The 72,089-nt window shown below is 37.2% G+C and overlaps 3 protein-coding genes across 8 annotated transcripts in view; 1 reads left to right on the forward strand and 2 right to left on the reverse strand.

Moving 5' to 3' along the window:
- Window positions 1-625: 625 nt before the first annotated feature.
- LOC113141935 (transmembrane protein 60-like) lies at window positions 626-2,807 on the reverse strand. Its single transcript, XM_026326595.2, has 3 exons — window positions 2,650-2,807; window positions 2,276-2,380; window positions 626-1,931 (listed from the first exon to the last, which is right to left on the reverse strand). The coding sequence occupies exons 2-3, from the start codon at window positions 2,357-2,359 to the stop codon at window positions 1,614-1,616; spliced, it is 402 nt and encodes a 133-aa protein (XP_026182380.1). The 5' UTR covers window positions 2,360-2,380; window positions 2,650-2,807; the 3' UTR covers window positions 626-1,613.
- A 139-nt stretch (window positions 2,808-2,946) lies between these two features.
- On the forward strand, window positions 2,947-38,098 carry LOC113142001 (putative homeodomain transcription factor 2). 5 transcript variants are annotated; one of them, XM_026326722.2, is made up of 23 exons: window positions 3,102-3,383; window positions 7,154-7,213; window positions 13,278-13,354; window positions 14,762-14,842; window positions 22,156-22,212; window positions 22,490-22,501; window positions 25,805-25,874; window positions 26,383-26,541; window positions 27,412-27,577; window positions 29,077-29,238; window positions 30,350-30,578; window positions 30,749-30,895; window positions 30,997-31,153; window positions 31,295-31,365; window positions 31,578-31,706; window positions 32,295-32,380; window positions 32,642-32,834; window positions 32,955-33,086; window positions 33,269-33,355; window positions 34,332-34,487; window positions 34,568-34,663; window positions 34,752-34,877; window positions 35,748-38,098. In XM_026326722.2, the coding sequence occupies exons 4-23, from the start codon at window positions 14,792-14,794 to the stop codon at window positions 35,766-35,768; spliced, it is 2,307 nt and encodes a 768-aa protein (XP_026182507.1). In that variant the 5' UTR covers window positions 3,102-3,383; window positions 7,154-7,213; window positions 13,278-13,354; window positions 14,762-14,791; the 3' UTR covers window positions 35,769-38,098. The 5 variants fall into 5 exon arrangements, with proteins under 5 accessions (XP_026182506.1, XP_026182507.1, XP_026182505.1 ...); XM_026326721.1 differs by lacking the exons at window positions 3,102-3,383; window positions 13,278-13,354 and adding an exon at window positions 2,947-2,966; XM_026326720.2 differs by lacking the exon at window positions 13,278-13,354 and having other exon boundaries at window positions 3,104-3,383.
- An 18,873-nt stretch (window positions 38,099-56,971) lies between these two features.
- adipor2 (adiponectin receptor 2) overlaps window positions 56,972-72,089 on the reverse strand; it is a 23,575-nt gene continuing 8,457 nt past the window's right edge. Inside the window, exons 1-9 of one of the 2 annotated variants that reach the window (XM_026326795.2) lie at window positions 71,811-71,866; window positions 70,294-70,343; window positions 69,917-70,199; window positions 62,274-62,441; window positions 61,251-61,422; window positions 60,499-60,685; window positions 60,195-60,382; window positions 59,098-59,291; window positions 56,972-58,931 (exon numbers count right to left, since the gene is read on the reverse strand). In XM_026326795.2, coding sequence (XP_026182580.1) covers window positions 58,803-58,931; window positions 59,098-59,291; window positions 60,195-60,382; window positions 60,499-60,685; window positions 61,251-61,422; window positions 62,274-62,441; window positions 69,917-70,003 — 1,125 coding nt within the window. In that variant the 5' untranslated portion in view covers window positions 70,004-70,199; window positions 70,294-70,343; window positions 71,811-71,866 and the 3' untranslated portion in view covers window positions 56,972-58,802. Of the gene's footprint in view, window positions 58,932-59,097; window positions 59,292-60,194; window positions 60,383-60,498; window positions 60,686-61,250; window positions 61,423-62,273; window positions 62,442-69,916; window positions 70,200-70,293; window positions 70,344-71,810; window positions 71,867-72,089 lie in introns of those variants that run through there. The other variant, XM_026326794.1, reaches the window with a different exon arrangement.

A 72,089-nucleotide genomic window follows, 5' to 3' on the forward strand; every position in this document is an offset into this window, starting at 1 on the left:
TTAAATAAGTGTATTGAGCTACACCTCCACTTAATACTAGGTTTTGTAGTAATATGCATTGTTTCCACCTTGGCTTGAGCCATCGTGCCCTTGAAGCTTTCAGTAAGAGGATCCTGTACTGTTTTTAGAAATAATTTCTCGTTACTTTCAGTTCCTCCAGGGCTCTAAACACAGAAGTTACAAAATGGAAAAACTAGTTTCATAGAGTTACAAGTACATACGTTAGTCCTCAATACTAAAATATTTACAGTGGTATACCATTTTTGACACTGCTCGGCAGACCAAAAGACAGAATACAACACACATACACACACTGTTGTTGACTGTAGCTGCTTCACAGTTCATTTGAGGTCACATCCCTGCGGGTTTTTCCCAAGCCACAATACTTCTGTTCTGCACAGTCTGCAAGTAATGTGATCCTTCGGCGTCATTGCTACAGCTAAAATGACCAGTTCAGTACAATTATAAACACTTGAGTAAAATGCCCCACAACTGAATGCAAATCAATAATTTATTACATCTATTCGATCGTAAAACATATTTTCTTGTCCACATGGTGCAAAATAATGCAAATAATGTACTAATGAACAACCACATGGCACTAAAATGTTTTTGTGTATGTACATTTGAAACTGCTGGTGAGATAATTTAGAGGAGTTCTGTGTGGCATGTTGACATAGTTTATACCCAGATAATTAAAACTTAATATACAGTAAGATCTTTAGCTCTTAACCTATGATGTGCCATCTGCGAACAATTCTTTATATTTATCTGAATGTTAATCACTTTATACACAAAGTACATTACAGTTTAAGGGTTTTGTGAAATTGACCCTTGTTTTTAATAGCATGGTACAAAAAGAGACATTGTACAGAGTAGAGGTCCTGAAATATTTCTTATAAGTTATTTATTCTTTGTTGTGCTTGCAGCCAAACCAAGGTGAACAGATTTAAAGTTAATTTATAACTTGCGAAATAATGTGTTGTCGACTACGCTCCACAACCCAGGAATGAAAAGAAAACATATCTGCCCTGTTCTACCCAGTTTCACTTCAGCACTGACTGTGAGCACCGGATATTTATTATGTGGAAGTAATTTGGTACCAAGAGCAACAGCTGTGCTCTGCAGCTTAAATTCAGTGAGTGGAATCAAAATTCACAAAATCCTATTGGTTTTTTTTTGTGAGATGTTCTTTATAATGATATATAACATATTGGACTGCATATGTACAGTGAAAATAAACACCAGAAAACAATACTGGACATGTTGAGGTTAAAACAAAAGCAAACGGGATATTCTTGTTCTTTCTTTCTTCCTGTTGGGCTCACACTAGTTTTATACAGATGTACTTGATCCCATCGTGGAGCCATTTTTGAGATATTTGGAAACTTTAAAGATTCACTTGTAGCTCTTCTGTGAGTTTACAGCAGAGTCCCAGCTCTGCTAAACACAACACAGTAGACACATGATTTCTATTTTTACACAGACTCTCATTCTTAAGATGCTGCTTATGATTTGATTCCTTCTTTAGTCTCAGTTTAATGTCTGAGTTCACAAAGTCATGGTCATATATTCTCTTGTTTAATGATTCATACTGAGCAGCTTGATTCCCCTCAGGCTTCTCTCCTCTCAGGAAAGATGTTCAGCCCCAGCTCCACCAGTGCTCCCAGTAACATGGTCCATAGTGGTATGCACACAAACGTCACCTTTACATTAGCCAGCTCCTCCAGCTTGGCGCACAGCATCAGGCAGAAGCCCAGCTTAAGCAGCATTGCCGTCAGGTACCAGGCGCGCAATCGCAGGTCTGGGGAGCCGTTACGGGGGTCGTACCCAGGTTTGCAGCGGCCTGCCATCTTGATGGCGAGCATGAGGATGAGGATGCTGTCAAAGACCCAGACTGGGAGGAAAATGAGGAACCAGTTCCACTGCACCTATAGAAGGGAAATGGAGAGGATGATGGTAGTCAAAGTCTTTATCCACAACCTGAGTATGATGAATTTATTTTTCTTGCTTAATTAGAAAACCCTAAATTGAGAACATGCAGTGAATTACAAGAATCCAGTGAAGAAAAATGTTCCATTGTAGAAGCAAAGCACTGGATGCAAACAGTAATGGCCATCCATCCATCCATCATCTGTACTCACTCATTCCTTATCCAGGCTCACAGGGATCAGCTGGAGCCTATCCCAGCTCTCTTTGGGTGGAAGGCAGGGGTACACCCTGGACAGGTCACCAGTCCTTGGTGAATAATTATACTATTTAAAAAAAAACTTACCTTCCCATCCAGTTTGAGTACCAGCATGATGAGGAAGACCAGGGTGAAGACCCAGGTCAACAAAACCCTCTGAGCCAGAGACATCTCATTAGGAGATAACAGAAGCTGTAAATTCACGGGATAATGAATATTTACTTTATGGACTAATTTAGCAAAGGAACAGACATACAGGAACAGACATACAAGAACAGACAGCACCGCTGGTACACCTGCTAATAGCTATTCAAAGCGTGGTATCATTAAAAACATCGAACAAAATGTCACTAGCTGCTGGAAGCAGTTTGAGTTGTTTCATTCATCGTTAGTTAGTAAGCTAACTTTAGCTTCAATAGCCCAGCAGCATTATGGCAACCGGTAGAAAATGTCTGACTTACTTCAGTGTATTTCGGGATTAGTGACAGGCATTCCGTCTCCCTGCACGCTACACATAAATACTCACAATATAATAATGATTACAAGAAGAAGTCACATAATTAGCATCGGATCTGTCTATTAACGTCAACAGACGGTGAATTTTCGGGTCCGTTATCTGTGCTGGTCCCGCCTTTCTTGAAAGCCAATTGGTCCTCCTCTCGTTACGTCAGGTCAACGCGTCAACGTCAATCATTCCGAATGTCTAACCGTAACGTTTTTGCAAACGCGCTACATCCTTGCAGCTGTTTCCTGCAGTGAACTTTAACGTCCACTAGAGGTAAGTAACGTTCTTTTATTTGTTCTTTTATTGTTGTGTTTGTGTTCGTTTCACCAAGCTGCCATATAAAACTTTCAGAGTGTGCTGTTATTTTCGGTTTTGCCTGTTCATTGGAGTGACATGTAACGCCCCTGTAATGCCACCCCCACCGCTCTTTACTGACGGTTGGCTATGTACCATCTTAAATTGTAACGGCGTGTTTATGCGGTGCTTTACGGTCAGGAACCGAAGTTGTATTTTTACAGTGAGAGACAGAAAGGGAAAAGGCTAATCCCTCAAACATCGCTGAACACACTCCTAGCATCTCTTTCAGACAGCGACCAACGCTCGGTGGTTTCATGCACCAAAGTCACATTTAGATAAACGTAGTTTGGGTCCGTGTGGGGACTCGGAGCAGCCGTCGCAGAGGCAGAGGAGGTAAGACTGAGCGGTTGCACGGTTTAATTGGGCACAGCTGTGGGTTCTTTGTGCCTACCGGTAGGTTAGCTAACTATGTAGCATGACATGAGCTAGCAGGAGGAGGTGGTCTGTGTGTGTGTGTGAACTGAAGCATGAGGACCATTTACATGGAAGCTAGCTTAAAAATGAGCAAAATTTGCAGTGGTCTTCTAGCGCTGCACGGCTCATGTAACTAATGTGCTTTTTTTTTTAGTGAAAACATGCGGGTAACGTCGTTACTAACGTCCACCACGGTAACGCTGCTGTCAGTTACTTCACAACTTTAACGGTACTGACTTATCTGTTCCTCAAAACAGCCCTAATTTTTATTATTGTAATGTTTGCACTTAAATACCACTAACCCTCATTTCCCTCTCAGGGTTACCAGACTGTTTTATGATAAAATTTTGATGGGCAAACTCGCCTAACATGATAAACATAATTTATCATATGACTCTGGGAACAAACGTGTTGTTTCACACAGCAAATGTCCTTTATTTAATTGGTTGTGACTCTTGTTTATCTAGAAAACTTACTGTTGACAGCAAAATGTATCTGGATCGGAAGGCTTAACGTTACCATTTAAGATAAAACAGTTTCTGGGTTTTTCCTAGGTTATCATCTGTGATGTGTAATCTATAGAAAATATTACTGGCTGAAAGGAGCCAGATTCCTTTTTACAGATCAGATTTTTTTTTCCACTTCCCACAGATCTCTATCAGCATCTGGGTGGCTTAACCTACCACCTTAGCTAAACAGTTTCTTGGGAGAGACAGCCTGAATTATCCATTAATCAGTCAGAAAGTTAGTTTTCGGATTAAATGTCTAATCTGTAAAATAGTCATCAAATAGTGAGCATTGTCCGTCACAATTTTCCTGGGCCAGAGTTTACATCACCACATTGTTTTTCTGTCAGACATGCCAAAATGCAAAGTTTACTCTAATGCGACATGTCATGACATATGAAAAGGGGGAAGCAACATATATTTGGCTTTTTTATTTAAATAGAAACCCCTAAAAAATTAATCAACTATCCAAAAATTTACAGATGAATTTTACCTAATTCTACTCCACTAATCTTAATCACGAACAATCAGCCTTCCTATTCTCTGTTCTGTACTGTTTAATGTGTTCTGTAACCAGTGTCTGCTTACTTTATGTATCTCATGTTGCTGTGGGGAGACTTTTACAGGCTTAAGGTGGTCAGGTTTAGGGTTAGGCAGGCCGTTAGATTTTCCAACATGGCTAATCTGTGTTTCACTTGCTTTCATTCATCCACATTGTCCACTGCAATCTTGATTTGGCCCATAAATCAAGGGTCCTGTATAAATCCAATAAAGTGTAACTTACAGTAGGGCAGTCACAGTATGTAACATATTGGACTGTATTTGAGTATTAAGTCACATTGCCTTTGAGCAAGGCACTCTAATGTAGTTCATGTGTCAAACAGCAGGAAGTTAAGGTTGCAAGAGAAACCACCCTAGCTCTGTAGCAGCAAAACTGCAGGTCAGTGCAGTGTGGTGTATGCTTGTGTTTGCACATATGTGCATTTATACGAAGTGAATTGTTGTGGTTTACTGATTGCCTGATTGTTTGTGTGTAATTGTAGCATACACAGAGCCAAACTGTCTATTGTCTGACTAGTGTTTTCCTGTGTCTCTCTCTTGCTTACTTGATTTCTTCTCTCCCTCTCCCTGTCTCTGTCTGTCTGTCTAGCTCTTTGAGGAGCACTCTCTGTATTGTGTAGCTTGAGTCTGCCTGCAGAGCTGGTTACATCATCTGCTGCAATATAATTACATCACGCAGTAGACTGCAATATCATTTTATGTCACAGCTGCAGAATAACCTGCAGTGTGGTTATATAATTCATAGATATATAGCCATTGTACTACTATGAGGGAGCAGAAAGGTCACAGAGAAAGGTCAAGTGGTTTTTTAAGCCGGTAGAGAAGTGCCGCCATACAAGCTCAGATGTGCTGCAGTAGATTGGTAGGTTATTTTGATGATAACGTGGAAAATGTTATGTCAGAACATGATGTTGCTGCCCAGGTTAGTTCTGTGAAGTCACACAGGAAGGGTATTCTACATCAGATGCTTTTTGACACCTGAACCAGTCAGGTTTTCTGTTAAACATAGATATGCATCAGTCTGATTTGTTGAAGCTACAGTAATACCGGTAACCTGCATTGTCCTACTGATGTCAGCTGTCCTAGACTTTTTACTGCATCAGGGAAAGTACAGGTGCTTCAATTTCATGGTCAGGGTTTTGTGTGCAACACTGTCATAAGTTACTGTAAAACTTGGGTAAAACAGATCAATATGTAGTCCCTTTAGTAACACCTGTACTTTTACTGCCATGATAAGTCATCGTGACTGCTGTGAAAAATGATTTACATTTGTACTGCAGGTACCTTTGTTAAACACAGTTCAACCTGTTAAACATGTTTTTAGTAATTCTGATACTGAAGTTGGGTGGTTCTCATCTGCAGTTTGAATTACACGAGGTACTGCACAGTATGTTCTAAAAACCAGTAATAATGTTGTAATTTGCCTCACCTTAGCAGGTTTAATAAAGCCAATGGGAGAGTGACATTGGTGCCAATTCACTGCAATCTGTACATGCCCACACAGCCCTGAATATGTGAAATGAGCTGTGCAAATGTATTGTTTGTAGGCTCTATAATCTTTGGGTGGTTACACAATTTTGATTCTAACCAAGGCCTTATTATTTCAGTGCTCCAGATGATGATAATATTCCATTATCTCCTTTTTGAACTTTAGGTAGTGAAATCCTCTGCTTGATGTCTTATTTCTTATCTTCTTGTGTTACTGGGGGAAGCATTTCTGTTACTGCAGTTTTTGTCACTAAAATCAGCAACACTCTTCTACCAAACCGCATCTGGAATTGCAAGTTGTTGCACTACTGCATGAGTCCTTGTGGTTGTGATGCTACTCAGGCTTTAACTCTGCTTATGAGTTCAGTTCAATGGGTTTATCCATTAATAGCAGTCATTTAGCTGCAGAAGTGTCTTGTTATTATATCTCTCCTTTAATGCTGATTTAATAGCCTGAGGCACATGCTTTTGTACAGAAGTGTCATTGTCTTCTGTGAAACCCTGTGACTGCAGAGCTGAGAGAGGGTCATGCTGAGTTGTCTTGCCCTGAGGCATAACTTCAGGAGACCTGCAGCGTGGCTTGGAGTTGTAGGTTACCTGTCTGTTTACACTGTTGTTGTCATGACTGCGGGATAATTGATAAAGATAGCCTGTTGGGGATAATTATGATGATGAAAAGGGATGTGATGATGATGATCTGTTGCCTGACTTTCCACAAAGAGCTGCACTGTTAGTAAAGGTTGACTATAGGGATTCTTTCATGCCTGATGATATTCATTATTGTTTGTGAGACTTCGTACTGTGTCTACAGGCAAACTATGCATCTGCATGTGCGCATTTGAAGCTCATGAAGAAACACATGCTGCTTCTATGCCTCACTATTCAGCCTCATCATGTGGTGCTCAATTACACTGTGCCCAAGCTGCATTGACACACTAAAAAGCTCTTTTCATGCACAACCTACATACAATTATTGGCCTGGATGACCAAAAGGAAGCTTCTCTTTCCTAACTGACTCGCTTCACTAGTATGCCAGAGCCCAAGAGACACACACATGCACACACAGACATGTGATCATCCCAGACCAGGCAGTCTTGACCCTTTCCTTCTCTCTTTTGTTTCCTAAATGTCCAGGTCCTGTCCTAATTTGGCTGTGAGGAAGAAACACCAGTCAGCTACACGGTCCAACCAGAGGTAAGTTGAGTGTGTGTACTTGTGTGATTTCATTGAATGGTTGAAACCCCCCACCCTATAATCCACAAGGTCTATTTTTGTTTGAGTGCTGCATGCTTCAACACCCCTTATTCCGTTGCTGTGAGGTTGCCAGCTGCATGCACAGACAAACACACATGCTGACCCTGCTCAGACAGCAAAAGCTGTTCAGTTCATGAGTACTGTTCATTATGTCTGATAGAGACAGATGGAAAAAATAGAATGCGTAAAGGCCATACTTCCTCTCTCTATGAGAACGCATGTCTGAAACAAGTTTTATTTTGGTGTGTGCAGACTGGACAGTGAAGTGAAAGCCATTTTACAGTCAGCAGCAACACTGCTGTGTTTGTAAGACTCAGTTTATTTTATGGGTGTATGTTTAGTATAAGGCACAAATCAAAATAGAATAAATTACAATAATGTACATTTTTTGTACAAGATGATAAAATGGTAAAATGGACAAACTGTTTTGGGGTAGATGTTGGACAGGAAACCAGTAACCAGTAATTTTCCTGTGGATTAGATTTGTGAGTAAACAGCTCTGTAGAAAGATTTTGGCTTAGCAATTTTGCTTTGACTTCCGTGGGTTGTGGCTGTTTTGTGATGAATTTTTTGTTTCAGAACAGGTTTTAGCGTGATCCTTATGGTGCTTAGAGTGCATCATTCCAGATGCTGTCAAAACATCTGTTATAAACTTTAATGAAGTTGTTTTTAGTGTTACTGGAGCAGTGTTTTACATGTATACTATAATCCTGACTGAGACTGCTATTTTATAAAGGTGAACTTTGTTTGCAGAACAGATGCTGCGTTTTCCAGCCATCTGTGGCTTCATATTTTTATTTATTTATTTTTCTAACTTTCTACTGGAAGTAGAATTGCTCACAGTAATGCTGCTGTTTTTTTTCTTCCAATATTTCATCTTTCCCTGCCTTTTTTCTTTTTCTTTGGTTTTTGACTTATAAATCCCATGTGGGCTGGAAACTAAATATGTGCATGCCACAGTAACTAATAACTAATTAACTTGTAACTGTAGCGTGCGTGTGTGTTGCTCTATATATATAAGTGAGTGTAGGGTTGTTGGTGCCACATAAGATTGTCAGGAAATCCCCCCTACATAATAGAAAACCTAGTGCTCATGTCCCATCACTGCACTGTCACACACACACACACACACTTACTTTCAGAATCCCCTGGCTCCTTTGACCCTGCGTTGCTGATTGAGCATCATATTTCCTGGAAGTACACAAACTCCCCCCACCACCCCCCATACATGCACACTTACACACTCCCCAAATCAGATGTAACCCTAAACCATCATGAAATATAGAGCACCTAGGGAGAGAGAGAGATTAGCTAGTGTTACACACCACAAGTTATAGACTCATGAAGATGGTCTCCTCTGGTGGTCACGCTGATTTATTAGACATCCCAGAGAAACTTTACTGACTTTGTATTTGAAGAAAAACAGATCTCATTGTTTTGACACTTTCTCTTGTATAGTTTTTACATTCCAAACAGAGCTGTCTGCAGTAGTGCTTCATGCTCCTTTTCCAACATAACTTGTATGCCTACGACTTTCTTCTTTTCAGGATAAAATTAGCAGTTTGATTTTCACAGATCGTGGCTAAACAGGGGAGTTTGTTTTAAAGTTGTGAACGTGATGTCGTATTTTTAGAGCCCGTAATGAACCTTTCTTTTCACTGGTTTGGGCTTCTGAGCAGCACCAAAGAGCACACAGCAGCTTTAGAATAGAGCCTTGCAGCAAATAATCATACAGTCACAACTTTCCTGTTGTACATATGGAAAGCAAAAAAAGCCTGAAGCATAAACTGTCTTCCCTGTGATGTTACAACCCCATGTGGCTCATTTCAGAATTTATCTTGCATGTAAAGCCTCTGATGTTGCTGCAGTGGATGAAGGGATGAGAGAACAGGTATACAGTTACACATCACAAGGTTTAGGAAACATACACTGCTGCGACTGCCCTTAATACGTTTCTGCTCTGCTCAGCTGAACTTAAGTAATGTGTATGAAAACTGCATCATACCTCTAAGGTATAATTGGGAAAAGCAGGCCTATGTTTCTAAAATACTTCTAAAGTCCCATCTGGCTTTAAGGTTATGAACAATAGTGAGACACAAAATAATCTGTAGGGCTGAAGTTTTACATTACTTTATCTAATCAGCACAAAGCAGTGAATCCTCTTACTCACCTAAATCCTTCCCAATCCTTTTAGCAAATCTCTTACATTAATATTGGTTCATAATTTTATGTGATAACATCGTACAAAGGTTTCCCCCAGGAAACTGGCTAGTTGAGGTTGCAAGTATCGATGTAGCTTTATCACTGACTACCACTTTTGTTTTCCATTACATCTGTTACTCTCAACGCTGTTGTTTATTCTCAACATTGAAATTCAATTTTCTCATGTACTACTACGAGGTGACTGTAAAATCATATTAATGGATAGTTTAAACAGTCACCTCACCCACTTAACCACTACTGTCTTACATAGTGCTGGTATCTGAAGCTTCATAAACTTAATAATAGATTTCAAAAAATGTGGAAAAAAAATCTACCATCACTTGAAGAGCTATAATTTTTTAATTACATGGTCAGTGCCTCAACTGTACAACACTGTGTGAAATCCTGTATTGGAACACCTGAGAAATAAACTAAACTAGATTTCAGTAGTGACATTCAAAGAACTTAAGTTTAGTGATTGCCAATTTGATTACATATTAGCCATCTATCTGTGTTTAGTAAATTGTGCTTTTCTAATAAAGGAGGAGAAGAGATAAGAGATTGAAGAATTGATTCATTGGACTCAGAACGTTACTAATGAGGTGCTTGAACAACTTGGGAATGAGTGCAAATTAGAAACCAACACCACTTGTTTGTGGTAATGCAAAGAAAAAGAGCAAGTATGTGTGTACGTGCATCGTGCATAGCGATGAGGTGTGAGATTAAAAAGTCACAGGGTGGCAGGTTGCTTAACAAATTACAGGACGGTTGTTCGGAGGACGGTTGCAAGAAATGGCGCTCTTTACTTCTGCATAGACATACTTATTCACCACATCCACACTTTCAGCATTCATTTAGTTCTAGCAATTTTGCATGTGTGCTTGCACCCATTACTTCTGTAGATATGTTTCCAAATGTCTTAAATTATTATTTTTTGTAGATTTTGTGATAGTCAGTTCTGCAGTCTTCAATAATGAGGGAGTTTCTGTTGAAATAATTGAAAGAGTGAGATTAGTGAAACTGTGATTTTCAGATTTTTTTGCTAGATTGCCATATGTAATAATTTACATTCAGCATGGAGACTGTTGATTTCACTTATTAATTTGTGAAATTTGATAGATCATCCAGATCATCAAATTTGAGCATTTACTTCTTTTGTTTGTCATTTGTTGGATAAATAGCACAAATAATTTGAAGACTCCACCTTGGGAAGTTATAGTAGGCATTCTTTACTATTGTTTATTGTTTCTACTATTTTGGGCTTGTAATAGACAAAAAGATATGAGAAATTAATGAGTAAATCAGTTCCAGAGATATATTTGGCTTTTATGTGAATCCCAGAGTTTGAATGCAGTCATCTCAAGCCAACTCTGAAATACTGCAAATACAGATACACATATGACACAAACACACACACACACAGTAATGACCTCTCATATAAACTGTGGCCTTTGTGATTCACTCTTACTTGACTGCTTCCTCTCTGTCTCTGTAAATGAGTCATTTCAGATGGACCACTGGTCAGACAGACTTGGCAGGGCTGTGGGCTGCTGACCCTGTATGTATGTGTCTTTGTGTGTTTGTTACTGACCTTGTTAAATTCTTTAACAGCTTTGTAATAGAGTGCACTTGTGAAGTAAGCTTCCTTCTTGTAGCATTGGCTCCTACCAGAACAACTGTTAAAAATTATAAGGAGAACAATAAATACAAGTCATGAAGCACCCACACAAATTAAAATATAAAATGTGAGCTGTCATCCTGTGAATTTAGATGAAATGTAGGAAGTGACCAGGACTCTACCTCTTTTTTTTTTTTTTTTTTTTTTTTTTTTTAATGTGTATGAATACTGTTTTCTGTGATCAGAAGATAAGTATTTTGTATGTTGTCTGGGTGTCATTTCTTAAAAAGCCTTTGGCAAACCACTGTGTTTTGGGAACTCTAAGTGTGTGGCTTTGGAAAAAGTGTGTTTGGAAAGAACTCCCAGCCTATTACGCTGTTTTCCAGCATACCCCTGCTTACAGGTAATCCTCTGTAAGGGCCTGTGTTAGGCAATAATGTGTTGCTGTCTGTATTTGTTTTTCTTAATGTGTGTGAATCATTGTTGGCATCACACGGAGGTATGATGAAGGGATTTTTGAGGCTTTGAACAGACAGGATTATTGTCTCTGGAGGTAAGGATTTAAGGTCTCAAAGCTGTCAGACTCTGAGTTAAAAACAGAAAACACTGCTATTTGTGGCCCACATCAACTTACGATGGGGTGGTGTGGTCATACGTTCATTTATCTGGATAAATGTCTGATTTGATTTATTCTGGTCATACTTAGGATATTTTATTCTTTTTTGTGTGGTTGTGCATTTAGATGGTTTGCCATTTGCACAGCAGGAAATGTTAACAGTTGTACTATAGCAAGGACAAGTAGGCAACCCATGTTCCTGGAGGGCCACTGTCCTGTTTGTTTTCAAATTTTCACTGGCCTACCCACTGCTGATAGATTTGACTCAAATCCTTTCAGTTAGAGCCTTCAAAAATCAGGTACAATTCACTTAGTGTAACAAATAATTTGAATCAGAAGCTGTAAGTCAAACTGCTAGAAAATACACCATTAATTTATCATACAGAAATGCCAAACATTTGCCTCATGGAAGGAAAAGTGACTACTTAAACTAGTATATCTAACTTTACCTTGTGCTACTAATATATTTTGATGTAGAAAACAAGCTGCTTTTTCTGCCTTTGGTCTCTTAGAGTGCCAATGTCATTCCAGTAAAATGAATAATTAAATCCATATTCCTCCCATGGGAGGGCCAAACAGTTCTGTTAGACTTGTGAAAACAGTGTGAAAGTGTGTGTTTCCAAAGTCATTTCATTAATTGGACTCCAGGTGTGTAAAATACAGACTCCGAATAGCTTTCTTTAGTAATTAGTCTATGGGTTCACTTACTTTATCCTCTAGGACTTTGAATATTTAATGGGTATGATCAATAATGACATGAGAAATTAGACTTGTTTGTATGTGATAGCAACAAGTAATTATATGGTATAGTTTTAGGCAGGAATAGTGTTTCTAACAGTGAAGGATGGAGGGAGGAGTAAAGATCATAATTATAGATAACGAGCAAGAGACTTTCTTCCTGTTGCTATAAATGTCTCTTGCCTTGTGGAGCAAAATTATACACACAGAGAGACAGAAATGCACATCTGCAACTTTATGAATAGTATGCATGCAGTATTTCTGAGTATAATTCGGTGCTTTCCAGAGCCTTTGCCTTAGTTTCCTGGTTGTTTGGTGTGTGTTACTGCTACTAACAGACTGCTGTGCTTGACGCAGAAATTTGTTCACACTTGGCTTGAGTAGAAACTGGTCTCTCCTTCCTGCTTTTGAATTTCACATTCTTGACATGCTGAGCTTAAACTTGTTCTGCGGTTTTGATACGAGCACTTCACACTAACGCTACTCTGTTTAAACCGGAGGCTTTATGACACGTATGAACCTTAAGGGATGTGGTTTGATACACACATTGACAAAAGTGGAAACATATTGCATCTTCCAAGTGCAGAGCATGACCTCGATGTATGTCAAGTGGCAAGTCAGAGTAATAGCCAAAGTCAAATAAAAATGTAAACTTCATTAAGAAGTCTTCATTTAAAAAATAACAAGTATATCTTTTTAAATATTGCAGTGTATCGAAACATTTTTCTTGGACTTAAGCAACAGAAAATCTGAAAGGTTTTGCTGTTCTCTGTGTTAACCTGCCTCCAGATGCTAGCCTCAATCACTCTCCATCTCTCTCACTCACACAGCAGGACAACACTTATATAACAGAGAAAAAGAAAATGGTTATAAAGGCCCTGAAAGACAAATGAGGAAGGAACCAGAGGTAGGGAGAAAAGGGAAGTAGACTGGCTAACCACAAAACCTGCATGTTTTTTTACTTAACAGCACCTTTTACTCCTTATCATCCTCTTCTGCCTCCACCAACTTAGATATTTCTTTTACTACCCGCCACTGATGCTGAGTTTACACTGAAGGCATTTATTCACAGACATCTAGATTCACGTTAAGTTAAATGGGGTCATCTGTTTCTGTTTGCACCAGTTAAATGTTACATTAACTATATGGATTAAAAAAAACAAACAAAAACACTCCTTTGTTATTCTCAGGTTTGTTGACGTTAATCCAGTACAACTATTTCTGCTTTTGCCTTTTTTAACCACAACAAACAAGCTCACATAACCTCCATCACCAGAATATCCTGTTTCTAAGACACCTTACCATCATAACACACGGACAATTTGTGCACTGTGGATACAGTCATGGTTGTATGCTAGCTCAGTGTGTGACCCAGATATTAATTAAATGACAGTAACACAACATGTTTTCGTTTGGTGGTGGTCGGTCATGAGGCTAAAAGGGCGTATATTGATCTTTGCATGTAGTCTAACCCACGTAGCTACATGTAAAGTAGCTACAGACAAGAGAGTCAAAGGTAACACCAAGATTTCTGCAGTGGTAATTTGATTCTAATGCTAATTGCTATACATTTTTGCTAAAATATATTGCTTTTTCCAGTCTTAAGATAAGCTAAGTATCTGCTTGCTTGAGGCTAGAGGGCATAATGCGTAGATTTGTGTCAATCCACAGATAACGCACCTTGTCTCTTTGTTGTGAAGCTTGTGTGCGTACAGGTGGGTGGAGTTTAGGTGTTTCACTTCAGTGTTTATGTCCTCCTTTGCCAATTTGAGTTTGTGTTTATGGGCCAACCAGCCCCACACCCAAGCCATTCCAACAAATCTGACAGTCATGCCCAAGAAAAACTTGTGAACTTGCATGGCCAAACTGGGCCACTACATTCTGACAGATCCGCAAAGGTCTGCTAGAGGGTTAAGGCTATAATTAGACTTAGGTTACGAGGGCTGGGGGTAGGTATTTAGTTGTCATCATTAAGTTGGCCAAAAGCTGGGAAACCTAATGTTTTCAGTGAGTGTTATTAGAAAGGTAACTGTAAAAATTTTCGTGTGAGAGAGATTCAGGAGCAGAAAGTACAAAGGACAAATTGTGTGTTTGTGTCTGTATTTCATGTGTAAGAAAAGCAAAGTGAGTGCCTTTACTCAAATCAGCATAAACACTACTTATGTGACTGTGTGTGTCTGCCCCTCCCTTTCTCAGTCATCACTTGTCAAGACACACCTGCCTACCAGGTATATAGACTGCAGCCCTCCTTGCTCTCTCCCCATTACTGTCACTCACATTTCTCTCTCTCTCTCGCTGTGTTATGTGTTTTCAGTTTAAGATGCCCTAGGCGGGGAGAAGGGAAATGTTGATGGCTTCGAAAGTAAAAGATGCTGTGGTGTGGTACCAGAAAAAGGTAAGACACTGTGAATTTCTCACATTACCATGCTGGGCTGTGTGTTTTGTGCGTTACAAAATGAGAAAAGAAAAACAGACTACATTAGTGTTTGTGCTTGGTAAAGAAGTAGTTCATTCATGCTGAAAATGTATTATATAAATGTTGCATATGAATGTTGTTGAGCCTACTGTCTACACATTTATTGAAGCATATATGGATCTTTAGTATCACTATAGAAAATACCTGAAAACAAGACTCCTCAGATATTTTTTCTAGATTCTTAAATAAATCCTTTAGCGTACAGACAGCAAAGAAGAATGAGATAAAATACATTAAGCATGAAAACATTTAAATGTTTGACCAAAAGAAAAAAATAACTCAAACTGAACAGAGCTTGCTCAAATGACCAAAGTAGTAGCAGTAAGTAGTATTAGCTGTAGTAATTGTAATGCAACTTCAATTATGTAATATCAGGTCATATATTCTAGAAAAACATGTTTTCCTAAAATCAAATATCTAATATTTGAAAACATTCTGGCATATCTGTCTATAGTTCAATAAAATCATTTTAGTGCAAAAATGTCCTATTTCACTGCTTTTAAATTATTTACTCCTTTTAAAAAGTGTAGAAGATTAAAACGTGCTTAACGTTTTCAAAAAAAATTTTTTTATTCAGTTTTTAGTTTTTTTTTAGTTTTTTTTTTTTTTTTTTTTTAAGCTAACCAAACTCTCATCAGATTATAGGCTTATAGTCATTACATTACAAAATATATTTTGATATTTGAGTGTTAACTCAGCATCAGGCCATTCGGTACAGTGTCAAACCAGCCTGGTGTTGTGTGTCTTTTTGTTCCATAGTCTCAGATATCAGATCTTCCGCTGGACTGCAGAGCTGCCCCCTTGTAGCTCTCAGCTTACACACCTTTTTCCTGCCTGGCTCTCTGTCCTCACTGTCTCTGCCGTTATGACCTCATCTGTCTTTTCTGCACAGCCTGCTGGTCCTTTATTATTTTCTCTACCGCCTCTTTCTACCTTCATCTTTGTCTTTCATCTCTCTCTGATTCTCAGCTGTCTCCTGGCAGATGTAGACAACAATATATGCTTCTACTGGAAACAGTCGGTGGTGATGATGACTCACTTAAGACGTTAGAAATGTTAATTAAAGGTCTAAATTCTAAACACTTGTCTGTATGAGTCAAAAAACTGTTGTCAATCAAAACTAGCAGATTTTCACAGCTTTGTTTCTCTATTTTGTTTCCTAATTTGCCGCAGGTAACATTTTAAAAGTAGTCACATCAAACCCATAAGATTATTTTAAGAAATTAGATTAAGGCAAATCAAGGTTTCCTTTAATCCTTTAAGTAAAGGGGATTTGGTCTCACATGTTATACAGTTGCCATGTATATGTGTGTTGTGTTGTCAAGTTGAGCTTGTTTGGGCAAAGGGAACCCAGTGACGGCAACTGCTTAGTCAACGATTGAATAACACCTTTTTTTTTAGCAGCAGATTAGTAGCAGATCACACCTGTTTGACTGTCCTCAGGACGTCTTCAGCTCTGACGTCTCTTTTCTGCATCATACCCTGGGCTTTCTTGTCTTTTAGCAGTTTGAGTCTGTCAAACATTTTTTTTCTATTCTACTGAGGAAATTTTCTATTCTACTGAGGAAATTTTGAGGACACTATATAGTACATATAGTGTGTGTGTATGTGTATATGTATGTGTGTGTGTGTGTGTGTATGTGTGTGTATACATATATATATATAGTATACACACAATACAGCAGTGCAAAATCACTGCTCTAATAATACAGCACACTGCATATTGTTAAACCAGTGATTTTGTAGTTTCTGTGTTATTTCTGTCATTTCAAGCCAATTTTCAGTCAGATTTAATTTAAAGTGTATTTCACAGCAGAATCTCACCAGACTTTATAATAACAGCATGATAAATAAAAAGAAAAAATCTGAATGAAAGATATATATATATACCCACACACACTGCAGTCTATATTTGCTTTGGGAACAGACAGACTGTGTTCTTTTTATAAGGTCTAACATGGTGTTTGCTGTTGCTAGGTAGGAAACTGGTTGCTAGTTTTCTGTTGAGATTGTTTAGCTTTGTTTTCAGAATTTCATCAATGACCTTAACCTGCTTGACTGTCACTTTGGCGATACTTTTAGGCTTAAGTTACACTGTAATAAATTGCCCTTAGGTTTTTTTGCATAGTGGTTTTCAGATCTGTTTGAAGACAGAAGTGACACTGTTAATTTTCTTGGTATTTTGGGGAATGTTTACGACTTCACAAGATCAGTTTATCTCTGTGAAGATTCTCTGTTAGTACAGTCAGCTGTTATGTGATAGTTGTTGTACTGAATACACAGCTATATTTAGATTTGAGGAGACAACACATAAATGGGATCAAGTAGCTTCCCATATGTAATTATAAGAATCTGGATTTGAACCTGCCAGTTGACCAGGGCCTCTCTATGTGGAGTGTCTGTACGGGCTTGATCTGGGTGCTATGGCTTACTCAAGTTAGGTTAGCTGGAGACTATAAATTGTCTGTAGCTGTGAATGTCTGTCTCTGTACTGGTGATCTGTCCACAGTGGGCCCTACTTCTCCTCAGTGTCAGCTGGCATTGACTTAAACCCCTTTGCAACCATCTACATGATAAGCAATGCAGCTAATGGATGGATGCATAATAGATGTTCAGTACTGGATGGTGCACTCGCCTGCTGTGTGCGTTTTCCTTCCTAGCGCGCATGTGAAATCACTCCCTGCAAACACAGAAACTACCACACAAAGAAACCAAATTAATTTCTACTCTCTTAATGCTATCTCTCTTTCTTTCCAGTTAAAATCATCATTCTCGATAATGGCCAGTCACTAGTTTTTACTTAAACACTTAATTTCCATTAGGCATACAGTGGGAAAACTGATTTTACAGTATTTTGACATTCTATAGATTAAATGATATATTGATTAGTTGGGGAAAAAAAAGTGTTTTTATCTCATACAGCCCTGTCTAATCTGAAAATAGACCTCACCACAAACTGTACAACGCCCCTTTCTTTGTGTGTTGCCAGGGTCATGTGAAAACCCAACAGGAAGATTAATGTGCACGCCACAACCAGCTGTCTGACCTAGATACCTTTTAATTCTTCTTTTGACTCATTTACTGAATCTTAGAAGGTTTAATGGTCATTCATACCTTTTCCTGCTTCTGCCTGTTTGGTCTTTTAGGAAATAGCTCAGTTTTTGATTGAAGTTTTCAGTTTCACAAAAAAAAAAAAAAAAAAGCATGTAGTTTTTTGTTTTTTTAAATCAGTGTAAGCTGACCATATTCAGGTCTTGGGCTGCTGGCTCGATTGATCCATCAAAAAATTTAAGAGAAACTGAAAACCATAATTGTTTTCATCGCTATTCGAATTAACCAGCAAATTTTTTTATAGTTTCCAACTGCAATCTTTGATTTGTTTATTCGACTCTGAAAATAACTTCCTAAACTGAATCTCTGGCATCTTTATGCATTTTCATTGTGGTTAATCAGAATGTCCACACCTAGACAAACATGCTGTATGAAATGGGTGAGTCCCACAAACAATTGAGGGATTTTCCATTACAGTCAGCCTCAGTGTAGAAGAGTAATGAGGTTTACAAACATGTTAATCACCCTTTTATTACATATGCAAAAGTCTTTCCATTACTTTTTTTTTTGTCATGTATATGATAATAGATTATCAAGATTGTTGCCCATTTTCTTTTGATTGACTAATCATTTCGGCACTGAAATACTCATTTAATTAAACCTTTTCTGCCATATGAAGGCAGCAGGAACATCATAACATGGCACTGGCACGTTTGTTAATAAGAGGCTACTTATTTACTATTGCAGTACATACAAAACCACTGATAGCTTCACCTGTTCATTTGGAGTCTTTTTTTTTTTTTTTGTTCAGTTGATTAATGAAAAGCCACTCGTTTAGCTCTAGCTCTTTATTTCCACCAACACCATAGAGAACTATTTGGGTCAGTGGTTACTACATGCTAGTAGTTAACTTTGACTGTGTGCTGTTTTCGTGGTGAGCAGGTAGGCTTCTGTTGGTTTTTCAGAGCTTTTTGGTCAAAAATAGCCGTGCACTGAATGAACCTGAACAGTAACAATAGGGGCTCTAAAACCAGAACATTATGCTGAATAATGCTAAAACACTCTGTAGGGCTGTAGAGACTACTCTCACATTACTTAATTTTGAGATACATCCTAGGATGTGCTTGTAGACATATTCAGTGATGTTTGTGAGGTCAACAGGTGTTGGACTTTAAACATGATACAATTACTCAGGTGACCCAGCCAATGTTGAGCACCCCCTGGCTTGTGTCCCAGCAGCATTGGCCCTTGGATCACTCTTACTGATCTAAAGCCATCTAGAGGCCTTCTCTTTAACCAGCAAAGCCTGTACACACTACTGCATCTATTCATTTGTTCTGTTTTTGATATAAAATATTCAGCAATCATCACTGAGTGCATGGTGTGTCTGTATTTGAAATGATGACAGTGATCACTGATGAACAGTGTAGATTATTCACAGTTGATGTGTGTTAATGTGTTAAACTGTAGGCATGGCAGACACACACTTAATCTGCTGTGCCACCCCCCTGTAAACCAGCATCTGTGTCATTATTGCAGAGGCAGCAGTTACATAACCGTTGCTCTGCCAACATAATCCCTCTCCCTCCGTCTCTCTGTGGATCATCTCTCCACCCGTCGTCATGGTGACCTCAGCACTGCTGCAGTAGCACACTTGGCTTCATCTTCCCTTATCGCTCTCTCGTTGCATTTGATTTGCTTGTCAAATCACTTAAGCATGTGATTTTTTTTTTCTTTTCTTCCCCTCAGTGAAATCATTTCAGATTTACATGTCATTTGACCAAGACCAGGAATAGCTGAGCACTCTTTTTATTTCCTTTTATCATATAAAGTATCCCCTCAAATCCCTCCTGCCTCCTTGTCTATACCCTCTCCACCCTTTATCTCTGCTCCAGATTCTGGTCATGTTTGCCCTCTGGCTGTCCCCCACCAACTCAATATCCTCTCCAATCTATGTGTGTGAGTGCATGCGTGTAAGTGTGTGCATGTGTATATTTTTAATAGGCTGAGTAATGTGGAAAATTAGCTGTCAGCCCAAATGTCACCTTGTAAATCAGTCAGACATTGGATTTAATCCCATGCTCAGCTCAAAATAGGACATTTGTTCTCCAGTGGTGGAACTTCAGGCTCCACATTTGTCATGATCCAACTATAATAATTTCAAAAATTAGATTTTATTTTAGTAAACTACAGAGCTTTAACAAAGCTTTTGAGATGGCAACATTAAGGGTCAATAAAGTGTAATTTTGGGGCTTCTCTGACCAAATACATAATAAGCTGGTGATCTTCAGTTGCACAGTTCATTTTGTTTTCCTCTCTGGTTAGCAAATTGACTATCCATTTAGTATGAAATTGGGCTGTTGTGACCACTGTGGTATAGCTGAACTACAAATAAAATGCTTTTACCTTGTTTTACATGTACTGTGATGACAGTGTAAATTTTGCACAAAATGGAAAAAATAAGTGGGTGTCCATCAATTTTCTACCTGTTATCTTAAGATGGACAGCAGGTTCAGTAAAGGAATCCAGACATTAGTTTGTAACCTCCCATGTAGACCTATAATGTGTCTCATGCTGGTGGTTGACATTGTGGCTCTATTGATTTACATTAGGATATGAAATCACAAATGCACTGGCCATAGTGATTATTCATTTTTTTAAAACTTTCCACAAGTCTGAATTCAGGATTTATTGTATCACTGACTTTTAGAAATGGGGCACTGAGAAATGTATATTAATGGATTGAGAGAGAGAGAAAAAAAAAGAGAGAGTTGTAAATGAACTGCATCCTACAGACGCTTTGTCTCCATCTTCAGTTCTTAGAATCGCCTTCTTTCTGCTCGTTTGTCTTTCATGATCTTTCCTTGTCTTCCACCACTCTTCCTCTCTTCCTATTCATATTTAATGAGATGTTATTGATGAGTTTGCATTTGTGTGCTAGCACAGTGACCTCAACTTGGAGATGTACTCATAGGAATCTTATGTCTCTGAAACACACATGCTGTATGAAAAGCAAAATATGTCATTTACCTGCCAGAGTCCTTTTCTCTCCTTTTAATTTCAACAGTAAGAGCTGGATTTTATTGCTAATTGTTACTGGGTGGGTTTAAAAGGAGAAGCAACAAGAAACTGGCAATCCTGGCTGGGCCAAATTTACAGTTTGACCTTGGATTGTATTCGTTTTGTGCATTTGTATACATGCTCCTAGTTCAGATATCTGGACAAGGTACAAATTTTATCTGGTTCCTACAGTAACTGCACCTGTATTATTTCTTGTTTTTCTTTCTATCCATCTAACGTCTTTGTTGTGCTATGCTCATGCAGACACACTGGTCTATGTTCCTTAGATCTCTATAAGTATGGATTAACCACTGCACACACACCAATTCTCTTAAACCCACACTCTCACTCTGCAGGTCTATTGATCCCTTTGACAATGACAGGTGGAGCAGCATACATTTCTCCACAGTCACACACTCCATGTTTACTTTTTATTATCTGTGCACTGTTTACTTTTGTAGCATTTATGTTTACTGTCTAATTCTTGTAGCATTTGTATGTATGTCTGTTTACACTGGAGTGCAACACCCCCATACCAAAACGTGTGTGTGTGTATGTGCACCCACACACACACTTGGCAATAAAGCTCATTCTGTCTCTGATTCTGATGAATGTGCTTGACGTTGTCTTTAGGGCAAGTGGTCAAATAGGACATGTTAAGTACAGGAAAGAAAAGGTAAATAGGGGTTGAAGGTAAATGAGAAATAAAAGAGACATAATAGATGTAATCAGCTGTGTACTGCATATGGGAAAGAAATGCTTAAATGTGTAGCATGGTGTTTTCTCATATATTAAAGTGCAAAGTGCATCTCACCGCTAGATGCCACTAAATCTTTCAGATTTTACACATTGTACCTTTAAAGGGTATACAACATTTTACTGAAATATCAACATATCTGCTGTGAACAATGACTATTACTATGTTTACATAGTAACAAGCAAGTTATTTGATAGTCTGTTGCAACCATTGCTTGGCGTGAAGAAAGTTATTTATAGGAACTTAAGCTTTGCTGCGTGTGCGTGTGGGAGGCATTTTTCTTTTTAGTCCTGACATGTGCATATAGTTCTTGTTTACTGTATCTCTTCTCCATATTTATTTATTTATTTATTTATTTTTACAGATCGGCGCCTATGACCAACAGATATGGGAGAAATCAGTGGAACAGCGAGAAATAAAGGTATGTTTGTTTACTCCACACCTGTTTGTTATCTCCCTGCTATTTTTCGTTTTTCTCTTCTTTCTCTGCTTTTTCAAAATGTCTTTTTTCTTTGACTTACACTCCTCCATCTTCCTCTTTTGATTCTGTTGTCTCATCTCTCACTGTGCTGCCAGTTCTTTCAGTGTTTTCTTTTTAATTCTTTCCCTTCTGCCCTCCCACCTGGGTGTTACCTGCCCTCCTCTCCTCTCTTCATCTCCGTCTCCATCCTTTTTTTCCCTCCTCATCTTCTCTGCAGTTTATTGATCTGGTGAGTATTCAGCGTGCAGGATGTCCCTGCTGTTGTCGCACAGTGCACGTCTGCTCACCCACGCTGTAGACTACTAGACTGTGATTGGTTGATTTGATTGCTTAGTTCAGTTGCTTTGTTGAATCCTGGTGTGTTTATTAACCTCACTCTGTGTTCAGATTGTAGCAACACTGTAGATGTGATTAGTGGTATTAAGGATTCGTTGTCTACAGGTTAAACCACAGCCAGTGTTTCAGTGTTCCAAATGAGTGAACCAGGCAATAATGCTGTGACAGGTGGCATCCTGAGGCACCAGGTGGCTAAAACACTGGTTTTCTGTACTCTTCACAGACAGGTTTGGGATGAAAAACTGACTCTTGAAGTGACACAGACTTCTTGAAGGTCAGCTCAGATCAAAGATTCAAAAGAAGGGATTAGTTTTCAAAGCACAGGAAGCACATGTCAGGGTCATTGCTGCATTTCTGTGGTCGACCAGTGCTGTGTGTTCCTCTTGGGGGAGGCAGAACAGATGTAGGTAGGGCAGCACATTCCTAGTCTCTGCTTCTCGACATGAATGAACATGTGCTCCTTCCCTCTTCTACCACTCAATCATTTGGAAGAAAGCTTTTGTTTTTTGTCAGGTTTGATAAGTTTCGTGGTGAAGGACAAAACTTGCTATCACTGCCTTCTCATTATTTGGGTTATTTTATGCAAACTGGTGAAAAATGATGCACTTCACACTTTCTAATGTGAACACTTCAACCAGAAACTTCTAAAAAGGAACTGGGAGGGAGGGGAGACACTAATGAGAGGGGCTGCTGGGATAACAGGAAAAACAAGTGTCTCCTTGCATCACTTTGACATTTCGGAGGTTGTGGTCTTTCAAAAGTCTCCGAGTGCTCCAGTTAGCATTGCTCTTTTTTTAACATGAGCTTGATATGTATGTTTGATGCAATAGAATGAGGGATTTCGTCCCTTTTATTCCTCTCATTCTTATTTTGATTACTAAGACCTTATTGACAATATTGTTTGCATGTGTGCCTCCTTGTGTGGGTGCCTGCCGTGAAACAAGTTGTCCAGATTAGTTGTAATTTGAGCTTCTTCACCTGTCTGCTGTGACCTATCATATTTGACCTTTGACCTTTTAACCAACCAACACCCCCCCCCCCCTCAGGCTTCTTGTTTTTAGGTGCAGAATTACATTCAGTTGATTATTTTAAGTTAATCATAGCCACCAAATAGAGAAATGGTGTGTATTGCACCAACTTCATGTCCCAGCTTTACTTCAGCCCTGCTCTTTCTTTGGTGTTGCACTCTATGTCCTTTAAACAGAGAGGTGAGAGAGACCTTGGCTATCAGTCTGTCCAGTAAATGGTTTTCTTACTTTGTAGTTGTAGCAGACAGTGCAGGGTTTTGTCTTATCTTAGTGTGGATACAAGATATGTTATCTGTTCAGCACTGAAAAGTCATAATGTTTATTGTGTAATGACCAAACCTGTGAAAATAGATATTGTTCTGTAAAACCTATTTCTTTACTTTTAGCCAAGGTGCTAATTTAAAAGTATTAAGGTGCCCAAATTTGAGAAGGCACATCACCTTATGTGACCCTTTTTTTTGGCTGCGTTTTTCGAAACAAACTCCTAAAACAAACTAAACACTGTTTGACATAGTTGTGTGTGAGTGTCAGTCAGAGACTGAGGCAGCATTGTGAACATCTCTGCAGGGAAAACCAGTTGCCAGGAAATTACAAAATATTCAGATCCAAGTTGCAGTGATAAAATACATCTAAATATATACCATTTTAGGTGTGTAGTCAAAACATGTATCCGAGGAGTAATGAACATAAATGAAAAGCAACAGGACGTGCAGCCTTATTGAATATAAGGACATTGGCATTCATGTAGTCATTGGACCGGAATCATAAGTTGTAAGAGGAGGCAAAACCAGTTCATAAAGATAAGAGACTAAGAATAGAACAGAGATGAGAGAGCTGTGGCCGGGCAAGATGTTTGTGAAGGACTCTACTGCTGCGGTAAATCTACTGCCAAGAGGAAACTATTGATCGACCTCTTTTTTTTTTTTTTTTTTTTTTTTTTTTTAGCCCTGCCTAGACTGACACACACACAGTATTAGCTTGTTGGTTGTGTTATTCAAAGATAAGGGTCTCAATCAAGCCTCTATATCAGGCTACTGACTGGTAACACAGGTTTTTATTGGCCTGTATGTAAATATTAGCACGAAGCAGTGAGATTCAACGGTGTGAGTTCAATATGACTCAGATCCTTAGAATGTACAGTATTTCAAAGATGTTAAAGGACTTATGATTACGTCTTCAGCATTTGTTTGAAAGCCTCTAGCGTTGTTGCAATACCTGATTGGGTGTTGATGCTAAAATACAAGAGCGATATAACTTTTACTTGAATTGTTACTTACTTTGAGTAGTTAAACATGTTTTTCTACAAATGCCCTGTTTTCATTTTCATTTACCAAACCCTTGCTGTTTTTGATAGTTGATTCTATTGATGCATTTTCAGTCAGTATTGGAAGATATTATTTTTCAGGCTATGAGATGTTATATGATAGTGTCTGTTGTTTTCATGCTTTGTAAAATACCTTCCTATCAATCTAAGGCTCTGAAACCCTTTTTTATCTTAACCACACACACACTTTTAAAGCATGTTAATTTGTGTTTAGTATCTCTGCTGTCACTCACTCATATACCACATGTGTTACTTACTTCACTGTTGTTCATAAACTTTTAGTATAATTTGTCACCACAGGGCACAGAGCACGCACAAAGATGAATGTGTGTGCGTCATAAAAGGGAAGTGAGTGGCTGGCACAGGAAGTCAGCATGCCATATGGGAGCATTATTCCCAGACTGCACAAAGCACCAACTTTAAAGCTGTAGCAGTAAATCTCATTGGGATGAATGAGAGCAGTAACACACTTTTTTGAAATGGTGCAGCTGGTTTCTAGGACTAAAATGACCTTTATGATGTTTTTCTTTGTTATAATCCATTAATACCTGCAAACACAATACAACTTGACACTGAGACAGAATGAATGAATTAAAGTGTAGAAATGTGTTTTCCACACTTGGCTGAAAATGCAGAGATTAATTGGGTAGATGTGAGTAATGCCATTAAGTAGATAATAGAGCCAGTAGCTGTGTGAGCATGAAAGCATGATGTGCCTTCTCAAACATTTTAACAGTGCCGTAAAGTGCACAGAGTCTTGTAGACTGTGTAAATTTATTTAGTCATTTCTCTCTTGGTTTCTTTGTGAGGCATTGACACCGTGTCTCTCTGTCTCCCTCTGCAGGGCTTGAGGAACAAGCCTAAGAAGACAGGACATGTCAAACCAGACCTTATAGATGTGGACCTGGTTAGAGGTGAGAAAAAAAAAACTGTGTGCAACCAATCTAATTAGATTAGATACCAAACAGGTTTATTTCTAAAGCTACGATTGTCCAACACATGTCAAAACATATAAACCGGAGATGCTGCGGTGCCAGCTTCCTCTCACTCTTAATTGTTGCCATTTTTGTCCTAATTATTATCATCTCTCTGCATCTGTCTCAGATTAATCGCACTGGATTAGTCATTGAGTCTGTTGAATTTATCCTCATCAACACAGGAAGGCAGATAATCAAGAAGGAAATGCAGGAAGAGCGCAGTTAAAGAGAAACATCGGAAGAGATAAAAAAATATATATATCAGAAGAGGAGAAAGGAGTCAGAGAAGGCAGAAGCAAAATATGAATACATGGCTCTAATGTGACTCCAGATGTATTTCTTTTTTTTTTTTTTTTTTTTTTTTTGGCCACTGCAGAGTCATTAGCCTTAATTAGATTTTTTTTCACTGTGTGTAAGTGCATGTATTAACTGGCCTCCTCCTCAGGTTCGGCGTTTGCCAAGGCCAAACCAGAGAGTCCGTGGACGTCACTGACCAGGAAGGGCATTGTCAGAGTTGTCTTCTTCCCGTTCTTTTATCGATGGTGGATCCAGGTCACATCCAGAGCTATTTTCCTCCTACTGCTGGCTCTCTATCTGCTGCAAGGTAGGTCTGTGAGACTGTGTGAAATAACTGTCAAAGCATATTGTTTATATTATGTCAGCCTCCAGCTGTACTTCTGTAATTGCAGTCAAAACAAACATCACAGCAAGTAGACTGTTCACTAGATGACTAGCAGTTCTCTTCCACTGAGAAACCAACATGGCCTTTATAATTCATATGGTGTTATAAAGCCGAATGCATGGAGCACTCCTGAGCTGTGCCCTCAGCTCATTGCACAAACACTCTGAAGATGTCTGAACAGTCTTTTCCTCCCCATACATCAAGTGGCCCTTTTCAGCACTGATAAAAACAGACTGTTATTTCTGTTGAATCCTCCGCCCTTCCTGTTCACTTCGCTCACACAGCCCATGAGGACACTCACACTATGATTTAACACTACAGTAAGGCTACACTTGACGTTTCATCAAAACATGTTTGACTAGACAGCAGAAATACAAAATGACCAAATGTAAACCTGACATGCTCTAACCTTTCATTTGTTTAATTACCATGTCGACAAACAGTGACACAGCCCAACATGAGCGTGCAGTAGGACATGTTGGAAATCCATAACAATGTCAGAAGTCACATGTTTTTCCAGCGTGATATTCATAAGGTCAAAATCAAAGTCATTATGAGTTCACAAAAACTGGACTGAGATTGAAATGTCCGTTTAAATGAATTTATGGTTGGACTAATTATTTTCAGTTGTTTTGTTGCTGTCTGATGCTGGGAAAGTGACGTACAGGTGGTCTGTGTAGAGCAGGAGAGTTTGATGTCAGCGCAGATTTTCACAACAACCTTGATGCTGTTGCTGAGCTCGTCTGTTCATCATGTTGTAAAGAATGCCATATGTCCATATTTCTCTCACAGTGGCAGCAGCAGTCCTCTACATGACCATCCCTCAGCCTCATAGGATACCGGCCACTGAGGTGTTTGGAGCCATCTGGCTCATGTTGCTGCTGGGCACCGTCCACTGCCAGATTGTCTCCACCAGAACCCCGAAACCTGCCTCCAGCAGCGGAGGGAAGAGACGCAGGTAAGGAGGAAGGAAATACTATGAGAGGAAATAATAGCATACGGGGGTGAGGGACAAGATAAATCATGTATAGATGAAAGAATCTGACATCATTTCCGATGACACTTCACCTAGAAAGTCTGCCGCGGGAAAAGGCGGAGATAGTAAAGAGTGAGATAAAGTGTTGAGGAAATGAATGAATGTGTCTTTTGTTGCTGGATTGTGTTTGGGCTCGCTGTTTACTTTCTGCCAAGTTCTCAGTCATCTACTTTCTCAAGAAGTCAAACAAAAAATTGGCATGTTTGTCATGGAGAGATTTTTGCACAGATTTCTGTGGTGTGTAAACATTCACACCCAGCAGACTCTTTAGCTTTGTTAAATTTAGTGTTATTTACATTTTTCTAAATGTTATTTTTGTCTTTGAAGTCAACAATAATCTGTTATTTAAGTGCTAAAAGTTGATTTTACCATATTTGTTTTTTTGAACAGCATATAAGATTACTGATGAGTGATTTGATTAATAATGGTAAAATCTCTCCCTGATAAATCTAGTGTCAAGGGGTTTTCTGTGAGTCAAAGTAGAAAGTAGTTTGTAGTTGGTGTGTTTTGGATTTGAAGTTTGTCCTTAACTCTTTGGTCTGAAGCTTTTCGCTGTGTGGCTGCTGTTTCTGGTTTAGAATCATGTAGACAATTTTCACAATCTTGGGAAGAAAATTTGATTTTGGGATGTTTTGGAATTTGAAGGAACAAAGTGATTGTTTTTGCTTCTCCACCAAATTAACTTTGGTTCTGTTTGATTCTCATTAGTGGTGGTCACAAACAGCCATGTGACTGCAGAAATGTTTTTATGACTTTGTCATGAATCAAAACCAAGAATTATTGTATTTTTTTTTCTTTTTTTTACTAATGATAGTTACGAGAAATGCTGATTCATCCTGTTTAGATTTGAAAGCCACATATTCTGTCCTACACCTCTACACTGTCATTTGTATGAAAAAATACATCGTCTATGAGCAGTGAAATATTACTTTTATGTTTATATACTGCAAAAGTCGACATTTTATTTTGTGCATCTTGAAATCAGGGACATTTTTTTCAAATCCCATCTATTTATAAATCAGTGTAAATTCTAAACTGAATATTTATGAATATCTTTCACTCTTGATTTGTTTTAGAATATATTTTCACATCTTTTGAAATTTAACATCTGACATGTTTTGAAGAATTTATGAAAATATTAGCTTTTGCAGTAATAGTAACCTAAAATAATATTTTGGTGGATTTGCCTTTCAGTTGTATCAGCTATGTCTGGCAGGGAACCAGTGCTGCATTAGTATTTTTCTCCATTAAACATGGCACTGTCAAGGCTCTCTACAAGTTACAGTCTTTCTAAACTGCAGGCCTTGATTAAAACGGTGTAAAAGAATAGAAGATGCCGGCAGGTTCCCGGCAGACACACTGCTGTAGTTTCAAGGTGCGCTCTAAATTTCTCTCCACCCTCTATTCTTTCCAAACTGAAGGAAGTTGAGGAAGGCATCTCAGATGGAGGTGCATAGGGAAGGCGACGGGTCTAGCACTACCGATAACACACAGGAGGGGGCGCAACATTCCCACTCAGCCAGCGCCACATACAGCCTGGGTGCTTTCTTCCAAGATTTCTGGCATGATATCTGTAAAGCTGGGTGTGTATTTTGGTTTCTCATCTTCCTTAAAGAAAGATGATGTACACAGGCTGGGCTTCAGTTCAAGTGCACTGGATTTAGTTTTAGTAAATTCAATAAATATAGTAGTCATACATTGGTTGGTACACAAGGTACCTTGATCAATAAATGTGATACTTGATAAACCTAAATTTTGAACTGATAAATCAAGATTATACTTTTGTGTTGTTACACAAACTGAATCCCAGCTGTGAATTAAAACCTAATCTGGGCTTCTGTAGCTGCAACATCCCTTCCTTTCCTATTTTATTATATACTTCAATCATCCTGCAAAAGATGGAAGAAACTATTTACCCCTTAAGTCAACTGAACATGTAACTTTTCCATCTTTTATTGAAGACCAGAGGGATTTTGCAGCTAATTTATATGCAAACGACTTGCTGACCAAGCTACATTCAAAGGAAGCATGGGGGGAAATTCAGTTATCTAAAAGAATTTTAAGCTCATTTTTATCCCTTTTTAAAACCAAATAAATGTCAGATTTTTATTTTATGGACACTGTTTGAGTCCGCTGCCTCCTCTCATGCTTCTCCTATGACCAGCTTTCAGTAAACGGCAACACTGTGGAACGTCTGACCATAAACAACTATTGATGCAGCTTCTTTGTCTATTATCTGCCAGTCAGTTCAGTGATCAGTTCCACACACAGTCAATTCATTATTCAGTTTTTTTCACACTCATAATCCACTGATTTACTTACTAGTATTCCCTTTTTAAACTTTCAAGTTCCTTTTTGTGGAAAAAAAAGGAAAAAAAAGGAAAGTAAAAAACAGACTAAAAATGATCGGTTAGATTAGGTTTAGGATTCTATAGTAGTCCATTCATTTAAATTAACCAGTGTTTTACTGGTGAGTAGAACAGCAGCTATGTTTTATGCAAGGTTTATCTCTGGTGTTGGCGTTCATTTTGCAATGTTCCACAGTGTTGAACACATGCTGTTATTGTGATTTAACTCACTACATGTCTGCTTGATACTGAGCTGAGTTACATGTACATTCACTGCCTCCCTGCCGCCTGTTTTTTGTGTTAATTTCTCCTAATCTCTCCTCCTTTCCATGGCTCCCTCCTAAAGATGTAAAAAGTCCAAGCTTTCCATTGACAAGTCGACAGAGACGGACAACGGCTACGTGTCCCTGGACGGCCGGGTGACCCATCGCAGCAGTGAGGAGGGGCTTCAGTTTCATGAGCAGCGATGTGATTTGCTAAACAGAACTGATGAGGTGTGCTGGAACTCACGTGTCCAGCCTACACACACCCACACAGCCCGTAACACAGGGCTGATGCTAACCAGTGGCAATAAGGTACTGCACTTGGTTTTCATTACACATTTATCTCTGATTTCAGTGTTCAGGAATTTGAAAATCATGTAAGGTCATCTATTTTGTGTAGTTATCATTTCAGCACCACAGAGAAGCACAAATGGTCTGTCTCCTAAGGATTTGACATGACATGTCTGTGTTTTGTCTTTAAGGAGCCAGCATCAGATGAGGCATCCAGTGAAGAGGACCCTGAAGCATCCTATAGCGCCCTCCGCAGGGGAGTTGAAAGAGTAAACAGTGACTGCACACTCCGAAACCGCAAGAACACACACCACTACAAGAAACACTATGTGGTGGAGGTAAATGCACACCAGGAGAAGTTGTCAGCATTTTTATGTAGTTTATTTATGTCAAGAGAAATAACAGGACACTAATTAATCTCTGACCCATCTTCTGTCAGGATATCCCAAAGTCTGGCACCAGCTGCAGCTCCAGATGTTCCAGTCTAAGAACTCAGGACTCAGAGAGCACTCGACATGAGTCAGAGACAGAGGACCTGATGTGGGAAGATTTCCTGCACTGTGCTGAGTGCAGATCATCCTGCACTTCAGAGACAGGTCAGAAGAGATTTGAGTGGTTTGTGTAAATACATTTTGTAGTTTTAATGTACTTGATAAACTCATTTATTATGAGATATTATATGCCTTCCACTTTCATGTATCTGTTCATTATTGTACTGAAAGTGGTTTTCTTTACAGAGGGAGAAGGAGGAGGAACACCTGTGTGCCCCCCTGGAAAGAAGGAGTACAGAGATGACCCTTTCCATCAGGTCTGTGAATATGTGGTTTACATGGGGCATGATAGTGAACATCTTGGGTTAAGTAAGGTTTTAATGAGATGCCTTTTAACCTGCAAATCACCAGTATATTTGATTTCTTGCTCATCTTCTTTCTTCACACAAAGTTCACTTTATTTAGTAATACAAAGCAGAAGGGTGGTAGCAAATAGGTCAGTGATGTATTTCTATTGTTTCCACCTCAGGGCCACATACCCTGGCTACACAGCTCCAACCCTGGCCTGGAGAGAGTGAGCGCCATAGTGTGGGAGGGAAACGAGTGTAAGAAGGCCGACATGTCTGTCCTGGAGATCAGCGGCATGATCATGAACAGAGTGAGTGATTTATTTATTTACATTTGGTTGTCAGTTTATGTACGTACACCTAACTAAAACTAAGATAGTCCAATAATTCCTTCCTAATAATGTTCAGTTTTTGATTTACAAGTGTTGATTCAACTGATTGTTTTGGAAGCTACAAGTTATTATTGCTATGTAAAATAGGATGGACAAACTAATTGAAAAACCTGTCAGTATCAGATAATACAGTTCAGCAGCAGCAGAAACATCTTGTGAAATGATCATGCAGTTAAATCAACACCTCTGAAACAGTTTGAACAAAAACTGAGCATTATCGTCTTCACAGAGACAAGTGTTGTTTAAGTACTAGTGACGCATTCAGTCCACATCAGCCAAACTCAGTTCAACATCTCTGTCATCAGAACAAGTGACAGTGACCAGACAAACAGCTGACAGAGCAGAAACATGCTGGACAAATAGTCATGTTTACTAGGTGTACCTAAAAACTGCCATCTGAGTGTGCCTTTCACGTTTTACCTCCATGTCTGCAGAAAATACAAAAATGGATGTTGAAAACACTACTGATATAACCATGGTACTTTTTTCTGTCTCTGCCTTATACAGGTGAATCAGTACACCCCTGGGATTGGGTACCAGGTCTTTGGGAATCTGGTTTCAGTGGCACTTGGACTCACACCCTTTGCATACAGGTACAAACATAAGACTACTCTTCAATATGTGAAGTTTTTTTTTTGTTTTTTTTAAATCCTTTTTCAAAAGGAAAACATACCTGCTTTTAATCTCTAAAAGGAGTAAAGTAACATGATGATAGAGCAATAACCTCAACTGCCACAACAATGTATTGAATTTATATCAAATCTTCATTTCACATTTTCAGTAGCTGGAAAATGCTGTCAGTTTTATAAATGATGGCCGTAGTTTCCTAAACCAGTCCTTGTCTTCTGTGTCAGGCTGGTTCAGTACCGTGACTTGGATCAGCTGACCACGCTCTCAGCCAATGAGCTGCTGTCTGTGGCGCTGGGGGGTGGATCTGAATCAGATGCGTTGGTCATTACCATGGTAACGCTGAGTTTCCTGGTGCGTGTCTGCCTCATATGGCTTTTCTTCTTTCTGCTCAGTGTAGCAGAGAGAACCTACAAACAGGTGAGATGAAATTCAGATTCACAGCTTTTACCAGTCTAGAGTTAAGGTTACATCTGGCCAGTATTTGACTCTCATGTCAGTTCTGATTAATTCAGACTCATGTTGATTTCTGTGTTTCAGAGGCTACTCTTTGCCAAGCTGTTTGGTCACCTGACTTCAGCCCGCAGAGCCAGGAAGTCAGAAGTGCCCCATTTTAGACTGAAAAAAGTTCAGAACATCAAGATGTGGCTGTCGCTACGATCCTACCTCAAGGTACTTGACACTTTTAGAAATGCAAATTGAGTGAGTTTGCTGTTTAACTAGAATAGTTAGCATCAATGCTAAATATTTAATCAAGATTTGTTTAGAAATGTAATTTAGATGTTAGACACAATCAGAGCTTTAAAGAATGACATGTATTGATACAAACAGAATTTCTGTAATGTTGTTTTTAGAGGCGAGGTCCTCAGCGTTCAGTGGATGTAATTGTGTCATCGGCCTTCCTGCTCACTTTGTCTGTCGTCTTCATCTGCTGTGCCCAGGTAATGTCTCGGTCAAAGCAAGAGTTCAGTGTTAGTCTTAGATCAGGTTTGGGCATCCCCTGTTCCTTGTAAGACACTGCCCTGCCCACTGCCGATTACCTGGGTCAGTCAATTAGAAACTTCTACCCTCAGCTGAGATGGCAGAGCAGTGGCCCTCTAGGAACATTGGTTGCCCACCTGTGTTCTAGTTCAGTGGATCCCAACCCTGGTCCTCAAGGACCCTGCCCTGCTTGTTTTCCAGCTATTCCTGCTGTACCCACAGCTGATTACCTGGGTCAGGTGTGTTCAGCCAATCGGAAGCAGGAAGTGCAGGAATAGGAAAACAAGCAGGGCAGAGTCCCTGAGGACCAGGGTTGGGAACCACTGGCTAGTGAACATCCACATTAACACACATTACGTTATCACATCACATTAATAATAATAATGCAAGAATTGTAACACTTCCTGAAGTAGGAGTGTAATTCAGTGATAGTTTCCAGTGTATTGGTTAAGAGCTAATTCAGAGAGCTAGATGTTGTAAAAAGTCCTTAAATACAGGCTTTAAAAATGGGGCCCACAGTGTAACTCACTGTGTCTATGGCAACAGTACATTTCCTGTTTGATGTAAAAGTTTCTGTTCACTTGCAGAGAGCACGTGTTTCATAAAAGGCTCCTCTGGCTATCAATCATCAGTGTTTGAGAAGACAGAGGGGATTATGGGTTACATCATTCAATTGTCTATACCAGTTTTTCCCAACCCTGGTCCTCAAGGACCCCTGCTCTGCTTGTTTTTCAACTATCCCTGTACTCCTTCTGATTGGCTAAACACACCTGATTCAGGTAATCAGCTGTGTGTACAGCAGGGATAGCTAGAAAACAAGCAGGGGTCCTTGAGGACCAGGGTTGGGAAAAACTGGCCTATTCTATACAGCCCATGTAACAAAATCGGTGACTCTCGATTGCCGATCTCCCAATGTACTTGCCTGTCTTCCTGCAGCTGCTTCATGTCCACGAGACATTCCTGGAGTGTCACTATAACTGGGAGCTGGTGATCTGGTGCGCCAGTCTGTCTCTGTTCCTGCTCAGGTTTGTCACTCTGGGCTCTGAGACCAGCAAGAAGTACAGCAACACCTCCATACTGCTCACTGAACAGGTACATGCAGAAAATACATGTGTTAGCACACAGCAAACATGTCTTCTTACACTGACACTGATCCATCTGGTGTTTCACAGATCAACCTGTATCTGAAAATGGAGAAGAAGCCAAACAAGAAAGAGGAGCTGACACTGGTTAACAACGTTTTAAAACTGGCTACCAAACTACTTAAGGTACAGCGCCTTCAAAGCATCTTTCATAGATTTTGTTTCAATGGTTGAACCTTTAAACGTTTATCCCTCCCATTTTTCTTTTGTCCAGGAGTTGGATACTCCATTCAGGTTGTATGGTTTGACTATGAACCCCCTGCTCTACAACATCACCCAGGTGGTCATCCTGTCCGCTGTGTCGGGAGTCATATCTGACCTGTTAGGGTTTAACCTGAAGGTAAGTGTGTGTGACAGAGGGTTTTACTTCACTGTACTCTAAGGCTTCATGTCATTTTATCCCCCGTTAAAGTCCAGCAGAGGCTTTTTAGGAGCTTCAGCTGTGCCACTATAAAGTAAATGGAGTGGGCATCTTGATCTTGTCATTTAGACTGACTGGTCATAATTACGACAGATTATACAGTAAATAGTGCAGCAATTGGAATCTACCTGAGAGTCTTCTTGAGGTCAAATTACAAAGCAGGTCACATCTTGTGTGAAGCATCTGAGGCACCACCCAGTACAACACAAGACAAGAGGACAGGCACAAAATCTTACATGATGCATCTAATATGCAGCATTTATCATTGTGGTTCATCTTGAAGCCTGCATACACAGAGATAAACACACTGAGGGACTGATCATTCTGACAGACAAGTCCACATAGAAAAGATAATGTCTCTTCTTGCTGTGTGTTTCTATAGAGAAACAGTCTGTCAGTATCAGTCCCTCAGTACATTTCATTGTGGTGTTTTCTGTGAGATTTTAATGTTTTAATGTTGATGCCTGTTTTCTTGTGACCTGCTTTGTATTTTAAACTCTGAGGATGCTGGTGCCAAAATGTGAACTTACAGAATAAAGTCTGTGCTGTGTGACCTTTAAATGCTGCTGCCTCTTTCCAAATACTTCTCTTGTCTATTGTTAATGATGACCTAAAAAACTCATTTTGTTCACCTACAACATGATTACAATAGCTGCTTTACTTGTTTGCTCTAATTTTACGTTGTGATACTTAAAAAGTTTTGTTGTACAACTGTCAAGGGATACACACTGTTCACTTGCCTGGATTTGTTACTAAAGCTGCTTTCTCTCTCTCTCTCTCTCTCCATAGCTGTGGAAGATCAAATCATGACAGTGAACAGAAACAGCCTTGACATATCAGAGCTTCACTTTTACCCGTAACGTTCTCTTTGTGCAATTCACAAGCTATTTATTTACCCACTCAGTGTTTTACTTAAGATTTATTTGAATTATACGACAAACTTAACCTGTCCACAAAAACTGTTAGTATTACTATAAAATTATTTACCTGCATTTGCAAAAGTTTAGTTTTCATTGCAGCTCATTCAGAAATTTGAAGGCAAAGGATTGAGCTGCCTCTGAGGCAAAATTGTTATTTTCATTTGCATAAACTCAGTTACTTATTTGTCCAACTATTTCAGAAACAACACTGTTACAGCCTTAAAACCTATTTTTAAGTTACACCAGTGGTTTTCTTCTGACAATGACAGTGAAATTTGTGCACTAAATGTTTTAAATATATTGTGATCAAATTAGTCATAAGGATTTTTGTTATATTTGATCTGTCTATAGCCCACTAAAATTAAAATGTATTATATGTTTGGTATAATTCTTGGTATTAGACAGTTAAGAGTTATTGACATCTCAGCCCCTTGGTAATTTACAGCTAATCTCTATTCCCTATTCATACCAGCTCCCAGTTATATTTACATGTCTGTTCATGGATGCTGTTATGTTATGTAAGTAAAGTTGTGAAATTTTCTGACTTACCTGGAAAAACTGTTCCAGTTCTCACTTTCAACACCAGTCACCATCAGCACTGCAAAGAAACAATCATCCAGTTAATGGAATAACAGCTGACATTTAGACAAACAAGGCCATGTGCACGCAAAAGTTTAAAAATGGCCTAATGAATACAGACATGTACATGTAGGCACAGGTAGAGTGTAAGTCCAGCAGGTATAAAGTAAAATGATCCCCTTTTTATTTTTAACTGATTTATCATGTTTAGTTGAACAGTATTATCAGCAATACAGGTAGTAGGTAATAACCTTTCCTCTCAGAGAAGACATTCAGGCTATTTTCAGGATACATTTGTTACAAACTGCAGGTAATGACAGATTTGATTAAAATGAGACATCTTAGGAAAGCTTGGTGGTGTTCAGCTTTTTTGAGCTTTTGTTCAGATTTCTAAAAACCTCTGCATGTTAAGTCACTTACATAGCAGTTTTGTATATAGTATGAGATGCTTTTGGCTCAGATTTGACATCAGAATCCAGTGTTTTGTTACATTTATAGATTTGTTCGATTTGTTTCTCAAATTGAAACACAGTCTGAAGTTGGCGTGACACTGTTTTAAGGAAATCCTTCACTCAGTTGCCCCATTCAGAAATCATCAGCTCATCTCTGGTGCTCGTCTCTGTCAGAAACTCTAAATTCTACTGGAATTTATATTTTATTTAATTTTTCAGTGTTGAGGCTGAAAAATCTTTAAAATGTAGTTTCTAAATTTTAACTGCTGGGGGGGGGGGGGTTCAATGCTATACACTTATACAATATTATAACAGAATGAAGAGGGTTTTAGCTCCTGTACTGCTTCAAACTGCTACATGCCTGTAGGCTGAACATTTTAGGACAATCTGGTTGGTATTTTTGTTGCACCAATTATCCAATTTAGAAATTCAGTGGCCACTTATTGTTTTCATGTGCATGATATTTGACAGTGAGTGAAAGTCTGTTGTCCACTGCCTGTTACAGTTCTCTCTACACTGCAGATCAAACCTGTCTGAACATGAATGAAGATATGCACTTTAAAAACACATTTTAAATGGAAGAAAATAATTTCAATGTCTCAAGTTTGTTTTTGTACCTCACCTGCTTGACAAACTAATATCAACAATTGACTTTGACTTAGCTCTGAAGTATATCTTACATGGTACGTGACGTTATCATGTCCACAGGGAATATCTTAAATGTGATTTAAGATTAGCAGTTAGCATTCTGCTGAATGAAACTAACTTCATTTCATACAATGCTAGCATAATCACCTTCATTTTGTGCAAGGAGGAAGACCAAAGTGCTTATTTTACTGTTTTTGTTTTGTTTTTTTGGACAATGAATGTACTTGCAGCATGATGCTTTAAAATCTGTTTGTTTCCCTTTAAGTTGTATTATTCTTTTCTTTGTGGCGCTGTGCTTTTTGATCTCTCATTATTCCTTTGTAAAAGTTGGTTGTTCCTCACACTTTTTGAGGAGAGGCATGTTTTTCTCTGTTTTTAACGAAGAAAGTTTTACTTGTATCTATGGAAATGAAACTAGGTAAGAAACTATGCTGTGATTCTGTTTTTAATAGAGTCTGAATATTTAGATTTAGATTTTTTGTGAACTGCTCTGTCCACAGTACATTTTTATAAGAAAAATAAAAAGAAATGGATGCTGACACATTGATTGTACTGTTATATTTCAGTATATAGACATATTTTTCTCTACACAATGTGCTAAGCTATTTTTCCACCCCAGTTATGGAATTGTGAAAAATGTCACTTTCACTCTTCTCTGCTTCTCCCATTTTCCTCTGTTTTTTTTTACCCCATACTTTAATCATCTTCTTTTCCTTTTGGCTGCTCCCTTCAGGGGTCGCCACAGCAAATCATCTGCCTCCATTTAACCCTATCCTCTGTATCCTCCTCACCCACACCAACTATCCTCATGTCCTCCTTCACTACATCCAAGAACCTCCTCTTTGGTCTTCCTCTAGGCCTCCTTCCTGGCAGATCTAACCTCAGCATCCTTTTACTAATGTATTCACTGTCCCTCCTCTGAACATGTCCAAACTATTTTTCACTACATTAAAGCATATTTTTTGACCATAGGCACCCATACTATATTGAGTTATATTTTTACAGAGCATACTATAAGGCAAATTACTCGCCACACACTAAACAGAGGCACATTTTGCACCACACCCTAAACTAAGGTAAATTCGTGGACTACACACTATACTAAGGCATTTTTTTTCATTGTTTTTACCACATACTATACGAAGGCTTTTTTTTTTTCATTTTTTTTACCACATACTATACAAAGACATTTTTTTTATTTTTTTAAACCACATACTATACAAAGACATTTTTTTAATTTTTTTAAACCACATACTATACTAAGGCATTTTTTTTTCATATTTTTACCACATACTATACGAAGGCAAATTTTGGCACCACTTACTATACTGTATATAGTATGGATTACACACTATAGTAAAGCATTCTTTTTCATTTTTTTACCACATACTATACTAAGGCAAATTCATGGACTACACACTATACCAAGGCATTTTTTTCATCTTTTTTACCACATGCTATATATACTAAAGCATTTTTTTCATTTTTTTACCACATACTATACGAAGGCATTTTTTTTTACCACATACTACACTAAGGCATTTTTTTCATGTTTTTTAACACATACTATACTAAGGCATTTTTTTCATTTTTTTTAACCACATACTATACGAAGGCATTTTTGTTAATTTTTTTAAACCACATACTATACAAAGACATTTTTGTTAATTTTTTTAAACCACATACTATACAAAGACATTTTTTTAATTTTTTTAAACCACATACTATACTAAGGCATTTTTTTTTCATATTTTTACCACATACTATACTAAGGCAAATTCATGGACTACAAACTATAGTCAGGCATTTTTTTCATATTTTTTAACACATACTATACTTAGGCAAATTTTGGCACCACTTAATATACTAAGGCATTTTTTTCATTATTGTTAGCACGTACTATATATACTAAGGCATTTTTTTCATTATTGTTAGCACGTACTATATATACTAAGGCATTTTTTTCATATTTTTACCACATACTATACGAAGGCAAATTTTGGCACCACATACTATACGAAGGCATTTTTTTCATATTTTTTAACACATACTATACTTAGGCAAATTTTGGCACCACTTAATATACTAAGGCATTTTTTTCATTATTGTTAGCACGTACTATATATACTAAGGCATTTTTTCATTATTGTTAGCACGTACTATATATACTAAGGCATTTTTTTCATATTTTTACCACATACTATACGAAGGCAAATTTTGGCACCACATACTATACGAAGGCATTTTTTTCATTGTTTTTACCACATACTATACTAAGGCATTTTTTTCATCTTTTTTAACACATACTATATGAAGGCATTTTTTTTACCACATACTACACTAAGGTAAATTCGTGGACTACACACTATACTAAGGCATTTTTTTCGTTGTTTTTTACCACATACAATACAAAGACATTTTTTTAATTTTCTTAAACCACATACTATACTAAGGCAAATTTTGGCACCACTTACTATACTATATATAGTATGGACTACACACTATAGTAAGGCATTCTTTTCCATTTTTTACCACATACTATACTAAGGCAAATTCATAGACTACACGCTATACTAAGGCATTTTTTTCATTTTTTTTACCACATACAATACAAAGACATTTTTTTAATTTTTTTAAACCACATACTATACTAAGGCTTTTTTTTCAGTTTTTACCACATACTATATTAAGACTTTTGTTTTTCATTTTTTTACCACATACTATACTAAGGCAAATTTTGGCACCACTTGCTATACTAAGGCTATCTTGTTTCATTTTTGTACCACATACTATACTAAGACATTTTTTCATTTTTTAAACCACATACTACACTAAGGTAAATTCGTGGACTACACACTATACTAAGGCATTTTTTTACCACATACTATATTAAGACTTTTTTTTTTTTTTTTTTTACCACATACTATACTAAGGCAAATTCATGGACTACACACTATAGTCAGGCAGGGTTTGCAGCGTGTGTACCACATACTACCCTAAGGCTTGGTGGTCATGTGGGGGGGGACCACAGGCGACGCGTAGCTTAAAGCATGGGGGGGCAGGGGGGTGACCCACAGACGCGACGAAGGCAGGGGGGGGGGACTCAACAGGACGGACAGAAGGCAGGTGGGCCGGGGGAAACACAGGCCGAGAGACGGAGGGGGGGCAGGGGGGTGACCACGAGACGATACGATGGCAGGGGGGAAAAGGGGGGGGAACTCCACAGACCGAGACATAAGACATGGAACTCCAGGGGGGGGGGAGGGGGAGGGGAAAGGGGGGTGTAAAGGGGGGGTGGAAACCACATACGAGACGAAAGGCATGGGTGAACCACAGACTAGACGAAGGCAGGGGTTCAGGGGGGTACCACAGACAGACTAAGGCAACTTTGGCACCAATACGATACCAGATATCGTATGGAAACCACTAGAGTAAGGCAGCCGTGTCAGGTTGTGTGTAAAACACACTAGACTAAGGCATTTTTTTCATTGTTTTTACCACATTATCCACTAAGGTCCTTCGTGGACTACCACTATACAAGGCATTCTTTTCTCATTTTTTTAACACATACTATACTACGGCAAATCATGGACTACACACTATACTAAGGTATTTTTTCATTCTTTTTTACCACCATACTATACTTAGCAAATTTTGGCACCACATCCTATCCGTAGAGAGCGTATGGACTACACAGATAGTAAGGCAGCTTTTTTTTGGGGAAACACACTATACTAGGCATTTTTTTCATTTTTTTAACACATACTTATACGAATGGCATTTGTTTACCAATCCTACACTAAGGGTAAAATTGTGGACTACACACTATCTAAGGGCATTGTTTTCATTTTTTTTTTACCACCTAGTATACGAAGGCCTTTTTTCACCAACATACCTACTAGGCATTTTTTTCATTGTTTTTACCAAATACTATAAAAAGACATTTTTTAATCTTTTTAATACCACATACTATACTAAGGCATTTTTTAACCAACGATACTATACTAAGGCATTTTTTTTCCATTTTTTTACCACATACTATACTAAGGCATTTTTTTTTCATTTTTTTTTTAACCACATACTATACGAAGGCATTTTTTACACCACAACTATACTTAGTCACATTTTGTCACCACTTATAGACTAAGGCATTTTTTTCATTATTGTTAGCACGTACTATATATACTAAGGCATTTTTTTCATGATTTGGTAGACGGACTATCTTATACTAAGGCATTTTTTTTTCATATTTTTACCCCCCTACTATACGACGGCAACTTTTGGCACCAACTATATACGAAAGCATTTTTTTCATATTTTTTACCCATACTATACTTAGCAAATTTTTGGCACCCACTTAATATACTAAGGCATTTTTTTCATTATTGGTTAGACGTTACTCTATCTGACGAAGGCCTTGGTTTTCTGAGTGGTACGCTACGGACTATAGTCTACTAAGGATTGGGGTGCAGCGGGGGTAACCCCGAGAATCTGAGGAAGGCATTGGGGTACACAGACGACACGAAGGTAAGGCGTCTCCCCGGGACGACACCACGAGACGAAGGCCTGGTGTTGGCGGGGGGGGTACCACATACAGAAAAAAGACATGTGGGAATTTCTGAAACCACATTCCTAGACGATAGGCAAAGGGGGGCACCACGTACGGGACGAGAGAAGTATTGGGGACTACACACGAGAGTTAGGCAGTCGTGGCCCGTGGGGACCTACATACGCTTACTAAGGCAAAGGCCTGAACTACACGCTGATACTAAGGCATGTTTTTTCATATTGTTATCCACATACTAGACGAAGACCTTTTTTTCCTTTTTTTAAACCACATTACTCTACGAAGGCATTTTTAACCCACACACTATACTAAGGCAAATTTTGCACCACATACGAGACCGAAGTGCGGTGGGTGCAGGGGGGACCACCAGCGCGAGGACGACGGGTGGGGGGCAGGGGGTTGACCACAGACGAGTACGAGGCAAAGGGTCGGCAACACGTGCTAGACGAAGCGAGGCTGTGGCATGTGGGGACCACAGACGAGACGAAGAAGGTGTGGCAGTGGGTGAAAACCACATACTACACTACGGGAAAGTCGTGGACTACAGATGCGAAGGCATTTTTTTACCACCTATATCTAGAGTTAGACCTGTTTTTTTTTTTTTTTTGAACACAGATATACTAAGGCAAAGTCCGGGACTATACACTATAGTCAGGCATTTTTTTCATCTTTTGTCACAGACGACACTATAGGGGCCGGGGGGGGGCAGGGGGGACCTACAGCCGAGAGAGACGAAAGGCATGGTGGTCAGGGGGGACCACCAGACTAGCCGAAGGCAGGTGGGGGGCCCACAGACGACACAAGGCAGGGGGTGGGGCAGGGGTGGGACACCTACGAGACGAAGGCAGGGGGGCAGGGGGGGAACCGAGCAGTACGAGACGAAGGCATGGGGGGACAAGGGGGGGAAAACTCACAGACGAGACAAAGGACAGAGGGGGTAAAATGGGGTGAAACCACAGACTGAGAAAAGACAGGGGGGGAAGTGGGGGAGGAACCAACAGTACGAGACGAAGGCAGGTGGTGGCATAGTGGGACCACAGACGTAGACGAAAGTGCCAAATGCTATGGGACTGACAAACGAGAGTCAGGCAGGTTTGGCTAGAGGTTTTTAAACAATACTATACTAGGCAAATTTGGGCACCACTTAATATCCTAAGGATTTTTTCATTAGTTAGCACGTACTATTATACTTAAGGCAGTTGTTTCATTCTTGTTTGAGCACGGATATATCTACTAAGGCATGGTTTTCATATTTTTTACCACCTACTATCCGAAAGGCAAATTTTGGCACCACAACGATACGAAGGCATTGTGGGCATAGTTTGTTAACCACAGACTCTACTTAGGCAAATTGTGGCACCCACGTAAGATCTATATGGCAGTGTTCCTTATGGGTAGCACGTACTATATCTTACTAAGAATTTTTTTTCCTTCTGTTCGCAGTTACTAATATTATACAAGGCACGTTTTGTGTCAGATGTGACCACATACTCGACGAATGGCAACGGGGGCACCACAATTAACGACGGCAGGGTTGGCAGGGTGTTTACACAGCGAGACTAAGGCAGGGGTCAGCGGTGTTAACACATAAAGAGCATGAAGGCATTTTGGGGACCATATACTACACTAAGGGAAAGGCGTGGGCTACCACACTAGACTAAGGCAGGGTGTTGCGGTGGGGGGGGGACCACAGGACAGGACAAAACTGTGGGGAAGGGGAGTGAAAACCAAGACGCGACGAAGGCCTAAAGGGGGGCACAAGGACGAGACGAGATGTAAGGAGGCGACGACCCACGAGAGGACGGCAGGCGGGCCATTTTGGGACCACGCCGAGACGAGGCAAAGGCCTGAGGGGACGATCCACGCGAGACGAAGCAGGGGGTGCAGGTGTGGGAACCACTACAATGACTACGACAGGGGGAAGGGGGGGAAACCAGACGAGACGAAGGCTGGGGGTCAGGGGGACCACAGACGCAGAGTAAGACGGTGGGGGGCAGGGGGGACCTATCAGACGAGACGAAGGCAAATTTTGGCACCCACTGTGAGTAGACGAAGCGAGGCGTGTGCAGGGTGTGACCACCCTAGAGACTAAGACAGGTGTTTCAGTGTGAAACAAACACTACGCCACTACAGTAACTTCGTGGACTACACACTATATAGGCAGTTTTTTACCACCCTCCTATATTAAGACTTTTTTTTTTTTTTTTTTTTTTACCACAACTCTCCAGCAATCCATGGGCCAGGGACTACACATCTATAAGTCAGGCATTTTGTCAGCGTTTTTACCACAGACACACTAAGGCAGTGTTCTTTTTATTGTGTTTACCACCTGCCTTAGATATGGACTAAAGCATGTTGTCATTTTGTGGACCACATACTATACGAAGGCATTTTTTTACCACTACTACACTAAGGCATTTTTCATGTGTTTTTTAACACATACATACTAAGGCATTTTTTTCATTTTTTTTAACCACATACTATACGAAGGCATTTTTTTCATTTTTTAAACCACATACTTATACAAAGACATTTTTTAAATTTTTTTAAACCAAATACTATACGAAGGCATTTTTAACCACATACTATCGAAGCATTTTTTCATTTTTTTACCACCATACCATACTAAGCAAATTTGGCACCACCTACTATACTATAAATGGACACACACAGTAGGAATCCTTTTTCCTATGTTACACCTCATTCCTAAGGCATTTTTTCATTGTTTTACCACATACTACACTAGGTAAATTGTGGACTCCACACTCTACTAAGGCATTTTTTCATTTTTTTTTAACCATACTATACTAAGGCAAATTCCAGGACTACACACTGATACTAAGGTATTTTTTCATCTTTTTACCCACATTACTACTACTTAGGCAAAGTTTGGCACACATTACTATACTATATACTAGTATGGACTACACACTATAGTTAAGGCATCCTTTTCATTTTTTTTAAACACACTATACTAAGGCATTTTTTCTTTTTTAACACACTACTAACGAAGGGCAGTTTTTTTTACCACATACGACACTAGGTAAATTCGTGGACTACACACTATATAAGGCATTTTTTTCATTTTTTTTTAACCACATAGTATACGAAGGCATTTTTTAACCACATACTATACTAAGGCATTTTTTTCATTGTTTTGTACCACAACTATAAAAGACATTTTTTAAATTTTTTAAACCACATACTATACTAAGGCAATTTTTTAACCTACATACTATACTAAGGCATTTTTTTCATATTTTTACCACATACTATACTAAGGGACATTTTTTAATTTTTTTAAACCACATACTATACGAAGGCATTTTTTAACCACATACTATACTTAGGCAAATTTTGGCACCACTTAATATACTAAGGCATTTTTTTCATTATTGTTAGCACGTACTATATATACAAGGCATTTTTTCATTATTTTAGCACGTACTTATATACTAAGGCATTTTTTTCATATTTTTACCACATACTATCCGAAGGCAAATTTGGCACCACATACTATACGAAGGCATTTTTTTCATATTTTTTAACACATACTATACTTAGGCAAATTTTGGCACCACTTAATATACTAAGGCATTTTTTTCATTATTGTTAGCACGTACTATATATACTAAGGCATTTTTTTCATTATTGTTAGCACGTACTATATATACTAAGGCATTTTTTTCATATTTTTACCACATACTATACGAAGGCAAATTTTGGCACCACATACTATACGAAGGCATTTTTTTCATTGTTTTTACCACATACTATACTAAGGCATTTTTTTCATCTTTTTTAACACATACTATATGAAGGCATTTTTTTTACCACATACTACACTAAGGTAAATTCGTGGACTACACACTATACTAAGGCATTTTTTTCGTTTTTTTTACCACATACAATACAAAGACATTTTTTTAATTTTTTTAAACCACATACTATACTAAGGCTTTTTTTTCAGTTTTTACCACATACTATATTAAGACTTTTGTTTTTCATTTTTTTACCACATACTATACTAAGGCAAATTTTGGCACCACTTGCTATACTAAGCTATTCTTTTTCATTTTTTTACCACATACTATACTAAGACATTTTTTTCATTTTTTTAAACCACATACTACACTAAGGTAAATTCGTGGACTACACACTATACTAAGGCATTTTTTTACCACATACTATATTAAGACTTTTTTTTTTTTTTTTTTTACCACATACTATACTAAGGCAAATTCATGGACTACACACTATAGTCAGGCATTTTTTTCATCGTTTTTACCACATACTACACTAAGGCATTTTTTTTTTCATTTTTTTACCACATGCTATATATACTAAAGCATTTTTTTTCATTTTTTACCACATACTCTACGAAGGCATTTTTTTTACCACATACTACACTAAGGCATTTTTTTCATGTTTTTTAACACATACTATACTAAGGCATTTTTTTCATTTTTTTTAACCACATACTATACGAAGGCATTTTTTAAATTTTTTTAAACCACATACTATACAAAGACATTTTTTAAATTTTTTTAAACCACATACTATACGAAGGCATTTTTTAACCACATACTATACGAAGGCATTTTTTTCATTTTTTTTACCACATACCATACTAAGCGAGGGAGAAATTTTGGCACCACATACTATACTATATATAGTATGGACTACACACTATAGTAAGGCATCCTTTTTCATTTTTTTTAAACACACTATACTAAGGCATTTTTTTCATTGTTTTTACCACATACTACACTAAGGTAAATTCGTGGACTACACACTATACTAAGGCATTTTTTTCATTTTTTTTAACACATACTATACTAAGGCAAATTCATGGACTACACACTATACTAAGGTATTTTTTTCATCTTTTTTACCACATACTATACTTAGGCAAATTTTGGCACCACATACTATACTATATATAGTATGGACTACACACTATAGTAAGGCATCCTTTTTCATTTTTTTTTAACCACATAGTATACGAAGGCATTTTTTAACCACATACTATACTAAGGCATTTTTTTCATTGTTTTTACCACATACTATAAAAAGACATTTTTTAAATTTTTTTAAACCACATACTATACTAAGGCATTTTTTAACCACATACTATACTAAGGCATTTTTTTTCCATTTTTTTACCACATACTATACTAAGACATTTTTTTCATTTTTTTTAACCACATACTATACGAAGGCATTTTTTAAACCACATACTATACTTAGGCAAATTTTGGCACCACTTAATATACTAAGGCATTTTTTTCATTATTGTTAGCACGTACTATATATACTAAGGCATTTTTTTCATTATTGTTAGCACGTACTATATATACTAAGGCATTTTTTTCATATTTTTACCACATACTATACGAAGGCAAATTTTGGCACCACATACTATACGAAGGCATTTTTTTCATATTTTTTAACACATACTATACTTAGGCAAATTTTGGCACCACTTAATATACTAAGGCATTTTTTTCATTATTGTTAGCACGTACTATATATACTAAGGCATTTTTTTCATTATTGTTAGCACGTACTATATATACTAAGGCATTTTTTTCATCTTTTTTAACACATACTATATGAAGGCATTTTTTTTACCACATACTACACTAAGGTAAATTCGTGGACTACACACTATACTAAGGCATTTTTTTTCGTTTTTTTTACCACATACAATACAAAGACATTTTTTTAATTTTCTTAAACCACATACTATACTAAGGCAAATTTTGGCACCACTTACTATACTATATATAGTATGGACTACACACTATAGTAAGGCATTCTTTTCCATTTTTTACCACATACTATACTAAGGCAAATTCATAGACTACACGCTATACTAAGGCATTTTTTTTCATATTTTTACCACATACTATACTAAGACATTTTTTTCATTTTTTTAAACCACATACTATACGAAGGCATTTTTTAACCACACACTATACTAAGGCAAATTTTGGCACCACATACTATACTAAGGCTTTTTTTTCAGTTTTTACCACATACTATATTAAGACTTTTGTTTTTCATTTTTTTACCACATACTATACTAAGGCAAATTTTGGCACCACTTGCTATACTAAGCTATTCTTTTTCATTTTTTTACCACATACTATACTAAGACATTTTTTTCATTTTTTTAAACCACATACTACACTAAGGTAAATTCGTGGACTACACACTATACTAAGGCATTTTTTTACCACATACTATATTAAGACTTTTTTTTTTTTTTTTTTTTACCACATACTATACTAAGGCAAATTCATGGACTATACACTATAGTCAGGCATTTTTTTCATCTTTTTTACCACATACTACACTAAGGCATTTTTTTTTCATTTTTTTACCACATGCTATATATACTAAAGCATTTTTTTCATTTTTTTACCACATACTATACGAAGGCATTTTTTTTTACCACATACTACACTAAGGCATTTTTTTCATGTTTTTTAACACATACTATACTAAGGCATTTTTTTCATTTTTTTTAACCACATACTATACGAAGGCATTTTTTAAATTTTTTTAAACCACATACTATACAAAGACATTTTTTAAATTTTTTTAAACCACATACTATACGAAGGCATTTTTTAACCACATACTATACGAAGGCATTTTTTTCATTTTTTTTACCACATACCATACTAAGGCAAATTTTGGCACCACATACTATACTATATATAGTATGGACTACACACTATAGTAAGGCATCCTTTTTCATTTTTTTTAAACACACTATACTAAGGCATTTTTTTCATTTTTTTTAACACATACTATACTAAGGCAAATTCATGGACTACACACTATACTAAGGTATTTTTTTCATCTTTTTTACCACATACTATACTTAGGCAAATTTTGGCACCACATACTATACTATATATAGTATGGACTACACACTATAGTAAGGCATCCTTTTTCATTTTTTTTAAACACACTATACTAAGGCATTTTTTTCATTTTTTTTAACACATACTATACGAAGGCATTTTTTTTACCACATACTACACTAAGGTAAATTCGTGGACTACACACTATACTAAGGCATTTTTTTCATTTTTTTTTAACCACATAGTATACGAAGGCATTTTTTAACCACATACTATACTAAGGCATTTTTTTCATTGTTTTTACCACATACTATAAAAAGACATTTTTTAAATTTTTTTAAACCACATACTATACGAAGGCATTTTTTAAACCACATACTATACTTAGGCAAATTTTGGCACCACTTAATATACTAAGGCATTTTTTTCGTTATTGTTAGCACATACTATATATACTAAGGCATTTTTTAAATATTTTTACCACATACTATACGAAGGCATTTTTTTTACCACATACTACACTAAGGTAAATTCGTAGACTACACACTATACTATATATAGTATGGATTACACACTATAGTAAAGGATTCTTTTTCATTTTTTTACCACATACTATACTAAGGCAAATTCGTGGACTACACACTATACTAAGGCATTTTTTTCATCTTTTTTACCACATACTATACTAAGGTAAATTCATGGACTACACACTATACCAAGGCATTTTTTTCATATTTTTACCACATACTATACCAAGGCATTTTTTTCATTTTTTTTTAACCACATACTGTACGAAGGCATTTTTTTCATTTTTTTTTACCACATACTATACAAAGACATGTTTTTAATTTTTTTAAACCACATACTATACGAAGGCATTTTTTAACCACATACTATACGAAGGCATTTTTTTCATTTTTTTACCACATACTATACAAAGACATGTTTTTAATTTTTTTAAACCACATACTATACTAAGGCATTTTTTTCATCTTTTTTAACACATATTATACTTAGGCAAATTTTGGCACCACATACTATACTATATATAGTATGGACTACACACTATAGTAAGGCATTCTTTTTCATTTTTTTTTAACACATACTATACTAAGACATTTTTTTCATTTTTTATACCACATACTACACTAAGGTAACTTCGTGGACTACACACTATACTAAGGCATTTTTTTCATCTTTTTTAAACCACATACTATACTAAGGCATTTTTTTTTTCATATTTTTACCACATACTATACGAAGGCTTTTTTTTTTCATTTTTTTAACACATACAATACAAAGACATTTTTTTCATTTTTTTAAACCACATACTATACTAAGGCATTTTTTAACCACATACTATACTAAGGCATTTTTTTTACCACATACTACACTAAGGTAAATTCGTGGACTACACACTATACTAAGGCGTTTTTTTCATTTTTTTACCACATACTATATTAAGACTTTTTTTTTTTTTACCACATACTATACTAAGGCAAATTCATGGACTACACACTATAGTCAGGCATTTTTTTCATCTTTTTTACCACATACTACACTAAGGAATTTTTTTGTCATTTTTTTACCACATGCTATATATACTAAAGCATTTTTTTCATTTTTTTACCACATGCTATATATACTAAAGCATTTTTTTCATTTTTTTACCACATACTATACGAAGGCATTTTTTTTTACCACATACTACACTAAGGCATTTTTTTCATTTTTTTTAACCACATAGTATACTAAGGCATTTTTTTCATCTTTTTTAACACATACTATATGAAGGCATTTTTTTTACCACATACTACACTAAGGTAAATTCGTGGACTACACACTATACTAAGGCATTTTTTTCATTTTTTTTACCACATACTATACTAAGGCAAATTTTGGCACCACTTGCTATACTAAGCTATTCTTTTTCATTTTTTTACCACATACTATACTAAGACATTTTTTTCATTTTTTTAAACCACATACTATACTAAGGCTTTTTTTTCAGTTTTTACCACATACTATATTAAGACTTTTGTTTTTCATTTTTTTACCACATACTATACTAAGGCAAATTTTGGCACCACTTGCTATACTAAGCTATTCTTTTTCATTTTTTTACCACATACTATACTAAGACATTTTTTTCATTTTTTTAAACCACATACTACACTAAGGTAAATTCGTGGACTACACACTATACTAAGGCATTTTTTTACCACATACTATATTAAGACTTTTTTTTTTTTTTTTTTTTACCACATACTATACTAAGGCAAATTCATGGACTACACACTATAGTCAGGCATTTTTTTCATCGTTTTTACCACATACTACACTAAGGCATTTTTTTTTCATTTTTTTACCACATGCTATATATACTAAAGCATTTTTTTCATTTTTTTACCACATACTATACGAAGGCATTTTTTTTACCACATACTACACTAAGGCATTTTTTTCATGTTTTTTAACACATACTATACTAAGGCATTTTTTTCATTTTTTTTAACCACATACTATACGAAGGCATTTTTTAAATTTTTTTAAACCACATACTATACAAAGACATTTTTTAAATTTTTTTAAACCACATACTATACGAAGGCATTTTTTAACCACATACTATACGAAGGCATTTTTTTCATTTTTTTTACCACATACCATACTAAGGCAAATTTTGGCACCACATACTATACTATATATAGTATGGACTACACACTATAGTAAGGCATCCTTTTTCATTTTTTTTAAACACACTATACTAAGGCATTTTTTTCATTTTTTTTACCACATACTACACTAAGGCAAATTCATGGACTACACACTATACTAAGGTATTTTTTTCATCTTTTTTACCACATACTATACTTAGGCAAATTTTGGCACCACATACTATACTATATATAGTATGGACTACACACTATAGTAAGGCATTCTTTTTCATTTTTTTTTAACACATACAATACAAAGACATTTTTTTAATTTTTTTAAACCACATACTATACGAAGGCATTTTTTAACCACATACTATACGAAGGCATTTTTTTCATTTTTTTACCACATACTATACAAAGACATGTTTTTAATTTTTTTAAACCACATACTATACTAAGGCATTTTTTTTCATATTTTTACCACATACTATACTAAGACATTTTTTTCATTTTTTTAAACCACATACTACACTAAGGTAAATTCGTGGACTACACACTATACTAAGGCATTTTTTTCATCTTTTTTAACACATATTATACTTAGGCAAATTTTGGCACCACATACTATACTATATATAGTATGGACTACACACTATAGTAAGGCATTCTTTTTCATTTTTTTTTAACACATACTATACTAAGACATTTTTTTCATTTTTTATACCACATACTACACTAAGGTAACTTCGTGGACTACACACTATACTAAGGCATTTTTTTCATCTTTTTTAAACCACATACTATACTAAGGCATTTTTTTTTTCATATTTTTACCACATACTATACGAAGGCTTTTTTTTTTTCATTTTTTTAACACATACAATACAAAGACATTTTTTTCATTTTTTTAAACCACATACTATACTAAGGCATTTTTTAACCACATACTATACTAAGGCATTTTTTTTACCACATACTACACTAAGGTAAATTCGTGGACTACACACTATACTAAGGCATTTTTTTCATTTTTTTACCACATACTATATTAAGACTTTTTTTTTTTTTTTTTTTACCACATACTATACTAAGGCAAATTCATGGACTACACACTATAGTCAGGCATTTTTTTCATCTTTTTTACCACATACTACACTAAGGAATTTTTTTGTCATTTTTTTACCACATGCTATATATACTAAAGCATTTTTTTCATTTTTTTACCACATACTATACGAAGGCATTTTTTTTTACCACATACTACACTAAGGCATTTTTTTCATTTTTTTTAACCACATATTATACGAAGGCATTTTTTAACCACATACTATACTAAGACATTTTTTTCATTTTTTTAAACCACATACTATACTAAGGCATTTTTTAACCACATACTATACTAAGGCATTTTTTTTCATATTTTTACCACATACTATACTAAGGCATTTTTTTACCACACACTATACTAAGGCAAATTCATGGACTACACACTATACTAAGGCATTTTTTTCATCTTTTTTAAAACATACTATACGAAGGCATTTTTTTTTACCACATACTATACCAAGGCATTTTTTTCATTTTTTTTTAACCACATACTATTCGAAGGCATTTTTTAACCACATACTATACTAAGGCATTTTTTTCATTGTTTTTACCACATACTATACCAAGGCATTTTTTTCATTTTTTTTTAACCACATACTATTCGAAGGCATTTTTTTACCACATACCATACTAAGGCAAATTTTGGCACCACATACTATACTATATATAGTATGGACTACACACTATAGTAAGGCATTCTTTTTCATTTTTTTTAACACATACTATACTAAGACATTTTTTTCATTTTTTTTACCACATACTACACTAAGGTAAATTCGTGGACTACACACTATACTAAGGCATTTTTTTCTTTTTTTTTTACCACATACTATACTCAGGCATTTTTTTCATATTTTTACCACATACTATACCAAGGCATTTTTTTCATTTTTTTTTAACCACATACTATACGAAGACATTTTTTTCATTTTTTTTACCACATACAATACAAAGACATTTTTTTAATTTTTTCAAACCACATCCTATACGAAGGCATTTTTTTACCACACACTATACTAAGGCAAATTTTGGCACCACATACTATACTAAGGCATTTTTTTCATTGTTTTTACCACATACTATACGCGAAGGCATTTTTTTTACCACATACTACACTAAGGTAAATTCGTGGACTACACACTATACTAAGGCATTTTTTTCATTTTTTTACCACATACTATACGAAGGCATTTTTTTTTTCATTTTTTTTACCACATACTATACTAAGGCAAATTTTGGCACCACTTACTATACTATATATAGTATGGACTACACACTATAGTAAGGCATTCTTTTTCATTTTTTTACCACATACTATATTAAGACTTTTTTTTTTTTTTTTTTTTACCACATACTATACTAAGGCAAATTCATGGACTACACACTATAGTCAGGCATTTTTTTCATCTTTTTTACCACATACTACACTAAGGCATTTTTTTTTCATTTTTTTACCACATGCTATATATACTAAAGCATTTTTTTCATTTTTTTACCACATACTATACGAAGGCATTTTTTTTACCACATACTACACTAAGGTAAATTCGTGGACTACACACTATACTAAGGCATTTTTTTCATTTTTTTACCACATACTATACCAAGGCATTTTTTTCATTTTTTTTTAACCACATACTATACGAAGGCATTTTTTAACCACATACTATACTAAGGCATTTTTTTCATTGTTTTTACCACATACTATACAAAGACATTTTTTAAATTTTTTTAAACCACATACTATAACGAAGGCATTTTTTAACCACATACTATACTAAGACATTTTTTTCATTTTTTTTAACCACATACTATACGAAGGCATTTTTTAACCACATACTATACTAAGGCATTTTTTTCATTTTTTTACCACATACTATACTAAGGCATTTTTTTCATTGTTTTTACCACATACTATACAAAGACATTTTTTTAATTTTTTTAAACCACATACTATACGAAGGCATTTTTTAACCTCATACTATACTAAGACATTTTTTTCATTTTTTTTACCACATACAATACAAAGACATTTTTTTAATTTTTTTAAACCACATACTATACTAAGGCATTTTTTAACCACATACTATACTAAGGCTTTTTTTTTCCATTTTTTTAACACATACTATACTAAGACATTTTTTAAATTTTTTTAAACCACATACTATAGTAAGGCATTTTTTTCATATTTTTACCACATACTATACCAAGGCATTTTTTTCATTTTTTTTTAACCACATACTATACGAAGGCATTTTTTAACCACATACTATACTAAGGCATTTTTTTCATTTTTTTACCACATACTATACAAAGACATTTTTTAAATTTTTTTAAACCAAATACTATAACGAAGGCATTTTTTTTTTCATATTTTTACCACATACTATACTAAGGCAAATTTTGGCACCACATACTACACTAAGGCAAATTCATAGACTACACACTATAGTAAGGCATTTTTTCATTTTTTTTAACACATACTATACTAAGACATTTTTTTCATTTTTTTTAACACATACTATACTAAGGCAAATTCGTGGACTACACACTATAGTAAGGCATTTTTTTACCACATAATATACTAAGGCAAATTTTGGCAACACATACTATAGTAAGGCATTTTTTTCATTTTTGTTACCACATATTATACTAAGACATTTTTTAAATTTTTTTAAACCACATACTATACGAAGGCATTTTTTAACCACATAATATACTAAGGCATTTTTTTTCATATTTTTACCACATACTATACTAAGACATTTTTTTTCATTTTTTTTTACCACATACTACACTAAGGCAAATTCATAGACTACACACTATAGTAAGGCATTTTTTTCATTTTTGTTACCACATATTATACTAAGGCAAATTCGTGGACTACACACTATAGTAAGGCATTTTATTTTCATTTTTTTACCACATACTATACTAAGGCAAATTTTGCACCGCATACTAAACGAAGTCAAATTTTGCACCACATCCTAAACAAAGGCAAATTTTGCACCACATCCTAAACTGAGGCAAATTTTGCACCACATCCTAAACTGAGGCAAATTTTGCACCACACACTAAACTGAGGCAGATTTTGCACCACATACTAAACTGAGGCAGATTTTGCACCACACACTAAATTGAGGCAGATTTTGCACCACACTCTAAACTGAGGCAGATTTTGCACCACACACTAAACTGAGGCAGATTTTGCACCACACACTAAACTGAGGCAGATTTTGCACCACACACTAAACTGAGGCAGATTTTGCACCACACACTAAACTGAGGCAGATTTTGCACCACACACTAAACTGAGGCAGATTTTGCACCACATACTAAACTGCAGCAGATTTTGCACCACATACTAAACTAAGGCAAATTATTCACCACACACTAAACTAAGGCAAATTTTACACGCCATACTGTACTAATGCATATTTTCCACAACATACTATAGTAAAGTACGGTATATACTCAATTTCACTCCAACTATAAGCCATTGAACCCTCAGGTGCAGCTCATCAATCCAGCACAACCTGTGACAGGCAATAGAGGGATATATTTGTCCTTTTGACTATTTAACAAGCTGTTTTAGCACTACATATTTGCCTAAACCCAGAGCTCTGACAGCAAAATATGTCAAAATTAAAAATATAACTGTTTTCAGCAAAACTCACCCCGAGCCTGATGTCGTTGCTGCGTCTCCTCCGGCGTTTGTTGTATCTTGATATATCTTCATTTCCCGCCGCTAACGAGTGTATTTCATGATTATGTTGCATAACTTCTTGTCATTTCCTCGTAAACGTTTTTCCTTCATGTTGAAATGTCCAACCAAACACACGTTTCGTCTACGGCCAACGCGAATACTCGACGCCATTGTTACTAACATGCTAATTAGCACGACGACCTCTGACCTCACGTACAAGCGCGGGGTTTAAAAGTCCAGTTTGACCTCGAAATAAAAGCCTTCAAAAATAAAAGACCTAAAGAATAAAATACTCAAAAATAGAAGACCTTTTAGCTTAAAAGTTTCATGGCTGTCTGCAAGCCATTTTTAGGATATAATGAAGCTGCAACTACAAAAAATAAATAAATTAATAAATAGATAAAACGATCAAAACTTTTGTTGGTTGTCATGTGATAATCAATTGTTACTGTTTTTACAAAAATCTGATACTAATCACTAATAAGGCAAAGTGACAGACTGAAAAAACCTTTTTTATTAGAACAGCAGATATAAAGATCTATTGCAGTCAAACATTTCCATCAGAACAGAACATGTGCTTCAACAGACAATATGCACTCCCCAAGTGAAATAAATTAATACAAACTAGAAAAAAACAAGAACAGATAATAGGGAGAAGATTTTTTTCTTCTTCAAAGTAAAGCATGATGGAAATAATTATAGAAATACTGTTTATGACAAGCTCAATATAAGCGTTTCTATTGTGCAGATGCAAAATTTTGGTATTGTCAGAAAAGATTCACTTTGTGTTAATCTGTAAGTGAAGTCTCAATATTTGAAACCACCTTTAAAGAGGTTGTATTAAGAACACTGTCAGATAGTTTGAGGACTTTTTTTTTTTTTGCAGATTTTAGGGTGAGAGATGCTGCTCTCACCTCACACAATGATTTCCGGCCGAGAAATACATACCAACAGGAAAACAAGATAAACAAAGCAAAGTGAAATTAAAGCTTGCAATAATGATACCCAAAGAACAGTGGATAAAAGGAAAAACAATTCAAATCAGAAAGAAAAGCAGACAGAGCATCCTTATTCTGTGTGAAGGTGATTCTTATCAAGAGGAGCAGGACTACACAGAACGTCAATACTGCATTAATACTTCAGATTTACAGTATCAAAATGAAATATATGACTCTGGGGCCTTGTTTATAAAAATATCTTAAAATCATCTGGTTGTGTTTTAAAGAGATATTTAAGGGTGTATCATATAAAAGAATAAACTAATATTGGTGTCACAGAAAAGAGTTTTATTATTAGAGATTTAAGAAGAAAAATGGCTACATATTAAGAGTACTTTTCTATTTCACTGACTTTATATTTGGTTTCAAGCACAAATGTTCACATGAGAAAGTTTTAATTAATGAGGCCCCAGGTCTGGTTTGAGATGCTGCAAGCTCAGACTCTGTAATGCTTGACAAACAGGTTGTAAGTCCAAAACAAAAGTGAAAAATTGACTAGGGCACAGTTGTTCAGGTGTCAGAAAACTGTGTTGTCACATCCCACCTGCACTGGAGACAAAATACCAGAGTCTTGAAGTCACTGCTTGTTTGATAAGATTCAGGTGTTGTGCTGTATATTTCCTCCTCATCTCTTATTTTTGCATATACAGACTTTCTATTATTGGCTCCGCTGCACCTCATTACTAGAACAAGTCATCATCTAACATAATTATTTACTCTTGCCATCAGATTTTTTTTTTCTTTTTTCTTTTATATTTCATACAAATCTATAACCCAAAATTTAGAAATCTTATTTACACAGAAAAGGGTTAACTTTTAAAAGTGACTATTAATCCCCCGCCCACCCAGACGTCTGCCCTTGTGTTCACAATCATGGAAGAAATCCAAAGACATTTTCCACTCAATCCTTTTTTTCCCCACATTTGGATACTCTAAAATGTGTCTTGTAAAACAGCATTCAGCAAAACTACTACTACTTCCTGGAAAGAGTAGAGTCTCAAAACTGGTTGGTGAAACATGCCATCTTGGAAGTGGTTTTAAAGTCAAGACAAACCTAGAACCAGAGGAGTCGGGGATGGACAGACAGAGAGGGACAAAAAGAGAACAAAAACCCTCGTCAGTCATTTTTAATACCACCCCCTGGGAGGTCACCCTGTGTATTACGCACACAGACACACCAGACAAGCCACTTCGGTCTTCGGGGAGAGCTTGTGTGTGTGCATGTCTTAGGTTTTATGTGCCTGTGTGTAACTCTGTGCATATTATTAGAACCAGTGTCTCCCCCGTAAGATGTGTGTGGGTGAATGAAGGAGTCAGGGTGTGTGTCTGTTAGAGAGCACCATCCTCGGCACAGCCTGCACCCGCCGTGTAGCGAAACTCCTGCAGGTTGGATACGCCGTGGAAATGAACAAAAGCCCCAGCGACCACCAAGATATGGAATAGCTGGTGGGAGTGGAACTAAAAGGAGAGAGAAGAAACAGTAAAGTATACATGTGTGACACAGAAACGGTAACACAAAGCTACTGTGAGATTACTAGAATTAACATGGGGGAATCAAAACAGAAATGAAGATGCATCCTTAATATTTTGTCCAACCGTGCCTGTTTGTTTGTGAGTCACTTACCCAGATGTCACATTTGCCAGGAAAGAACCTCTCCGGGATGCGAGCGGCGTACAGACAGGCTCCGGTGATGTAAAGTGTCGCCATCAGCAGCAGCCAGCCCATCTGACCGATGGTGGTTGCTTTGATCAGACCCTCACTGATGACAAAGTGCAGAGTGGGAACAACGCCACTCAGGCCCAGACCCACAAACACACCTTAAACATACACACACACAGAAAGAGTCAATACAAACAGCAAATAAGAGAAGAAAAACATTACACCTTATGTCACCAGATCCCACTGTGCCATGTTCTGGCTCAGTCAGGGCTCCCTTGCACTTTCACTGGCCAGTGGAAATGATTCAGAAGTGGAGCATCTGTTCTTCATAAACCACATTTCTAATAGTTTGAAGTTTTTGTTTGACATTTTGCATTGATAATTTATAAGAATAGTTATTCACACATGCAGCCTATTTAGATTTGAAAAAATACTTGCTGTACTTCATATGACTAGGCTTTTTTCTTTTGCCTCTAAGATCTTTTCACTCATTTTAAAGGTCATAAGATAGTCATTGTCTGACAGTAGAACAGGAAATTGGATAAATAAGAAACTATATCCTGAATTTGGCTGCAATAAAACCCAATATAAGTGACTGCAGAGAGCAGGAATATTGTGGGAAAGTTTAATTTGCTGGTCTCCCAAAAACAAGCTTTGCTGTATTATGCTAAAACAAAGGCAGAAAAATGCTTTCTAAAGATTTATTTTAACGGATTCACAATAATTAGGAAAATTATAGATGTGAGAGTGACAAAATTAGTCAGGCCCCTTCACTTTTTGCACACGGTTGGAAGTGTCTGAATACTTCTTGTAGTGTCTGTACATTTAAAACCAAATTTCACGCTCCACAGATCCAAGCTGAAACATGGTGTGTAAAGACAGAGGAGCAGAGAAAAGAGAAGAGGCCATTGCCACCTTAGCTGAAATGGTGGCAGATCAATGAGCTGCAACAAAAACAAACTGTGTGTTTTAGGAAGTTCAAGCTTAAAGCTTTACTGCACAAATTTAAAGAACAAAAAAAAATAAACATTGAGATGCCTTCTCTCACTATCTCACTCTACCTGCTCTAACTCCTCTGTACTGTGGGGTGGCGAAGAAATCGCACTGGGAGACAGTGATGGCGGCCAGTCCCAATGTGCACACCACTATCAGGTAGATGAAACAAGGCTGCGGAGAGCAGTAAAAAGAGTAGTATAGCCAGGGGACGAATGAGCCCATTATCAGAAAGGCAATCCCACTGTAGTCCAACCTAGAGGTAAGAAGAAGAATACAGAGTGGACAATTACAGACACGTGTCTCTGAGCAAGATACTGGATCACAACCAGTTTCAACACAGTTTCTAAATTGGACAATCAGTGTTCTTACTTGGAAAAGACTCTGGAAACACCCTCAGAGTGGCAGTAGACTGTGTGGAAGAGCCAGGAGAAAGAAAGGCAGAGGATGGCTCCCAGGAAAAACATCCCGATCGCCACTTTCTCCTGGACGGGAGCCACAAATGACATGTTGGGCCTGAACATGTACATTAGACCCAGGCAGAGAAAAAACAGACAGCCTGCAGAGAGAGACAGAGCAAGAGATGGAAATGGAGGGAGAGAGAGAAAGATGAAAGGAACCAATATAAACAACTGATTGAAAAAAAAAAAAAAAAAAAAAAAAAAAATCACCTTGTTCCTTACTTTGAATTCAAAGGATCCATTATCTTTTATATTTTTTACCGAATCAAACAAGACAAAAACAGCAACATTAACAAAATCTCACTTCAATCAAAACATTTGGTGCAGCATGTCTCTCAGACCACTAGATGGGAACAGAGGAACCAAGTAGGGAGATTTAACAGTCGACTTAGTTATCTTAGAGAAACAGCTCATCTTTCAACATCACAACACTACAACAGCTAGTAAGCCTTGTTTTGTTTGAAACAAGGACGTGTTAACTAACAGTTCTGGAGATTAAAGGCTAAAACAAGAGTGAGTGGAGTAACATACTACAGAAAGAGAGAAACAAAGAAGTACACAGTGTGTGTGTGTGTGTGTGTGTGTGTATATACACTCTTGTACATCTGTTGTTGTAAAGTTGATTACGGTTTCTAACAGAGTGTGACTGTGTGTGTGTCTTACCTAGCAGGTGTGTCCAGATGTTTCCCGTCTCCGTGTGGATTCTGAAGATGCTCTTGAAGCAGGCGCGAAACGAAGGCATGGGTGGCCTGTGACCATGAAGTAGGAAGTCGTTGTCTTTCAGCCAATCAGGAAGCACGTCGTGAGGTATGACGCGCCACCGGCCCTCCCACACCTGATTGGTTAATACACAACAGTCAGGTTTTGACTAAAAGCCTGAGGGGCTGTCATGAATAGAGAATATTAATGAAAAACTGACTTCTAATCAAATTTTAAAAACCTTGAAACTGTCTATTTGTCTGAGTACAGGATGTGATCGAGTGTGTGTAGTGTAGGCGTCACTATTACTGTCAAATGAACAGTATCAGGGTCAAGTGTAAATAAATAAAGTGAAGTCTGATATGGTAAACACACCAACAGGGAGAAGACAGAAGGACATAATCCTTTGACAGTTTCTCTCCAAAGTGATTCATTTCCCTAATTTACAACCTGCTGGGTGCAATTTCAGCAGACTCTCGTGTATGTCAGCACATGTGGGAGTGTGAAGCTGGTGTACACCGAGTTCATATGAGTTCACATTTCAGCAGTGTCATCTTACACGCAGGACATTAACGGGCTCTCTTGGAAGTTGCTGTGAAAGCCATCAAAACCCCAGCACCGTGCTTGGAGTTTCTGGCAATGGAAATAGCAGAAGAAGAAACCAATAATCTGCTAGTTTTTATGAAGGTTTTTATGAAGGCTACTACCTTTTAGTTTCAGACTCACTAAAGATGTTTGCAACTGCCAAAAGTCCTGCACAACTTTGTTTATCTGGTCTTTATTGGGTTCTTTTACTAAGCGTATTCATTGAGTGTTGTTTTAAAATTGCCTCTGTAAAACAAACACTGCTCTTGGGTAGATCAGCAAATTTAGTGTGGAGCTGCTCAACATCTGCACAGATAAGTTAAGGAGAAGGATTAAGAGGAAATATTTCTTATGAAGGTGTAACGCAATTTAGCATGTCAGTGTGTATGTGTTCAATAATACCTTGTGTACAAACTCCTCCATCTTCTCCATGGCGTGGTGAGCCTGCAGCAGTGGAGTCATTCCCATAAAACCTTCATCACTGTTCCTCTCATCCTCTTCCTCTTCTTTCTCCTCTCCGCTGTCATCCTCTTCATTTATTCTTCTCTCATCATCGTACTCAGGGACACTCTGAAAGAAAAGAAACACATTGTTAGGGCTGAGGGAATTCAGGGGACTGGTTCTTTAATGACACCAAGGGAAATCAAATAAAACATTAATTCAAACTTAAAGGAAACAGGTGCATTACTTTCTAAAGGTATTTAAGCTTTATTTAATTCATTAGGTGACGTGTAACCGACACCGACCTTAAATATGAACCTATATTGATTGTGACACCTACTTCAGCCACGTGTGCCTTTATTGAGCCCTTCTCATAAAATCCTCCTCTCACGTGGAAACTAAGTCCAACACGACAAGAAAGTGTTCAGTGATCATGATTGATTGTTCGTCTGATAACAAACACTATAATCCTTTAAAGATAATACAGACAACACAGACTAAAGATAAAATACAGGGATGGATTAAAAGCAGAGTTTCCCTAAATGTTTTTTTTTATGTTTTATGAAGAAGCAATGTATACTTGTGACCTGCTGTAAGAAGTTTAATATGTATAAATTTAGAAGACTGACAAAGCTAACCAAGAAAAGAAAATCACCTAATATTGAAAATATATATATATCACATATATACAAACATATTTTGCAGTATTTTTGATTCTCATGGCACCCCAGGAGTCTCCATGAACAAGACAGAAAACAAAACAAATTTGGGTGTCTTATCTAATGAAATTAGGTTATTTGAATTTAAACAAGCCAGCATTAAATACATTACTAATTTAAGAGAATAGAGCTAATTTCCGATCGAACGCTTGTCAACATCATCTGTAACCTTCCATTCATAAGCGGACAGTTAGACAGACAGTGTAAATTCAATCTAACACAATAGTTGTCGCAGCTGCAGAGCCAGGGATAGAATTAATATGGCTAGCACTTTGTGTTAAATATACAGTCATTCATCATTACTGACACACTCAGAAACAAACAGTCACACACAGACCCACACCCAGAGTTAAACACAAGCTGACACTCTAAAAACAGCGATATTGCATTTGGATCCAGGTGGACAAAACTGATAAGGCTTAGGGGCAGACCTGCAGTAAAAACCTGCAGACAAACACAAAATACCTTTTTTTTTTTTTTCTTTAATGACACAACACACACACAATTTCGCCCCCCCACGCCGCAATCTCCTGAAAGGAAATGATTAGAAGAGATGTGCCTTCTGTTCTTTTTATTGTTCCCTAGGAGGAGGAGGGTGATGAACAAAAGGAGACGAGTAAGAAAATTAGGAAAAATCAGCGAGACAGAGATAGACAAGAGAACTGCAGAAAAATGGAGAGAAAGAAGTCCTTGTATATATAATGCATGACTAACCCATTGTAAAGACCACCAAGAAAATACACTCAAACTGCATGTGTGTGTAGTCTGATTGTCCTAGATTGTGTGATCTGAGTAGCAGTTTGAGATTATGGGACTGAGAACATGTTGTTTTGTCTGTGGATTTTCACTTTCAGGTTCCTGAAGTGTGTCTTACATTTGCCTGCACTGGTGTATGTCTGTTTATGAGTGTATGGGCTATCTCAATATCCTGCCGTGCTCTTTAGGAACAGGACACACACATACAGGTTTAATGACACCTGAAGACCTAGCACTTATTCTCAAAAAATCCACTGCGAGTGTGTGTTCAAAGCCAAGGTAAAGGTGAACGCTGATAGTGATTGTGTGTGTGTGTTTGAGGGTAAGTGTCAGTGATTGAGTGGACTATATGAGCAGAGAGGGTATCTGGGTGGCTGCCTAGTAGTCACGTGTGCTCTGCGGTCTTTGTGTGCTTGTCAGTAACAGCCTCTCATGTGCGTCCATGCATGGAAGTAATGTAGTTGGAGGCTCAAATCCAGATGCTGCCTGTCATGCTGTGGACTGTGAGGTTATTCCTGAAGGGTGTAAATAACTACCTGTGTGTGTATGTCCTTATTATGCTTTGTGGACAAATTTTTGTTCAGTGCCATTGTTGTGTGGACATTTTGCTGCTGTCAGGACAAAACATTAAGTTTAGGGTAAAGGGGTAGGGAATGCATTATGTCCTCACAATTGTGTGCGTGTGTGGGGGGACAACAGGGTGTCCTCTACGTGTGCTCAATATGCTATCACTGAATTGGTGCCTCCTGAGAAGCCAGTATATATATAGACACATTCACACGTGCACAGATGATACTAGGCCAAATGAAGCATGGTGCTACACTCTGATACACATAAGATACACATGGCTATTTCACATAAGAGATAGCAGCTACAGCAATATAACAGTAAACACTTGCAGTTTAAGTTCTCCTGGTCCAAAAGCATCTAATAAATTACTAAAAAGAAAGCAACACATAAGGAGAGAGCCAAAGATGAATAAGAAGTATTTAATCTACAGCCTGTATGATTATGATTTATGATCAGCCACCTTTTCACAGGAAGTGAGTACTGTACAGACTCAGTGTGTTTCATATTATCACTCTACATTATCTTATTATATGTTACGTACAAACGTGTCCTGCACATATGGACCTTAAAAGCCACACAGAAAGCTGCAGTGGTGAAACAGGCAAGGACATAGTTTCGTAGATATTACACGGCAAAAAAGAACTCCTCCCCCACAGTCTGCAAATAAAACCTGACACAAAATGATTGCTCTAACAGCTATTTTGGCAAGCAACCAAACATCATTTTAAGGGCCTGGTTGTTGGTACAATGTATCTCCACATTTTACAATTAGGAATTTTACGGATAAATGTAAACGCAACATTGTAAAGTTAGCTGCAACATGCTGAGCTCTTAGCTGGTACACAGTTGATATTTTGGTGAAGCATGATTTTCAAAGGACAAAGGCAACTTGGTAAAAACTCAAAGGGTAAAAACACAAGTTTCAGCCATGAAGAGGAAGTGGTGGGTATTTTTGCATGAGGGGAAAAATCTATGATAAATTACCAGCTTTGAGGTTGAAAAAAGGAGCTGAAACAAATTCCTGTGAAACACCGGTTCAGATACACTAAACTCAATCTAGAATGTGAAAGCTATGTTCACAAGGTTTAGATGCAGAGGGTTTGGCTGTCACTTGCTGAGCTGACATGTTGTAACAAGATCTAATGACAAGTTAGAAAGAAGATTCAGGCAGTGGGAGGACGAGAGGTGTGAAGCAGGTTCTTGGAAGTTCTGGCTATTCCTAACACACCAATGTGCTTACATTCAAGCACACACACACTTGGATGATTGCTGTATGACAGACACACGTGACCTGAGCTCAGCTGTCTCGGACATGTCATTATGGCAAAGGTTATATAGTCAAATTTCACTCAGCGGGAAAGTTTGTGTGTAGTTAAGGGTATGATTCCATCCTTTAGGAAAGTGTCCATCCTGGGCCCTCATAAACGAACACAGCACTGTTCCCCCTGTGGGAAAGTCTTTTTTTTTTTTTTTTTTTTTTTTAAAAGTCAAACATATTTGATAACACGTTTAACCTATTAAAAGGAGAGATAATCCATTATCAAAGGAAATATCTGGCTACTGGTCAAACATCACTTTGCCTGACTGTAACAGCTGTTATGACTGTAGTAGTCCACCCCGTATTCAAATCTAGCACCCATGGCCATACAATAATGAGCAAACATACAGCTATTTGGTGTATTACATTAGAAAGTGAAAAATACTCCTGCGAGCAACAGTCCAAACCCCAAAATATTCAATTATTAATATAGTTGCAAAGCTAAAAATGATATAGATCCAGGTACAAAGTTTCCATGACATATTTAGGTCACAATGTTCCTTTAATCTGGCAGCACAGTGGATTAGAGGTTTGCACTGTTGCCTCACAGCAAGAAGGTTCCTGGTTCGAAACATGACAGGAGTCTTTCTGTGTGGAGTTTGCATGTTCTCCCTGTGGGTTTTCTCCTGGGTACTCCAGTTTCCTCCTACAGTTCAAAAACATGTATGTCAGGTTGACTGGTGACTCTAAATTGCCCACAGGAGTGAGTGTGTGTGGTTGTTTGTCTATGTGTGGCCCTGTGGCGGACACAGATGTCCCTGAAGACCAATCTCCTCTGTCTCTCACACACAAAACATCCCTTCAGACTCATTAACCATTCTGTAGGTAGACCTGGCTAATGATTTGCATGTCTAATGAGCATTCACTTGCATGCCCACCTGAGACATTGCGTTTATGTGTTTGTGTTATGAGTAATCTCTGCTCTGAGTGGTTCTGCTGAGCTCTACAATCAGCTAACAGAAGACGCCTTTGATAAGGAAGTGAAAGAGGACAGACGTTTAAGGGAAAATGGCCATCTTATTGCAAAACATGGAACATTAAACTCAAGATAGAAAACCTCCCATGCTGGCTGTTGAGTCTAGAGCGGAATTCAGAACAGCTGCCAATCAACAGGAGTACAGCTGCAACTCTCTGGACCAATAACAAGATAGCATGAGTCCTGAACGGACCAAAGAGGGAAGAGCTCACCCTTGTACACTGTAACCCCTGTGCAGCACAGGCACAGTGAGTTGACTTATGACTCACAGATGTACAATGCTCTCTTGGGATGATAACAACCCTCAAAACCAGGCCCATATTTCCAACATGTCAAAATATTTCTTTGAGATGAGAAACACTGCAAGTCAATAAATGGAATGTCCATATTTCAGACATTTAGTAAAATATATTACAATGACAGTTTATACTTAGTATAATAGTTTTGTATTCTGTTATTTAAAACAATAAAGATACCTATTTCCCATTCCACTGTAGGAGGTAGCAGAATGTCAGCTTTCTGAGCACTGGTTTGTTCCCTACATGTCCAAAGGTTTTAATCACTAAGACAAATGCTATAATAGCTAAATAACTGTAATTGTGGATGACAGATACAATAAGAGGAAGGCATTTACAGTCTGGGCATCAATTCAAGAAAACAATAAAAACCTTCGTCACAAAGAAAGGATGTGCAGAGGCCCAAAGTCATAGGGATTTGTTCAGTGTTTACTGGTATTTCCCTTGTTTTGTTGATTGTGGTCAAAGCTTGTGTCCAATAAAATTCCACGACAGCTTTCTGTCTCTTATTTATCGGTGTGTTGTCTGTTTTACAGACTGAGGTGCATATTTACAGTAGTATACTCTGACAGGATTAAACTCATTTAAAGAACAAAATAACATTAGCAGACTTTACTGTCTTTAGTTCCCAGTAGAATCCTTCCTCCAATAAAAATCCAACTTTGATTAGCGATAGTGTTATGAGTATTTGTCCTCGACCCTGTGTGACACACTCTAAAGTTCATTTTTATAACAATCAGAGCAGCAAATTCCCATATTAAATAAATATATATATATTTAAGTTAAATGGTTGATATATATATATATATATATATATATATATATATACAGTGTATATATATATATATACACAGTGTGTGTATATATATATATATATATATATATATACACACTGTATATATATATATACACTGTATATATATATATATATATATATATATATATATATATACAGTGTATATATATATATATATATATACACTATATATATATATATATATACATATATATATATATATACAGTGTATACAGTGTATATATATATATACAGTGTATATATATATATATATACACTGTGTATATATATATATATATATATACACTGTGTATATATATATATATATATATATATATATATATATATACACTGTGTGTGTATATATATATATATATATATATATATATATATATATATATATATATATATACACTGTATACACTGTATATATATGTATATATATATATATATATATGTATATATATATATATATACATATCCCAACCCATCAAATCTGAGGGCAAAAAGATAGGAAGAAAAAAAAAAAAAAAAGATCATACCAACCCCAAAGCTATTCTGCACGTGCACAAGCACATTTTGAGACACACACTTGCACCTACCCAGCAGGCTATAGTCAAAGTGGTGGCTTGGTGATTGGGGCAAGGGGCCCCTAGGGTCCTCTCAGGTATCCGTGTTTTGTTACAGCGGGTAAAAAAGGCCCACACACGCACACAAGCACACACAATATGCACACGTGAACACTATTGTGTTTTAGCACAATGGCTTTGTGTTCATTGCCTACACTGAACAACAGAGCGGCATCCTTGTCTGTATACACACACGCAGTCTAAAAGGAAATGCAAGTGTGACACCTCTGAAGGCAAGTGTCTGGCACATTTCTTTGATCAGACATCAGACATGTTGCTTTCATTGGATATTAATCACAATGATTTTTTTGTTGTGTGTTTGCCTTCCTTCCAGGAAGACATATGTAGACAAGCTCAACATGACTATTTTTAGAGCCTGTGAAGCTGGAATACGCTCAATATTCACATCACTTTAGACTTAGAGTGGAACTAAAACTAACCATCAGGCAAAGCTGAGCCAGCCCCATCATAATGCACAGTTGATTACTATAGCATAGAATGAGTCACCATTGAGATCGAAAAGCCCTGAAGGTGGTGAGGGTGTCGATAATAAGTGGAGGTGGTGGAGACTGAGAAGCTCTAGAAATAAGCTCATGATCGAGCCATACAAAATCAAGTTCTAAGACCTGCAGCTAAAACCTGACAAAGCGAAGGCTCCTAAACAAGGCCTTAAATACGCAACTGCTCCAGATAAGTGTAGTAAGTGAATGCAATTAGATTTTTGTATTTATTTTTAGTCACATGTTTTCTACTGTTAATTTCATTTTTTTTTTTTTTACTTTACTTTACAATCACGCTCTCAGGCAGGGTTTCAGCTTTGCACTTTAGTAGTGTTAACTCTAAGTGTGACATGGTAATCCCACATCCCACTTGCATCAAACACAGTTTTATACTGTGTAACTTTTATACTGTATGTACTGTATTCTTTAATGTTAAATGCGTAAAGTGTTAAGGAAATTCCCCCTCAAAAACAAAGTAGACCTAAACAGCACAGTACCATACTTTTAAAACATCACAACAAACATTTATGTTTCCAAACCTTCTTCAGTGCAACTTTAAATATATATATATTCCTCAAAATAAGGTCAAATGATCTTCTAGTGATTTTATAACTATAATGTTTAATCTGTTGTTTTGATCAGTAGAAATATATCAGGTCTTCAAAGGGAAACTGGTGCTAAAGAACTTTCAATAAACACGCAAAGGCAACAGAGTGAGCTCAAGTGATTAAACTACAGCACTAATTACTGGTTCTAATGAATGTGTGTCTCTAGTGTATGACTCACTTCAACTCTGCTTTTAGCTACATGAGAATCCGAGCATGTGTGTACATGCACATCTCAAAATACGCATGAACAAGATGGGATTTGTTGTTGTACGTCAAATATCACTTACATATCATAGTTCCCTGCTAACAATGTTAGTTAATTATTTATGTAACGCTGTGTGTTTTGGTGAGATAGCTGCTCTGTGACCAGTGACCCACACCGCACCATAGGCTCTGAACCAACCAGATGACAGCATGTATGTGTGTGTGTTCTCACCCCATTGTGTGAGGGGCACTCGGCGGCGCAGAGGTGACTGGTTGAAGAACCTGAGGTGGGCGTGTCTCCTTTCTCCCGGGGACTCATGGGATCTGTAGGTGTGCTATCTGACAGGTGTTCTGTGAGGTTTAAACTTCTGTGTCGTAGCACAAAGGCCGGGCCCTCGGCCCCACTCTTCTCTCCTCCGTCCAGCTTGAAACGCTGGACCGACCTCTGCTGAAAACTGCAACAAACTCAGCTGGGTGATGCTGACACAATACAGGTGAGACCAAACCTAAGGGGACTGAACAGGAAAAGCCATAAGACAAGGCAAATTTATTTGGCCCATACATGATCATACACAAGTCAAGCAAGATCAAATAAAAAAGGTGACTAACCTGGACTCTTCTGAGGAGGCTGAAGTCTTCAGGAGTTTGTGGGGCAATTGCTGGGAAGAGGCAGAAAAACGGAGAGGGAAACAGAGGGACAGAAATTGAGTAAGAAAGACAGATAAAAGGAAAGAACAAAAGGAAAGGTTAGTCTCAATTTGTTTATCATTGAATTTGTAATTAAATGGTATCAAAACAAAACAACAAGAAAGAACACAGACAAGTTAAATGTTAAACATCATATTTATATCAGGTTCCAAAACAATACAGAAAAAAAATGTAACCAATAAATGTCAGACATTGCTTTAGACCAGAGAAATTAAACACATAAATGCAGGGTGTCAAAAAGTCTTCATATTCTGTTTGGACCAAAAATATGGTGTAGCCTTAAAAGGTGATTAGCTCTGCTTAAGCTTTTGTATTAGACATAAAAATGTTTTATCTATTTAAAAAGTTTCCCGTGGTGTCCAGGACTCAAAATGCTGCATCTTCTAACACCAGCCTAAAACTAGAGACTGCCAACTTGCTGTCATGGTGAGTTGCTTGGCGACGAGAGGTGTCAAGGACAGGATTCACATACAGGAAGGAGATAAGAACTTACAATGCCTTTAGTCTTTATCTTTCTCAACCCATTTAATTGTTCTATTACACAATAATTCATCAGTTAGAGGATGCTTCCTTAGGGAAATATCATTTCATTTCAAATGTTGGAAAATTGTGAAAAATATTCATATCCTACACCACCTTTGCAGGTATAAATGCTCAAGTGCCTCATAAAGGCTGGTATAACTAAAAATTAGGTTTCACACAGCACCTGTTTTTGACATGGTACTCTCTGACAGTGGAGGTGGGAAATAGATTGAATAGTTGTCAAACTACCTCCAAAGAGCTATAAACTCAGACATAAATCTTTTTTGAGTTCAGAAGCAATTCTCTTGATGGTTTTAAGAGTAAAAGAGTGTTGGTGCTATTACTGAACATGTGAGAACCTTAATCACAACCTAATTTTGAAGCAAACATGACCAGTAAAAATAGAATTTAAGTCCTTGGTTTGGAAGATTTATTTTTCTGTCCTTGTGACAACGCACTGAGCTACCGCAGGGATAAATTTAATGTGTACCTGAACTAAACCTATTCATATCTGCATGTTTTATAGCAGCATGTTTCCAAACACTCACTCATGACCACGGCTTTAATGTTTAACAGCAGTCATGGCAGCATGCTGCAGCACTCCTTTTTCTCTGCATACCACATGCTTTGCCCACTTCTTAAACACACACACACACACACACACACACACACACACACAAAAATCAATAAACATTCCCCCAAGCAATGGGCCACATTTACACCAGATTCCTGTACTATCACACACACACACCCAAACACACAAGGGAATAACAGAGAAAAACAAAAGCATGCACACACCTGAATATGTACTTGTAATCATGCACACACAAAATGCTGCATTCAAGGATCTAAAGTCCATTTTTCTTGCAATGAAACACATGTAATTGGTTTTGTACCTCTTCCTGTGAAACAGCCATCAGGAGGACCACATTAAATAATAGAGTTCAGAGGGTCAACAGACTTCTGCACATTTTTCTCTTCTTCATACCATTTTGAAAAAGCATTGTCCTTACAATCACAGTGTATCTGGTGTGTCTCTTCAAGTAAATGGTAATTATTTCCAAGAAGAAACATCAAATCACATCCAGGGGGGGAAAAGTATGCTAATAAAAGACAAGAGTAAAGAGATATAAAAAAAAATACACAAAAGAAAGGGACAGAGAAATCATTAAACA

Source organism: Mastacembelus armatus, chromosome 23 (genome assembly GCF_900324485.2).
Source record: "Mastacembelus armatus chromosome 23, fMasArm1.2, whole genome shotgun sequence".
Lineage (NCBI taxonomy): Eukaryota > Metazoa > Chordata > Actinopteri > Synbranchiformes > Mastacembelidae > Mastacembelus > Mastacembelus armatus.

Bases quoted from the DNA above. Each gene is read 5' to 3' on its own strand.
- LOC113141935 (XM_026326595.2), bottom strand. From the start codon at position 2,359: ATGTCTCTGGCTCAGAGGGTTTTGTTGACCTGGGTCTTCACCCTGGTC. The intron at 1,932-2,275 runs GTAAGTTTTTTT...TCCCTTCTATAG, and splicing joins TACTCAAACTGGATGGGAAG to GTGCAGTGGAACTGGTTCCT.
- LOC113142001 (XM_026326721.1), top strand. From the start codon at position 14,792: ATGTTGATGGCTTCGAAAGTAAAAGATGCTGTGGTGTGGTACCAGAAA. The intron at 30,579-30,748 runs GTACTGCACTTG...TTTGTCTTTAAG, and splicing joins TGCTAACCAGTGGCAATAAG to GAGCCAGCATCAGATGAGGC. The intron at 32,835-32,954 runs GTGAGATGAAAT...TCTGTGTTTCAG, and splicing joins CAGAGAGAACCTACAAACAG to AGGCTACTCTTTGCCAAGCT.